The sequence below is a fragment of the Lytechinus variegatus genome, chromosome 4 (assembly GCF_018143015.1).
Source record: "Lytechinus variegatus isolate NC3 chromosome 4, Lvar_3.0, whole genome shotgun sequence".
Classification (NCBI taxonomy): domain Eukaryota; kingdom Metazoa; phylum Echinodermata; class Echinoidea; order Temnopleuroida; family Toxopneustidae; genus Lytechinus; species Lytechinus variegatus.
Genome location: NC_054743.1, coordinates 38,723,365 through 38,795,453, shown reverse-complemented (window position 1 = coordinate 38,795,453; position 72,089 = coordinate 38,723,365). Strand labels below are relative to the sequence as shown.

The following is a 72,089-nucleotide window of genomic DNA, read 5'->3' as shown; positions in this document are numbered from 1 at the left end:
TTAATTCAAAAACAAACTACTTAAAATCACCATTTGATGACAAAATTTTTGGCTCGCGATTTCCGCACGCATTGATGTATATTAACTCGCGCATCTTATGCATAATTACAAAAGTGCTTTAAATGTTCAGTTCTCAGGCCATAATATTAACAGATTTCGCGCTCTCATGCTTACGAAGAGAAATAGGAAGATAGTTAATATTTTCATATGATGACATAATGTATTTATAGACTGTCCCTGTCCTATGTCAAATGTAATAATAATGAAAATATCAGCTCTTTTTTAAACTGTAATCCATATCCACCTCACAATTTTCCCACAAAGTGCTTGCAATACATAGCTTAAATTGACCCCTTTTCAGATCGGAATATCATACATTTTTAGCTCGCGCTTTGCGCTCGCTTTATTGATTATTATGATAAGAAAGGTATTAAGAATACCTACATTCTATGTCGAAATCTGAAACAAACGTTTATTGAGATACGAAGCATGTTCTCTATTTATAAAGTCATTATCCAGTTTCAGATCACAATATCAAAAATTGCCTGTTTGCGCTTTGTGCTCGCATTTTTAATGAATGAAAATTTCCAGTAAATTATTCTTTTCATGACATATAAAACATGACTAGAGTGTTCTGAATTTTCCGGTCACGCTTTGTGCTCGCTTCAATAATGTTTAATCTATATACTTATCCTATCCACAATTACAAAAAAGTACTTAGAATTTCCATTATTCATGTAGAAATGTCAAAAAATTTCAGCTCGCTCTTCGTTCGCAATATTTGAATGTTGAAATATGTCTTCAACGTGTTCATGGCTAAGTGCAAGCAGTCCAAATAGGTACGTTTCGATCAGTTCAAAACGTACAAAAAAGTTTTCTGCTCGCGCTCTCCGCTCGCATTATTAATGTAATGGAGATTCCCACTTACTCATCCTTTTTATGATTTACAAAACTTGAATTGAGTGTCTAGTTCAGTAGGTCTAGATCTCGATTTATTTTTGCTCATGCTTCGCGCTCGCTTCAATTGTTTAGTTCTATACCTATTCTGTTAAGTTACAAAGAGTGCTTGGAATTTCCATTCCTTGGGTAAAAATGTCAAAAATTTCAGCTCGCGCTTTGCGCTCGCATTATTTGATTTTTAAAAATATGTAACGACTTCATGGCTAACTACAAGCAAGTGTTTAACAATACCTTTTCCATCACTTCATTTCTGCTCGTGCTTCACATTCGTAGTAATTATTCACTTGCATACACATCTTTTTTTTCAGGACAAAAAGCATTGCCCAGAATTTTCAAAATTTTAGGAAAAAGTACATAAGATTTACAACCCAAAAATTAGCTCGTGCTTCGCGCTCGCATTACATAAATAAGGATTATGGTATTATATATTTGTTTATTCATAAGAATAAAGCTAAGAAGTGACTATTAGGACAATTAACCCCTTCAAAGAAACCAAAAATCCCGGCAATAATCATATGCGAGCGGCCGACTCGGGGAGAAAATATGGCTGGAAAAAAATTCCACCCCCCCCCCCCCTATTGGCGAAGGCTGGATCTGCCCCTGGATACAACTGTACAAGATGGTATCCGAGCGTCGCAAATTTGGCCTCAAAAGATGCGCAAGACTTGAAAGTAACAAGTCAGCGAGCGGCTCGGTCAAAAAAAATCGCACGGCGAAAATATTGCGCGAATCGTATATGTAGTGATTATAATAAAGATTTGTTCATTCGAGTTGGTTTATAGTTGGCCTAAAGAATGTATTTCTTCAGATTTGTTCATTCGAGTTAGTTTATAGTTGGTCTATAGAATGTATTTCTTCATATATTATTCGAATGTCATAAATTCTACCACTTACTATCTCTGTAGTATTCAAAATTCTGTGTACTCTGATTTTTTGTTTCACATATTACCTGCTTAATTGTAAAACATTTACTCATCTTAGTCTTTATGGCCTGTATATACTGCGACGAAATTTCATTTTCTTTTGCTAAACGGAATAGACGATAGTGATAACTAGCTGATTTATTAATTGATTGATAAATTGTTATGATTGATTGACTGGATCATTTTTTGACTGAATGACTGATTGATTGCTTGATTGATTGGTTGAAAGATGATTGACTGATTGACTGATTGATTTATTGATTGATTGATTAATTGATTGATTTATGATTGAATGATTTATTGTTTGTTTGTTTGATTGATTGATTGATTGGTTGGTTGATTGATTGATTGATTGATTGAATATTGAGTGATTTATTGTTTGTTTGATTGATTGATTGATTGATTGATTTATGATTGAGTGATTTATTGTTTGTTTGTTTTTTTTGATTGATTGATTGATTGATTGGTTGATTATTGAGTGATTTATTGTTTGTTTGACTGATTGATTGATTGAGTGATTTATTATTTGTTTGATTGATTGATTGATTGATTGATTGATTTATGATTGAGTGATTTATTGTTTGTTTGTTTGTTTGTTTGATTGATTGATGATCTGTTGGTTAGTTGCCTGCATGGTTGATTGATTGAATAACTTATTGATATGCTTTAATAATGGATTGATTACGTCATCATGATTAATTAAATTCACTTACATAGCTTACTAGTTTTATGACTATACGCAGATCAGCTTTATAATCACAAGACAAGTGTCAATGAAAGTGGATTAATGAAATTAATTTGAAAAGTCTGTGTCAGTATTATACAACGTGTCCCAGTAAAAAAATAGATCAAGAATTACTCGTGAATTATCAATACAAACCTTATACCACAACTTTAATTATAGATAAAACTCTTGTTTACCCAGGGTCAGGTAACGACTTCAACAATTAGCTAAATTTCACGCGGTTTCTGCGTATAATTGCCCTTCTCCTTTCTCAAAAGTCAAACACAAAAAAACGTAAAGGTCCTTTTTATTTAGCCTTGAGTCTGCTGACTCGACCAAGTTCGAATAACGAAATTTTGCCTAATTGAAACAACGGGCGCATGTCAATAATTTCATGAATCAAATTTGTTTGAACTGGTAGCCTATCATTGCGTAGTTGCTCTTCAACAAAATGTAAGAAAATAGAGTGGAGAGTAAAAAAACAAAATACACAACCAGTGAAGATCTTTTCAGGAGTTTAATGTAAGTGTTATTTAAAAAGATATACAAATGTACCCCGAATAATGTATGACACTAACGAGCAGATACTCTCAAGAAAAGTGATTTGTACTTACATTTTTTTTCTTAAAATTGTCTTCACTTGCCAATGCCACATACTGTAAAAAAAAAAGAAGTAGATTTTACGATTACGAATGTTCGAGCAACTATATATACATGTACCTGTATATATTTGGGGTTTAGTTGTGGTGAAAATCCGATAATTCTCGATATCGGGTTGTTTTATGGGACGCACTGTGCAAGCCTATCTGGTAGGTCATAATCAGAAGATAAACAGATTGTAAAGTTATTTTTTCCACAAACTTTGATCAGTAAATAAAACGGTCAAATCAGAAGAGATTGCTCTGACGTCACTTGTAATAATCACGAGGAGCAGTAAAACACGTGTGAAGTTATTTATGGGCATGATGGACCTGTACAAATTTTAGTATATAGATTAGATGCAAAACTTCATATAAATGATATCCCACCGGGCAAAGATATATTCAATTTTCTTCTTTGATCTCCGAATAGCAGTCCTCTTCTAATCGATATACGACATCCAATTTATCATTCCTTGGCGGCTGTGATTTTCACCGCGTCAGCTAATTATTGTAAGTATCTTTTAATATCATCTATTAATTTGCAAGTTTATATTTTTTAAAACTGAAGTTTAACATCTGATCTCATTTGGAAATTACCATCCTTGGTCTTGTCCAATATCGTCTAATCAATTCGAGGGCGTAGGTTGTGATGAGGGGGGGGGGGGTTCATGGGGTGCACGTGCACCCTCTCTCCGAGGCAGAAGAGTTCCGACACTGGCAAGCAAATCGAAATTTGTACCCCCCCCCCTTTTTTGCTTTCAACAGATGATTTTTTTTTGTCTAGCTGCATAGCAGAACGAGACTATAGTCGCCGATTTCTCGACGGCGGTGGCGTCGTCGTCAACACAAAATCTTAACCGAATGTTAAGTTTTTGAAATGTCATCATAACTTAGAAAGTGTATGACCCTAGTTCATTAAACTTGGATGTTATGGTTATCAAGTATTACTAAATATCCTGCCAGAGGTTGATGTCACACGACTAACTTAGACCATGTTGGGCAATCAACATCAAAATCTTAACTGAAGGTTAAGTTTTTGAAATGTCATCATACCTTATAAAGTATACGGGCCTAGTTCATGACACTTAAACATAAGAGTAATCAAGTATCACTAAACATCCTGTGCAAGTTTCAAGTCACATGACCAAGGTCAAAGGTCATATAGGGTCAACAAACTTTGGCCAGGCACGTTGGAGTTATTTGCTGAATTGCCATCATACATGTAACTTTAAAAGTTTGTAGATCTAGTTCATGAAACTCAGACATTAGAGTAATCTAGAATCATTGAACACCCTGCACAGGTCACATGACCTAGGTCAAAGGTCATCTAGGGTCAATGAGCATAGTATTTTATGATCATATGAATTGTGTTCTTTTAAATAACTATTAAATAAACTAATAAATATCTAATCTTCACCCGATAAAGCAATGTAGGCTGAATGACCAGAGCGAAAACCAAGATATAGTTATAAATTATTTTTTTATCCCATATTTATCATTTTTATATTTTATTTACAGAATACGAAACTCACACAAATATACATCAGAATGGAAACCACCTCCAGTATACACAAACTTCATCAAGATCTCGAATGTCCCCTTTGTCTTGAATTGTATAAGAACGCGAGATCACTCATATGCCTTCATACATTCTGTCATGGATGTATTGTGAAATACCAGGGGAAACAGCGAGTCAAGAATGTCCTGGTGTGCCCAACCTGTAGGGAACCGACAGCTCTTACTTCAGGAAATATCTGCAGTCTTCGACTGAACACGATTGTGAACAGTATCGCAGAAACTTGGAGAGCAGCTGTCGGATCCTCAGGAAAAGGTGAAGAGAACTGTCAATTAGGTTCTATTATTGGTTCGTCCGTAGAGGGGCGCTGTATGTCCCATCCACAAGAACGAACGGCTCGATCAGTTCTGCTGCGTGTGCATGGTGGCTGTCTGCCGTAATTGCATTATTGGAGACCATAGGAACCACAACTTTGATGACCTAGGGATAGCTGTAGGGAAGATGGTAGCAGACGTCAAGACCGCAACGAGTGCTACAAGTTCGTTCCTCTCTAAATTGGAAAATGCCAGAAAAGTATTGGAAGAGAAAGAGGAGACCGTCCATTTGTCGGAAGCAGCTACTGCATTAAAGAAAGAGATCAACATGGCCGCAGATTCCGCTCTGGACTTTGTTAATGATGAAATTAATCTACAGCGAGATGCTCTTCTGGCTACTATTGATGGTTTGAGTTCAGCATCGACTGGAATAATTTCAAACAAGATTGAACAGGATGCAAAGACCACGTACCACCTTGCACAATCTGTAATCGATTCGCCTCAAAACAAAACGCTTTCTGGCGTCGCAGTCGCGAGCATCTATCCGGAGCTCCGTCGAAAGCTTGAGAACATGATAAATTCTTGTCTTGACGGTGGTTTGCTTGATGCGATGTGCGGACTGCAGGTGCCATCATTCTCTCCCAATCCACAACTTGTGAAGCAAATAAACATTGGGCGGCTCGACCACCCTACAAGCTGGCGGCTTGCCAGAACTGTGAGCATTCCTACTAACAGAATTGGCGAAGCCATCTCTATGAAAGCAGTACCCAACGGGAAACTGGCGATTGGATACAAGAACGGAGGTGTGGAAATTATTGATCCATTGGGAACCAGGGAACATGAGTCAATCTTACATGACGTCAAGCTTCTTGACTTTGCTTTCCTGCAGGATAGCACAATGGCAGTTGTGACGCTACACCGGAAACTATTCCTCTTTAGCCAAAAGAATGCCAAGCTCGATGTGACTTTCAATACCCCAACTACAAGTGGATTGATGTCTGTGGATGTCGACGACCACGGATCAATCATCGTTGGCTTTGCAGAACACCGGGTTATCCACGTCTACAGCCCGGATGGAGGAGACCCAACCAAAGTGATTGACCTTAAGGACTTTGCTCCCTGGAATGTTAAAACCGCCACCATGGGTCGCATCATCACCAAGGATCTCAACTCAATCAGAGTCTACGACCGATCTGGTGCTGTCAAAGCAACTATCTCAGAGACACCTCCTCTCTGTTCTTTTGCCACAGTGGACAAGACGGGCAGTATCTTTGTCGCGGTCCTCCGTAAAAGCAAGCAGATCTTTGTTGCAAAGCATCGTCTTGATGGGAGTCTCGATGAGATCATCATGAAGGAACAGAGTGTCTACAAGATCGACGACAAGAAATTCTGGTTTTGCCTAGCCGCGCTATCCAGAGACTGTCTGGCTGTGACTGACACGATGAATATCTTCATTTATCGTAATATTCCCGTCCTTCCAGATTTAATCGAATTGGCAAAGTAAACCCCTTTTGGTATCTGCCTGTACTTTTTTCAGTTTCAGTTCATTGTCAGCTTATTTCCACTTTTCGCTTTGTTACATACAACTCGCACAGTAGACTGGCATTTATCCGAAATAATTTGAGATAATGAAATGAATGACTCTGGTATACAGTTAAAGAGTATTGAAATTTGTAAAAGCAAAAAAGTAACTTCAAACAAAATGCCTTGAATAAAAAAAGTATAGATGAGCCTAAGTTAAAGGCAAGCTTGTGAATTATCGGTCCCGGCCGCAGATAGAAAGATAGACGAGGCTATGATGTCGTACACACAAAAATACTTAAACAGGCATGTCTTTCGTAGACCTTAATCGATATCTTTGAAATTATCAATGTCATATTTTTCTTATATCACACAATTCATTGTATTATCATGGCTGGATTCCCCTCTAACATTTTTTTTTAATTTAAGCCTTTATCCCCCCGCCATAAAATGTGAATATTTTGTTAATCCGATTTCTGAACTTTGGAGTTGAGTGCTTTATTCAATATCATTTTGATTATTGCTGTTAAGTAGTCCGTTTTAGATTTGTCATTTCATGCTCCAGAATTCTAAGAATGTTCCAATTTATAATTACTTAAGTAGTTTGGAATGGCTAATAATTATGAAAGGATTGCTTGATGGCCATGCACAATCATATGCAGTAACTAATAATCCCTTTTAGGTTTATACGCAGGGAAGGATATAATTTCGTTAGATAACGTGCATGGCGGGGGTGAGCATAATATATATCAGACCGTTACCCAACACTCTTAATCCTTAATCAACTTTGATATTTATTTCTTATATTCTTCTCCGGACTTTTAGAAATAAATAATCATGTTATTTATTTCAACCCTAGTGTTATTTGTGTGTTTGTTGTTGCTGTAATTCGATAAGTAATAAACTCTTGAACCGGAATCTGGAACCAAATATTGATTGAAATATGGATCCCCGTCGAAAATCTTCCATGCACATCGAAAAAAAGGGAATGGAACTTCATATTATTTATTTTGTTGTATTGTGCGAAAATGTCATTAACCCTTTCAGAGAATTTGAAAAATACTCTAAAAATGAGGTCATTGTATGTATGGGGGGATTTCTTTTATGTTATCAAGTATATCACATTAAATGGTATATTGGAGTGGGTTACCCGTTTTCAGGGTGTATTTATAGTCACGAATGACGTCAGCCAATGATATAAAGGAAATAGGAAACTTTTTGAATTTTAAGAGGAAATGAAAAGAATATTTCACTTGAGAGTCTTTTTTTTTTTTGCAGGTGTTTCTGCATTTATTGAAAATTCAATATATCAAAGACAGTAATCATAATGAATATAAAGAAATACAAAAATAAATGAAATAATTACAAATTGTGACGATTACATAATAGAATAATTTACATAGATATACATGTACATGTAAGTAATAATAATTATATAAAATAAAATGCAGTGGCCAGCTATCATAAGCAAAATGCTTGAGAGAATAGCAGCCGAAGGAAGGCAGCTACATGAAAACCATTGCAGAAAAAAAAAATCACGGGTCTGTAATTATAATGATGTCACATAATTATTTGAAATGTTAAGAAAAAAAAAGGGGGAGAGGGTAAAGGGGTCATGTGAGGTGGTGCAGATGTGGGTGCACGTGCAGGTGAGATTTTTACACGTACTTTGATACAAGAAACTTCTTTAATAAAGCTTTAAAGGAAAAAAGAGAGGTAGCTTGTTTAATGTTATTCGGCAAAGTGTTCCAAACTTCAGGACCGTGATGACGTATTGTTTTGTGAGCAATTATTATTTTTGGATTTGTTAGGTGGAAGTCAGATGAATGTCGTGTAGGGTATGAATGTATGTCTCTGTTGTAAACAAAAATATTACGGAAGGATGCTGGAATAGTGTTGTTGGAAAATTTATACATAAAAATAGCAGTTTGAAAAGTGTGAATATCGTAAATTTTCAATGTCTTAAAATAATGAAATATTGGATCAGTATGGGCGAGATAATGAGAGTGATAACAAATACGAAGAGCTTTCTTTTGAAGACGTAATATTGAGTCTATTTTTATTTTGTTGCTATTTCCCCATGCTATGTTACAGTAAGAAATGTGTGACAAAATAAAGGAGTTGTAAAGCATTAGTAATGATCTTTGAGATATATAATATTTCAATTTGTACAAGATGCCTATGGCCCTTGCAATCATCATGCTTATATTACGAATATGACTACTCCATGTTACGTTAGAATCGATCAATACACCTAAAAATTTTGTTTCCTGTTTTTCGTTAATGGGCATATCATTGATATAAATGATATCGCGAAATACTTGTTTCGAATTAGTATGTTTAAAGTACATGTAGTTTGTTTTATTTATGTTAAGGGAGAGTCTATTTGATTTAAACCATAATGATAATTTTTTTAATTCTTGATTTAGAGTTGCGACTAGAATGTTTAAGTTCTGATGAGAATAAAATATGTTAGTGTCGTCTGCAAATAAAACGTATGTAAGTAAAGGTGATGCATTAACAATATCATTCATATAGATTAAAAATAATAGGGGGCCTAGAATTGAACCCTGAGGTACTCCACATTTAACGGGGCATGTATGGGATGATTTGAATTTAAAATTAACAAACTGACGTCTATTATTTAAATAATCTTTAAACCAAGAATGTACACTACCTCTAATTCCATATTTCTTTAATTTACACAACAAAATATGATGATTCATGGTATCGAATGCTTTCGATAGATCCATGAAAACCCCAATGGTGTGCTCTTTTTTGGAAAGTGAATCTGTTATTTTATCATATAATTGTAAGATTGCATAGTCAGTTGAGTGATTTTTCCTAAAGCCGTATTGGTTGGGAATTAATAAATGATTTGTGTCCAGAAAAGAATATAGTCGTTTATAAACAATTTTTTCAAGTATTTTGGATATGCTTGGTAGTAATGAAATAGGGCGGTAGTTAGCAATTTGGCAAGGGTCTTCTTTTTTGTATATGGGGATTATTTTTGCAAGTTTAAGTTGATCCGGGAAAATTCCCTTTAAGAGAGATAAATTGAAAATGTGTACAAGGGAGAAGCCACAAAATGAATTATTTGTTTTAGTAAATATACACTGATACCATCATGGCCACACGATTTAGTAGATTTCAAGGATCGGACGATTTCTAAAATTTCATGAAGATTAGTAGGATTAAAAAATAAAGAATGTTCGGCATTGTTATTTAAATATGTAGAAAAGTTGTTGGTATTAGTCACAATGCTAGATGCAAGGTTAGGACCAACACTGGCGAAAAAAGAATTAAATGCTTCAGCAATTTCGGAAGAGTCAGAGAAGATGCAAATGAAACGGTTGATATAGCCCGGATTCTGACCACATTCATTTCTCTTCTCTACCAGGTATTATTATTTATTTTACATAGTGTGATTGAAGTTTCGATATGTCCTTTCTTCTATTCTTTCTAATCCTTTTTCTCTCTTCCTTCTATTCTCATCTTCGTGTTGTTGTTGTCGCTGTTTTTGCTGCTGTTCTTCTCTTTATTCTTTTTTCTTCCTCATCCTTTTCTTCCGTAATTCTCCTTCTCCTCATCCTCCCCTTTCTTATTCTATTCCCCCTCCTTTATCTCCTTCTTTTCTTCTTATTCTTCGTTATATTATTGTAGTCATCTTTATATCTTATTTATTGGTAATAGTAAATTCTGATTTTTTTTCTTCATTTTAAAAATATGTATAAAGTATAATTTTACCATTTTATTATCTTAATTCTAAATGTCGAGGACCCCACTGGAAATAAGCTTTCGAGCTTTCGCGGGTCATCCTGTGCAAGCTTGTTGTTTTTATGGCTACTGTATGTTATGGTGACTTGCCAAATAAAATAAATCAACCAGTCAATAAAACCCAATAAGAAACTCCTTTCATGTTCGTTGCTGTGCAGGGGCTGAGGAATGAAGGGGGCTGGAGACTTTGCATTTTTCGCCGATACATTTTTAAGATGAAATACTGCATGAAAAAGGGTGTGCATTAAATTCTCTATTATTTTTCATATATTTCTTTTAAAATAGTTGTCAATATTCAAATTGCTAAATCTAACAGAAATATTTTGGCGTAAGATGATGTTAGTGACATTTCTCCCCTCCCTTTGCTCATTTGTTGGTATTTATATTCAGATTGCTAGTTTACTATTATTAACCCAGAGATTCTTTTGGCTCGTTCGCTACGCTCCCTCATGTTATGTTTGTTTCTTGCATGGTTACCTCGGGGGATGCATGAAGAAAAATCGTGGTCCCTGTCGTGGGTGGTGTTGTTGTCCTAAACACTACTTTTAACTTAGAACTTGAATTCTTCTCCAATAGGAAGTAGAACACTTTTAATGTAAGAGGGTGATAAAGTAGTGGATTCATGACTTCATCTTACCTATAAGGCACATTATTTTCTATAGTTGATTAAACGACATCTGATTACAATAACGTTGGTAAATACAACATGATTAAAAAAATAATAATACATTTTGCTAGAATTATATGGGTTTCTAGCATCCCCTCCCCAGTAACTGAATGCGTAATCAATGGAGAAAATATATAAAGACAGCTAGAGAGGATGTAAGGGAGAGAGAAAAAAGAGAAAGAAGCACAGATAAACATGCACATGGGAGCGTTTACGTTTGGGTGTGTGTGCGTGTATTGGTGTGTGGGTGGTTTCTGGTTCGTTTAGTTTCAACAATTCGTCATAATTTTGTTTTCAATCTTTTGGAATGAATATTCGCATCATTCAATAGAAATCATTGAACTATATTATGACTTCCTTTCTGAGGGGAGAGTTCCAACTGGTCGGGTGCTTTATTATGATACGTAGAGGTTTATTACATCAGTCACTCGACAGAACATAAGGTTCACCGGTGCTATAAAGTTTGTGTCAGTTCCTGTTAATGAAATTGGAAATTGTTTGAATTATTAAAAAGGGTGACGAGCTGTGCCTTCTGGCAATTTCAAAACTCCCGGTGTCCTCGCCTACAATTCTGGTAAGAAAAATTGTGGTTAAGATTGGAATAATAATTTGTAAAATGAAAGAGTAGTTTGGTAGTATTCTTAACACTCTGCTCTGATGACTGGTTCATGAAATGTAATACTTTAAAGAAATATAGTTTGCGGCTCAGTTTTGTGAAAACCTGCGATGAGCCCAATATACAGATTGGAGAACAAATTAATAGTCATTAATTGTGAAAGAATAGGTTGTGAAGTGATACCCCCCCCCCTTTTACTCTTCTTTCTCTTCTTTATTGTTCCTCTTACTCATCTCCTTTCAATTTCTCAACCTAACGCGATTTCGTAGGTGTTATCGGAAACCGTATACCTTTTTCATATATTTTTAGGTCAGAGTAACGACTTTCATCAACTGAGATGGCCATGGCGTTTTCTGAAGAAACAACCGATTTCCGGTGCCAAATGTGCACGAGCGACGATTTCAGCGAAACTGTAGCAAGCTATACCCTCCACAGCATTAGGAAAAACCTCTGCAATGGATGCGCTATGAAAAACCAACAAAACATCGTCACCGATGAGGTCCTCAACAATTGGACTTGTCACAAGCACCACACAAGGAAAGCCGAAATCTTTTGCGTAGACCATCAGAGTATCATTTGCCACAACTGTGCAACAACGTCACACAAGCCTTGTGACATAAGAGAAGTGGAAGAAATTCTGGATGAACGGAGATGTAAGTTGCAGCGGATGATTGAAGAGACGAAGCAACTTCGGGAATCCGAAGCGTCAGTTGAAAAGCTTGTCGCAGAAGCATCAACACATCTTGCAAAGGTCGAGGTAAAGATAAAAGAGGCAATTCACGAGGCGATTGAATACGTTGAAGAGGAAGGAAAGCAGACTTCGGAGTCGATCAATAAAGAAGCCGATAGGGAGATTGAACAAATCAACACCAGGAGAGCAGTAAGATTGAAGAATAACCTTGCCGTCATCGACCAAGGAAAGCAAGATATCTTGAAGAGACAGTGCATTCTACAGGACGAACTGCAGTTGCTTAAGGGAAAACTGAATGACTGTGCGAAGACGTGTTTGGAGAATCAAAGCTCTGCAATCGAAAATTCGCGAATGAAGGCCGAAACACTTATTAAAAATGAGATCTTGTTGCTTAAAAACTTTTCGGAAGTGGAAGGTGAGATGATGCAAAGTCTTCAAGAAGACCAAGTCAAGTGTTTGGCCCTACCGATAGTAGAGAAAGCACGACAAGTCAATTTCGAAAGAGAGTCGGGAACAAATCTCGGTATATTGCAGGGACTGGATGGAAGTTGGGTTCTTAATTCATCGCTTACCATTGACATCAGTGAGCCTGCCTTGGTCGGATTTATTAACAAAAACAGCGTCATTGTAATCGACAAGAGAAGCGATTCCCTCGTTCTGGTTGACTTCCAGGAACAGCAAGCATGTAAAGTCGTGAGCGGTGAATTTCCTCGGAACATCTACAGACTGGCTCTTCTCGGTGATGAGAAGATTGCTTGTGGAACAACTGACGGATCGTTGTTCATCTTCCAGAAACAAACATGGGAATTCATCGAGAGAATCCCTTTATATCTAGGCAGGCCTGTGACTCTTGCTGTTGATCACGTATCTCGCAACCGACGAATTTTGGCAGTTGCTCAAGGGGAATGTATCATTAACGTCGTCAGCCAAGAGGGTAACGGAGTAACATCTGTTTCTGTCAAAGACACACCAATAATTGACATCGCTGTACTTTGGCAAGGGGACATTGTTGTTCGTACTCGCTGTGCTTCAGGAGACGACCTTGCAGTTCTTAATCGCGACGATTTCACAGTGACATCTGTCACACATTTCCATGACAAGTATCTCCGAAGCATCACGGCTGATCAAGGAAGAGACGCCCTCTACGTTCGACATTTTGATCCCAATCGTCAGAAGTGTTCTGTTGAAGAGATGCGTCTAATGGATGGCAAACTGACGTCTGTTGGGAGTATCTTAGAGTTCTCTCCTTTGAAGAAAAAGTGGCCAATGATCAGTGCCGACTGTTGTGTCCCTGAGCAGGGGAAGCTCGTCCTTCTCCGCGGGAAGCAGATCATGGTGTATACAAAAAGATTCCTAACCTGAGAAATGTGAATGCTAAATCACTGTTAAGTAAAATTCTAATTACTATTTGAAAAAAATGAATGTGTCAAACAATACTATTCTCTGATATTTTATATTGTCAAGCGCTTTAGGCATAATGGGGAAAGCGTCATATCAATGTCAATATGTATGTTTACGTATGTACATGTACATCATTCTGATAGCCCAACTTGCTGAATAATCAAGATTAAGGGGGTATGATGACGATGATGATGATGATGGTGATGATGATGACGATGATGATGATGATGATGATGATGGTGATGATGATGATGATGATAGGGATGCCAGTTGGAATTGATGAGAGGGCATGAAAATCACCTAGAATACAATATTTTGTACACAGAAATGCTGAAACTGAAAATAAATTGCCAGAGCCTGAATTCAGGCTTTTGCCTGAAAACTGGCATCCCTGTGATGATAACAGTGATGATGATGATGATGACGATGATGATGGTGATGATGACGATGATGATGGTGATGACGATGATGATGGTGATGATGATGACGATGATGATGATGATGATTACGATGATGATGATGACAATGATGATGCTGATTGAATGTACAGTCGTGTTGATATTAGTGATGGTACTGGTAACGATCGATGATGATGATGATGATGATGATGATTATGATGATGACGTTGATGATGATTATGATGATAACGATGATTATGCTGCTGATGAGATGATAATGATAAAGGGGATGATAATGATGACTGCATGTTGAGTCTTGTTGATATTGGTGATGGTGTTGGTGATGATGATCTACAGGGGCGGAAATCTCTCCAAAAGGTAGGGGGGACAAGAGGCTGGAAAATTTGGCAAGCCAAAAAAAAAGTCATCACCCCCATTTTTAAGGTCATTTCCACGAAAATAAATTTAGCAAGCAAAAAAAGGGTTATCATCCCAAAATTTAAGGTCATTTCGACGAAAATGAATTTGGCAAGCAAAAAGAAAAAGAAAAAAGGTTATCATCCCGAAAGTAAGGTTATCTCGTCCTACAATGCATGTATTTCTTACCATCATAAAAGACCACAAAAAGTAGGGGGACATTGGATATTGTTCCCCCTTACTATTTTTAGTAGGGGGCACGTCCCCCTGCCCCCCCCCCCCCCCCCGGGATTTCCGCCCACGATGGTCAATACAATAAGTGATGTTGGGCCAAGTGAATATTAGAAAAAATGGAATAACATAAGTGAAGAGAAGATGAAATTGTAAACCGGCAAATGGCTGGTAGACGAACGAGGGTTAGGTAGTTATAATTTTTGGGATGAGACCAAGAGGCAAATTTACATGGTAATGATTAATGACAATAATGCTGATAATCTCACAAAGTAGAAAAAGTATTTTAGAATGTCAAAATGAAAAATCTTTACCTATTATGATTTATTTTTTCTTCAAATTTTAATCACATCGGAAATTACTACAGTACTTCCATATTTATAATTATTATTAAGTTCGTCATGTTTGTCGTCAGTTTGCATCACTTATATTGCCTAAAGAAAGAAGATGGAAGATGAAAATTTACATAAGTTATAAAAAAAATGTTCAATTACGTTCAGGCAAATATTGTTTGGTTGTTTGATTATAATTATAACTGCGTGATCATTCTTTTTATAATGTCTTTCATTTTCCACTATCACCAGTAATTGTACATGAATATCTACAGTATGTACAGAATATGATTTTTTTTTTCAATGTTTACATTTTTCCGGAACCGGGACAAATATTATGTAAAGTTGTAGGAAGCTTTTATGTGTAAATATATTTTGCTTTATATTTAGCTAGAAAAGTCAACTCAATTGTCACACATGTGACAATGAACGAAGAGAAAAATATGATGAAAGAGGAAAGCACCCAAACTCCATGATCTGACATCATAATAGTCACTGATCTGTATAATAACAAACGCTTTGACCGAAAAATGCACCCGTTTTAATTATGCTCATGTCATGTGACAATGAATATAGGATGAATATGAAATGATCGGGGAATACCCAGAAAGTCCATCATAATACAATGACGCCATTAATAAATACTTGGACTGAAAAAGTACCCGTTGAACTGCTGGTAGCAATTTTCATTTTCGGCTATTTTGACATTCTGACGAGAGTAAATAAAGTTTGAAGTTCGACATGAAAAATAGATGTTCCATCGGTAACACGTGATATGTAGACGACATTCATCTCATTTTGGGATTGCTTGTGTTTTATTTCCTTTTTTTTATCTGAGACACTACTATTGAGCAAAATACTACTACTACTATTCTTCTACTACTACTACATCTACTACTGCTACTACTACTACTATAATTTGCTTCTGCTACCACCGCCACTAATACTACTATACTACTAATACTACTACTACTACTACTACTACTACTACTAGTACTACTACTACTACTACAACTACAACTACTACTACTACTAGTAGTAGACCTTAGTGCTGCGTTCGACACTATTGACCATAGTATACTTGCTGAAATATTGGAAACTGATTTTGGGATAACAGACTCTGCTTTGTCTTGGTTGCAGTCTTACCTTTCCGATAGGCAGCAACAAATATCAATTGGTGACATTACCTCAAAGAAATTTGATGTTAGATGGGGCATTCCCCAAGGGTCCAGGCTCGGACCTCTCCTTTTTTCCCTTTATTCTAGTAGGCTTTTTTCGGTTATCAAAGCATACTCTGAAAAAATATCTTGTCACTGTTATGCAGATGACACTCAATTATACATTTCCTTCAGCCCAGTCAGGGAACAAGAACAGTCCTGTGTTTTGTCTCTTGAACACTGTCTACAGGAACTTCGTAGATGGATGTTGAGCAGTAAGTTGAAACTCAATGATAGCAAAACTGAGTTTCTTATTATTGGAACACCTAGACAAGTGTCTAAACTAAATATAGATTGCATAACAGTTGGAAATACTGTAGTAAAGCAGACCATGGTTGCAAAAAACCTTGGTGTCTGGTTTGACTCGCAGCTAAACATGGAAACCCACATATCCAAAACATGCAAAACTGCCTTTTATCATCTCTACAACTTACGTCATATCCGAAAATATTTAAGCAGCACATGTATTGATACACTGGTCCATGCATTTGTAACAAGCAAGTTGGATTATTGTAATGGACTACTTTTTGGCTTACCAGATTCTCAGATAAACAAATTACAGCGTGTTCAAAATGCATGTGCCAGACTCATTTGTAATTCGCCCAAATTTTCCCATGTAAGGCCCCTACTCATCCATCTACATTGGCTTCCAGTACGTCAGCGAATCAAATTCAAAATAATGCTCCTAACATATAAGATACTACATGACATGGCCCCCACCTATCTCAGTGAACTCCTTAAATTAAAATCACCCACCCAGTCTTACAGGCTTCGTAGTTCCCATGACACAATGCTCCTCAGTCTCCCAACATGTAAAACAAAGATCACACTAGGTGACCGTGCCTTTATCAGTGCTGCACCCAAACTCTGGAATAGTCTCCCTTCCTCAATAAGAAATGCATCCTCTGTCAACTTATTTAAAACCAAACTGAAATCCCACCTCTTTCAAGATAGTTTTCAATAAGAAGTCACTTTTTCATGTTTTTGATTATGTATTTTGTAGAAATAATTAATCTTTACTTATTTTTCTTCGATTAATTTAGTGAACTAAATTTTTGCGTATCCTGTTAATAATTGATTTTCTGCTTATCTGTTATGTATTGTAATGCGCAGTTGAGTATATCCAAATAGAAATTGCGCAATATAAATTTACAATTATTATTATTATTATTATTATTACTACTACTACTACTACTACTACTACTACTACTACTACTACTACTACTAGTACTACTACTAGTACTATTACTACTACTACTACTACTACTACTACTATAATTTGCTTCTGCTACCACCACCACCACCACCACTACTACTATTACTACTACTACTACTACTACTACTACTACTACTACTACTTCCACCACCACTACCACTACTACTATTACTACTACTACTACTGCTACTACAGCTGCTGCTGGTGCTGCTGCTACTCCTACTTCTGCCATCTCTCCCTCCCCCGTAAATTCTCTCCAATCCCTTCATCCCCACCCTCTATTTATACATACATATTTATCACTCATGATCCCCTCTTCCCTCTCCTTTCCCCCACTCTTTACCTAGTCTGCTATGCAGACTCTGAATGGCTCGTCGCAAACCAGCCTGAAAGGGCGAGCGAAGCGAGTAGACCTAGTCTGCTATGCAGACTCCTTGAATCAGCTGTGATACACACACTGCAGATGGTGGGTCTACAGTTGAAGACTACTCTTTACCCTTCCCTTTCTCTCCCCCTCTCTCTCCACCCCTCTCAAACACACCCCACACACACTCTCCCTTCACTCTCACTCCCCCGCTCTCACACCTCCCTTTTGTCCCCCCCCCCCCTCTCTCTCTCTCTCTCTCCATATAGTCTAGATGATCGGTGCAAAAAATAGCAAGAATTGTTCAGATTATGGTAAAAGCATGAAATTTGGCTGACAGGTAGAGAAAATAGTGCTGAACATTTTTAGCAGGGGGTGCCAACCCGACCTCTTCTCGTATAGCAACAGTTGCTAGGTAACATATTTACCTTGACAACCACCATTATTGGGGTGTTATTTACATTTCAAAAACTATATTTTGACTTAGAAGCTCCCATTTTACAATCACATATCAAGAAACATTCCAACCACGTATAGCAACAGTTGCTAAGCAACACAATTTCCATAGCAACTATAGATAATAATAATAATGCAACATCTGGACATAATGTTTGAATGAAAGTGGTTAGAAAATTGGTCAATCTGTGACTCTGGAGTGAAAAAATATACCAGATCCCTAAAAAGTTCAGAGACAGTCCAAATAATTATCATGCCTGCAGGCCTAATCTTATCTAGGTAACAAAACTAATTTCGATGTACATAATTTTACTATTTTGTATACTTTTTACTCACATAACAAAGCTAAAACACAGACAAGAATCATCATTGGGCCATCGAATGTGCAGATAGGATCTCTCTTGTTATGAAACTGAATCAGGGTATTGCAGTAGATGTAGCATGGAACACTCGGAAAAACACCGAACCTTGAGGGAAAAGGGAAGCTAAATTTTTTTTAAACATCAACTAATCGATCCCAATGAAATGACAAACCTTCTTGGGAAGTAATGGCGAGTAATGCATACGCACTTGTCAGTAAAATTATGTTATCATATTGACTGACTTGAATATATATGTACAGTAGACCTGAAACAGCCTCAAGAATCATTTCCTGCACTGCAGAGCATGTGCACCTGAAACAGCTAGCTCAAGCATCATTGTCTGTATGTATGTTGCGCCCTTTTTTTATTTGATTATAATGCTGGACAGTTGAGTCATTTATTTTGCAATAGTTTCTATCTAGATAATGAAGAAAAAAAGTATTTACATAATGTACAACTGTGCAGTTTCCAGTAGTTTGGGACATTGTGCACCATTCTATCGAATGAATAGAACGTACATTCTATGTGTCGCACATGCCTTCACAGAGTTGGGCATATATCTAGTCCAAAATTTAGGTTAAGACTGTCTGGATTGATTTTAAGTCGGTAAAAGCAAAACCACTATAAAGCATGCATTAAGCTCGACAGAGAATATTAGAGGCAACAGAGGAATACATCAAGAAAGTTAGAGCCATCATCATCTTCGATGTAACAATGAATTGCTCGTCAATCAGAGTGTGAGAGACATTTCTACTCATAATGACAATATATAAGGTGATAGTGCAATCAGCAAATTTATTTCCATCTGAGTTCTGAGTTGGACATGTAAAAATGTATTGAAGGTATTTTTAAGGAAGAAGCATTTAGAACTTAATGCTACTGTTCTGTGCTGGGGTTTTGTGGTCGAGTATGGATCACGTCCAGCCAACCTGGGGCCTGTTGCAGAAAGAGTTGCGTTTAAACGCAAGTCCCGAACACGGGTGCTTTATTGGCTGAAATCAAGTTGCGCAAGATTTTTTGAGTTGCGTTTGATCGCAACTCTTTCTGCAACGTGCCAAAACTATCACAAGTGCGTCATATGGTACATCCTGCAAGATCTTTCAAGCAATGATCAATGAAGCTGCAGGATCCCAACCAAAACGCCTGCAATTGGAACTGACTGGTCAAAATCAACTTCTGCGAGAGCTTTCAAGTAATGATACATGTAGATCCCGGAGCAGCAGGATCCAGGCCAACAAGCCTGGAAACAGAACTGATGGTCGGTCCAAATCAACTCTTGGGAGATCTTTCACGTGATGATAAATCCTGAAGCTGAAGGATTGATCCAGGTCAAAACACCTACAACAGAACGGACAGGTCCAAATGAACTTCTGCAGGGTTGAGTCGAGATAGATCAATCATATAGCAACAGGATCCGGTCAACATGACTAGAAACGGAACTGATCGGTCAAAATCAACTTTAGCATGCAGGATCTTTCACGTCATGATAGATCACAGAGCTGCAGGATTGATCCAAGTCAGAACACCTGGAGACGGAATTGACAAGTCAAAATCAACTCCTGCACATGGCATATGGTCCGGAAACGGTATGGAAAGCTAATATGATCTTCATTGCAGGCTTCGAAAGGGAGGGGATAAACCAAGGCAGAGTTTGTTGGCTTTCAAGAGAACGACTACTGTTAGCTAGAGATAAAGTGGTATCCAAGCACTCATTTGAAAATTACTTTCTGGCGGGATTTTGGTGTTTGAAATAATTTCTAACTTAGTTGACTCATTCAATTTTTGGTGGTCATTTTTCATCGCTCCAAGATCAGAGATATTCAATTTATAAGCAGCCATGACCTCCTGGTGAGCTCTCGTAACTGTTCTAACTATTCTTCTCTTGTCAAATGTTGGTTTTGTGGAATTCTTTCCAAGGGCATTGTAGGTGTTATACAGGGTCTTAAAGGATATTCATGGGGCAAATACATAGCCACAAATTTTCAGAATGTCAACGGTTTCCAGTCATTTAATTCTCGATGATACAAATTCAGTCAATTTTACCTCTATTGCCAATCACTCAGATAAGTAAACAAGAGGTCTATTATCATTCAATGATAAATGGGTAACTAAATTATATAGTAATAACAGACATTAACAAAGTAACCTTTGCTATGAAAGACACCAAATAATTTAAATCGATGGTCGATCTTTTACATGACCATGATAATTATGGTTTCCAAATGAAGAAAAATTGGTGTTAAGGTGCAGCAAGAATTACTATACCAATAATATGGAACCCATAGACATCGTCTTTGGAAATATGAACCATATCATGAGGTAGTTCAATTTGTGCAAGATTTTATGCCAATCAATAATCGTCTATCAATAATCTTGCCGTAAGACGTTTAATCATTGGTTGCTACAGAAAACATGTTACATCATCTGGTATTTCGCATGGCCTTATATACATGGTATAATAGTTCCTGGGTTGTTGTGATTAATGTATAAACTCTTTAATAGAAAAGATATGGTTCATATGAATTATGATCATGAAAAAATACCCTATAAGAATTGGTTACTGTGGAAAAAATGTTACCTAGCAACCGTTGCTATGGTGCTTATTATGTATTCCTAAGGAAAAAATCATCACATTAGGAATCTATGGGCCAGATTTAATTTCTGAGCTATTCTGAGTAAATCATATTGATCATATTCATCTCAACAATGATAAACAGTTTGTTGCTATGGAAAATGGTCCCTTAGCAGCCGCTGCTGTGAATAAATGGATCAAAACTGTTGTGATACAAAGGAACATGCTTTAGATTAAAATTCATGCAACACATCACTCATGAAAATGTTAATTAAGCCCAATAAAGCTCAGTTACTAAGGTAAATATGTTACCTAGCAACCGTTGCCATGTTTGGCATATTCACGTTGGCACCCCCTGCTAAAAGTGATTAGAATAACTTCCTCTACCTCTGTGCCAATTTTCATGCTTTTACCATTTTCTGAACATTTTTTTCACCAATCCCCTAGACTAATCCCTCCCTCCCTCTTCCATACTCTCTCCTCTACCTTGACACAATTTTATAATCACTCTTTTAATACACCACTCACATTCTTTTAATTCCATAAATGCAACACACAAATTGCCCATAACACAGGTTGTCATGTTTTTTTTTTGTATTACACATGGCTGTGTATGTTCATGTTTCAAACAAGAGTTAGGGGAGCATGAATTTACAAGCATAATGACTTGATCTTGATATAATGCTCTTACCATACATTTAATTTAGCTTAAAATACTGCAAAAATAGTTCATCATTGAAAAAAGTCGGTTGATACGGGATCAACACACCAACATGCACTACATGCAAACATGATAATATATATATATTTTTAGTTTTTGTTCCTATGGATGCTTTGAAACAAGATAACTTGAAGTTGGTACATACAGAGAGAAAATAGTAAGAAAAATGAAGGGTGGGGTTCAAAATTACATCGGGCCAGGATATATAAGAAATATCAAGCTGTATATACACTTTTTTCTTCCATGCACACTTTGGGGGAAACATACTTATATACAGGTTATAAAAGTTTAAACAATCAAATATTAATAAAATTCCATGATGATGATTTATAAATTTCATACAAGAGCATGGAAATATGATAGGATTTAATTTAATCCGGTCAAAGGACACGCAAAGAAAGAAAGGAACAAAAAAGTGAAGAGTTAATTGAACTATTAACGCAAATAAAGCAATAACTCCAACTGCAGTCCGTGTTTCTTTGTCAAAATACACATGCAGGCAATACTGAGTGGTATACACAAACACACAAAATAATAGAATAGCAGGACACAAAATAATGAAAACCATATAAATGGATATAGTAATTGAAAAAATAATACCCTTGGACAAGGAAGTTTGGATAGCTACTCTTATCACTCAAAATATTTTGAAAATTTTGGTAGAATGCAGGCAGTTTGTGAGGCGCCTGGGCGAGAGTCGGAGCAGCGTCTTTTTGCAAGGTATCCTCTCTGCGGCTCCCAGGGTAGCTTTTCCCACAACCTTCATTGATTTGTATATCATGAGGTGTGAGGTTAGCAAAGGATAAATACAGATTTCTTGCTGAAAGAAAGAGCTAACTTCTATTGAGGTGCCTTATTGGATTTCGCATCTTGATAATCAGTAACTGATCTAGCTTTGTGCTAAAAAAGGGGGGGGGGGGTAGATTGACCCAATTACAATGAGCTGCCATGTACTTTGGGTTTAAATCCCTATACCCATTCTTGATCCGCCACTGATTTACACCTTGTTCTTATTCATGCTTTGCAATATGCCCATTTAAAAAAAATTACTGCTGATAAGAATGTATGCAGTTTAAAGATACATGCATATATGCAGTTGTTTTAAAAAGGATTGACCTCACTAGACTTTTGCAGTAACACCAAGAGTGTGTCACAAAGAGTTGTGTGACTTCATTTCTGGTTAATGTGTCAATGATTATTATCATTATCAAGTAATCAAAAAGTGATGTTTTTATCAAAGTAACATGATGTACGTTATACTGCGGCCAATCAGAAATTTAAGAGCAATTTCAAATCACATTTATGAAAAGGGGAACCCCCTGTTGTGGCAACATGAAAAGAATCTTTGCGAGTTTTCAACTTATTTTTATGTCATCTCCTAATAAAATTAATGTAAAAGGGTCCATCGCAAAGACAACCTAATATTCGAGCTATGACCAGAAACAGTTAAAGTTAAGACAAATTTTAATGTGGGTCTTGTTTATTCATTTCTTATCACTTAGAGTTCCTTCCACTATTCAATCTCATGACAAAAACTGAAATTGATCTTAAGCTCTTGGTAAAACAACCTCTGAATATATTGCATTCAACTCCAGGATGAAGCTGAACACGCACTCTGAGCCCTGTCTTACAAAGAGTTACGATTGATCCAATCAATCATAACTCTATGGAAATCCATAAATGTCATAATTTTTTCTACAGGAAATTTGCATGATGTCCTTTGTAACCAAAGAGAAGCACAGTGAATTTTCAAGACAACGATGAATGCATGAATATATATCATAGCTCGAAAATATTTTGAACAAATGTGCATAATAGATGTTGATGTTGCTGGCCGTCCATTGCAATTGATCTGTTCAATTGCAACTCTTTGTAAGTTGGGGCCCTGGTCCATCAAGCATGCTATCAATAACAAATGCTATAATTCTAGAGCAAGTTTGATTTCAACAAATTAATTTGCCAGATTCAGTAGCTTATAATGGTAAATTGCAACAAGTTTCATGTAAGATTTTAGGGGAAAATGAATTAGTGCCGGTGAATGTGAAAGTGCATAACAGTGAGTTGCGTTATTCAGCTGGTTAAGCCTTGTACAACAAGTGCAGTCACGTTGCTTTACAACACACAAATATTTCTCTAACAATGGACTGAATCATATATGCAAGCCAGCTCATATGGGACATTTGGAACAACAAAGGTTCATGTGATGGCAAGGAGTTCTTCAAACATCAATTCATACTTTCATATTTTCCTTGTGTGTAAAACACAGCACGGCTATAAGTAAATATTACTTCTTTTGATTAATTTGACCACATTGAAAATATACAATTAGGCGTGACCTATTCTGATATATTTCATAGTCAAGATTAAGAATAAATTTCAAAAGTAATCTTTTCCACATATTCATTTCTATTATCACATTTATCATGATTTTTAGTAATTTTATACAAAATTATCTCTATTTTCAGTTTAAAGCTTAAAAAATTAATTTATTTCAGGTGATTTCAGATATTTCATTTCAACAGATATAATTTTAAGTTTTTGTTTTGTTACAAACTAGATTATATACATAAAAACAAATCTCAATAAGTCTAAATTCATATATTCAAAACACTATCAAAGGAATGAACAATGAATATTAAAAGCAGCAAGGTTTATAATTCTGAACACTATTTCAATTAATCAGTACTTAAGTTGTCATAATTTCAGGATACTGAATTTCTCTTAATTTAATGGAAGTTAGTTGTAAATCCCCTTAATATTTTCATCCTCATTCAATTTTTACTATCGGTATTTTTTTCACACATCTTTAGACACTCATGTGTTTGCCGATATATTTTAGAAGCTGGAATGAGAGGGATTGTTTCTTCACTATTCCTCCCAGATAAATACCTAAATAAAATTAAAAAGCTATTTCTGATTTTTTTTTAAGTAACTTCCAAAGAAAATATTAGTGAATTGAAGGTGACCGATGTGAAAGTTCCTATGAGTTGTAAAAATTCCTTGTACAATTGTAAATGTGTTTATTCCATGTAGATAAAGGCATGTGCGTATCTATTGTTAGAATTGGTACGTTTATGGGATAAGCATTTGTTATTATTTTACGTACTTCTTATGAGATGTGTTATCCACGTGGATTTAAGATATATTGCAAGTTTTCATAAAAAAGAACATAAGTGATTTAAAATGATTTACTGTAAAAATAAAATTTGGTTCGAAGCATTCATGACACAAAGTACAATCTCTGTGATGTCACTATTGAGTTGCAATTATTTCATGCGAAACTACGAGTGATCATAATAGACATCAAAATCTTGTATAACTTCTTAAAGGTCAAGTCCACCTCAGAATAATGCTGATTTTAATCAATATAGAAAAATAAGGCAAGCACATTGCTGAAAATTTCATCAAAATCGGATGTAAAATAAGAAAGTCATGACATTTTTCACAAAATAGTTATATGCACAATTTGGTCCCCTGCAAATGAGAGAATCGATGATGTCCCTCACTCACTCACTATTTTTTTTTTATTGTTTGAATTATACAATATTTCAATTTTTACAGATTTGACAATATGGGCCAACTTGACTGATCCATAAAATGTTAGACAATGGTAATTCCACATGTTCAGGGAGAAATAAAACTTTGTTTCACAGGACAATGGGGAGAAAATTAGAATATTCAATATTTCATATAATAAAATACAAAGGAAATAGTGAGTGATGTCATCAGTTCCCTCATTTGCATACTGACTGGGGTGTATATATATAACTATTTTGTGAAATTAAGGAAAACTTAAAAATGTCATAACTTTCTTATTTTACATCCGATTTTGATGAAATTTTCAGCGTTATGTTTGTTTGATTTTTCTCTATTTATCCAAATCAACCTTTTTCTGGGGTGGACTTGTCCTTTAAATTGCATGCTACGTAAACTACAGGTGAAATTGCTTGTGAGTTGCAATTAATTGTTGTAGAAACAGAGATGATGATTGTAACAATTCATTACAAATGCATAATTTTTCATTGTGAATAATTGAGTTCAAGCATAAATATAAACAAATATAAGTGAACAACAATATGAATAAAATTACTAGTGAGTTGCAAAACTGTCTTATAACAGAGTGATTTTTTTTAGATATCTCGTGTGAAATCCAATTGATTACAATTCCTAATGAAATTATTGGTAAGTTGACAAGGTGGATTCATGAAAAATGCCCCCTATGATAAATACAGGTGATTTGATACTCTTCCAAGTATTAAAGGAGTAACTATAAATATGCACATAATTTCAAAGCACTCCTTCAAAACTGTAAACCAACTAGGGTGTGAAGTTTCACAAAGCATTGTTTGTGAATTTCACTGACAAATTTAGTCTGAGCTAACCAAATACAAAGATTTCTGTAGCTTCATGAAACCACCAACAGTGTGCAGATTTGCCGGGTTTTTATTCAAAGATCAATTGAAGCATGGTATACGGTAGTATCTAGTCTGAATATCACTTTTACAGTATTATTTCATCTTGATATTACACTTCAAAGAAAAAAGAAACTTAAAATTTAACTTCCTTTTGCTCCATGAAACACGGGTTTTCTTGGCTTTGCTATATTCACTGATCAAATATATAGTCACTCATCGAAGCAATCATAAGCAATCTTTGGCCACATGCAGGCGCCTAACTGATTTTCAAGATAGGTTTATATAAAATAGGAAAAGATTACAGGAATACAACCACTTTGCATAGCTCTTGCTCCTCGGAAAAAGCAAGTTCACACAAGTATACTACAGATTTCAGCCTTGTATCATATGTTATCTACAGTGATATAATCTGCTAAGCAATATAAAATGTCTTTTGACTGTCTAATACTAAAGAAGAGCCTCATGTAAAACTATGAAAAGTCTGGAAGAGAGTCTACAGGAACGTTTCATCTTCTTTCACACAACATACCATCATTGTCCATTGCAAGTGCTCATGAAAATGAATGGAAGCAGTATCAATGTTTAACTGTACCCTTTCTCTCATTTTTCTTATCATACAGAGTACAGTTTCTTATTTGAAATACAATTTTGCAATTCTTGTTTACCTCGAGTTTATGCCTCAAAGATCCGTGCGCAATGGACCAATTTTCATAATTAAATTGTTTTCCATATATAATGTGTAATTTATTTTATCCCATTTTTCATGACAAGCCGTTTGATTTTGCCTGATTTTATTTTGATAACATTTTTTTTTTAAATGCAAGGTGATACTATGCAAAACATAATATCACTTCTTCAAGAGCAAATTGGCAAATATTTCATCAATAATCCCTTTCTGTGATCTCATATCACAAGAAAACCAAATTTACAGATCAAAAATTACCAAACACTATCTGTCTGGTTTCAGTTTGGAATAACAATGAACTTAGAATTAGAATTTTACGAAGGGACATTCCTTTCTTAATTAAATGCAGTCTGATACCGTTTTCAGTAACTTGTGGTTTTTTGGTCTGCACCAGGCTCACACTAAAATAGTTCACACCACAAGCATTCAGTGACTTCTTAGCAGAGCAACGCTACTTTTAGGAACACCCATTCAAATACTCCGGCAGATAAGGGATGGTGCTGGTCTAGTGCTGCGTCAAAATAGCACAGGTAAAATCCCTCTGAATTCGATTTATATTCAGAATGTAATAGCATGGTAATCACTAGTATCGCATGCCATCAAACTTGTGAAACAATTCTTTTAACTTGGATCATTGATGACTGCATATATGGTAAACAAAGTAAACAGAGAATCACACTGAATCTTCAAGAGAACAATGAATGTATGAATATACACCATATCTAGTAGATATTTTGCACAAATTTGTATGTTAGATGTTGACGTTGCTGGCCGTCCATAGTTGTGGTTGATCAGGTCAACTGCGACTCTTTGTACCATGGGTATCCGGGCCCTTTTCATAAAGACTTGTTATAGTAACAAATTCCCAATTTCTACAACAACTTTACTATCAGCCAATCAAATCAAAGGATTTCAGTAGCTTTCAACTGTTATTGCAAATTTGTTATTATAACATGTTTTCTGAAACAGGACCCAGGTCTTGTTCCTCATAGATTCATTTCATCTTTGGGTGTGATGCTGAAGCCACATGACCAAGGGTGCCAGTTGGACATTCCTTGGCCTCATAACATAAAGCCTAGTGATTGATAGCGGGGCTTATTTCTACAATTGATCACATTGATTATTGTGTATGATCAATTATAGATATTAGCCCAACAATCACTTGCTAAGCTTTATGTTACAGGGCCCTGGGTTGAAGATACTCAACCTTGTCTTAATGGAGAAACTTACATCAGGGGCCAGTAACATAAAGCCTAGTGATTGATAGCGTGGCTTATTTCTACAATTGATCACATTGATTATTGATATATGATCAATCATACATATTAGCCCAACAATCACTTGATACGCTTTATGTTACAGGGCAATGTTTGTTTGATTTGATTAAAAACAAACAGGTTTGGTCAAAGTTTAGTTTGATTTAAAAAAAGATAGAAAGGAAAATATCTATGATAACTATCAAATTTCATTGAATACGCAGATGATGTTCTTTTTTTTTTTTAATCTGATTAAGTTTATAAAAGAAACCTATCAATGAATTGCAATTCTTGAAGCTGTAAATGTATAAAAGAGAGAGGCAAATATCTGATTTCTAAGCACAACACCATGGCATTCCTTACAATGGACTTAATAAACTAAGCACACCACCTTGATGAGCACTACTGCCTGGATTGTGGCTGTGAAAATCTCCGGACATGTCAGATCAGGCCGGGTCAAGGGTCAAGGTTCATGCGTAGCCAAACCATCAAAGTACACTTCATAGATTAACCCTGGACTAGTCCTGGATTTGAAAGGGGGCCTGAAATGGAAGCAGGCAGCAAGCTGGCACCCCTGGATTCAAACCCGGAACTTGGAGGATCGTCAAGGGATCGGCACAGGATCGACTCATCTCAGACATTGGAGGTGTGGGTCAGTGCAACCTGGAAGCCATTCTGGATGATAGCACCGCTCCCCATGACCATGCCCTTCATTGGAAGCTCAAAGAGTCCCTGGTTCTCCCCTCCTTGTTGGCCACCCATTTTGGGCATCATGGCGGACAGGAGCTCCGATGTCATGTCCGAGGTCATCGGGTCGAGTTGGCTGGTGGGATGAAGGTTGTTGCCAGGAATCGACATGTCCTAGAGTAGCAAAATGATTGATTGAAACGAAATCTGCTTTGAAAAAAAACATGTTTAAAATCCCATTCAATTTGGAACACTGTAGCTGTTTTCTTTGGTAATTTCTAAGGAGGTTCAAATATGCCTAACAAAACATTTATTCAAGCGCTGACACAGCAATTAAATAACACATTGACAGTGAATTTGTTCTTTGAAAGATCAAAATTTTATTTTTTTTCCTAGATATAGAAACAGGATTGAGCAGGTGATAATTCCAAAGACTACCTAGTTATCAGGATGCAAGAAATAACATTCCCTGCCAATGACACAGGGTCTTTTCACCCCAATATTTGCATGTTCAATTAGATAAAAATACTTGAAAATTTAAAGGACAAGTCCACCCCAACAAAAACTTGATTTGAATAAAAAGAGAAAAATTCAACAAGCATAACACTGAAAATTTCATCAAAATCGGATGTAAAATAAGAAAGTTATGACATTTTAAATTTTCGTTTATTTTCAACAAAATAGTTAAATGAACGATCCAGTTACATCCAAATGAGAGAGTTGATGACATCACTCACTCACTATTTCTTTTGTATTTTATTATATGAAATATGATATATTTCTATTTTCTCGTCATTGTCATGTGAAATGAAATTTCATTCCTCCCTGAACACGTGGAATTCCATTATTTTAACATTTTGTGCTTCAGGCAAGGAGGTCCTAATTGTCAAATTCGTAAAAATTGAAATATTGTATAATTCAAACAATAAAAAACAAAAGAAACAGTGAGTGAGTGACATCATCGACTCTCTCATTAGGATGTAACTGGCTCGTTCATACAACTATTTTGTTGAAAATAAGCCAAACTTTGAAATGTCATAACTTTCTTATTTTACATCCGATTTTGATGAAATTTTCAGCATTGTGCTTGTCTGATTTTACTCTATTGATTCAAATCAACATTTTTCTGAGGTGGACTTGACCTTTAATTCAAGAGGGGGGGGGGGGCGTTTCATAAAGCTGTTCGTAAGTTAAGAGCGACTTTTAAAAACGACTGTTGAACCTTTCTTGTTCACCATTGATGTTCGTTGGTGATTATTTATCACTTAAGAAAGGTTCACCAGTCATTCTTAAAGTCGCTCTTAAATTACGAACAGCTTTGTGAAACGGCCCCCAGATCTTTGGAATAATTTCAATTATCTGTATTATGATCTATGAAGCATGGACACCTGCAGCATTTCAGTTGTCGCTTTTTATGAACCAGGTGCCAGAACACAAATTTAAACATAAATTTGAATTTCAAGGTGTTTTTCTGTGTACCACTGGAATTCATAGAGGGCTACTAGCTCTTACCTGATTAAACTCAAGTCCAAGACTTCCACCACCATTGTGAATCATCCCTTGGTTTCCTGAGAAACCAATCCTGTCCGACTGCATGTTGTTCTGTGATGCCATGCCATGTGAGTACCTTGTCTCCATTTCACATTTCATCACTGGCAAGTTTGTTGTCTTGTAGCTGGAGTTATGTTGCTGCCGATGCTGCTGTTGATTGAACTGCTGGCCCTGCTGCTGTTGCTGATTGTGCTGTTGCCATTGCTGCTGCTGTTGCTGCTGATGCACTTGTGGTTGTTGCTGAAAGGTGTGTTGCTGTTGGTTAAACTGCTGTTGCTGCAGCTGTTGATTCTGCTGATGCATTTGTTGTGGTTGCTGATACATCTGACGCTGTTGTTGCTGAACCAACTGTTGCTGTTGTTGTGGATGATGAGAAGAAAAAGCAGTAGCCCTTGAAGGTTGTTGTATCTGGGTTTGAGTTGCATGTTGTTGCGTCTGTTGCCGACATGACTGCTGTTGACTGTTGGAAGAAATGTCAGCAGCTCTATTTGGCTGTTGGATTCGCTTCTGTTGCCTTTGCAATTCCAAGAATTGCTGCTGTTGTTGGTGTTGATGTGACTGTTGCCTCAGTGCTTGCGTTGAGTTCTGCCCATGTTGCTGAGACTGATTCTGAATATTAGAAGTGTGCTGGCTGGTCACTGGAAGATTGTTTAGAGGACTGTAAATGTTTGGAGAATCAAAGACAGGTTGAGCTGGTGGCTGCTGTCTCTGACCATCCAACTTACAGCTCGCCTGAGACTGCATCAGGTTGGTTTGATGGCTAGACTGGTGGCTGTGCTTGGTTTGCTGCTGTGAATGAGGTACCCTGGAAGAATGCACAGGATGCGGCATTTGCTGCGAGGAACCAGAACCTTGCATGAACACATTTTTGGACTGAGGAGTGGCCATGCTGGGTTGCTGTCTGGATTGGGGATGGACTGAATTCAGGGAAGTTACAGGGGTTTTGGCCGATGGTGACCCCCATTCTACCGTGTTTGGGTGGGTGATGGACGTGACTGGAGATGAAGAACTCTGCACCTCCTGCTTACAAGAGACCTGGGTCTGAGGATTACTCAGTAATGACCTCAAGACATTACAAGAGTCATGATTTAGTCCATTATTATGAGTTGGCATACGGTTAAACTGCATAGTGTTCATTTCTACTTTTGGTCCAATTTGGTTTGGCATATTGTGGAATTCCTGATTTGGGGCATTATATGATTGTTCATTGTTAGAAGTCCATGTGTTTGATGCAAGCAGGTCATGACCACTGCTTGCCATAAGAGTTCTTGCAATGGCCCCTTGCTGTCCTGATTCAAACGCTGATAAGGAAAGGGCTTCGTCAAATGTTGGGATATCATCTCCATTCTCAAATGGCAAGTTGTCCACCCCACTGTCGATGCTCCCTGTGCTAAGTGCAGGAGCCCTGGTGTCTTTGACTCTCTGAGGGAGTTGCATTTCGGGACTCACTTGGCAAGGACTCACTACAGCCACTTTCCTTGATGCTTGGTTACGGCCAATACCATTGTTCTGCATCTGTCCATGCATGGGCACACTGTTAAACCCACTGTCATTGCTACCTGTTGATCGCGGAGAGCACATGTTGGAAGTTTCTAAGGCAGCGCCTTGTGAATGGTTCTGCAATGGTAAATATGTAGAGATCTGCTGCTGCTGCTGATGCTGCTGCTGATACCGATTTTGTTGTTGCTGCTGTTGCTGATATTGCTGCTGCTGCTGTTGCTGCTGCTGTTGTTGCTGATGCTGTTGGAGCTGCTGTGGATGCATCTGAGGTGATGACAAAGCACTTTGATCAGCAGGTAAACTGTTCAAAGCATTGTGCCTGCATGACAAGGTCTGTGATTCACTCAACATATTAACAGATGCATCCCCAATATTTCTAGAAAACTCTGTCCTCAGGGATTCCCCTGCCATTGTTGGAAGGGACTCCTGGGGGCTGATGTGCCCCTTGATTCCATTTTCCAAAAGACTTCTGTTTCCATTTACCCTCTGATCAAAGACACCACCGACCCTATCATTAACACCATTCTCCATGCCCTCGCAGGAGTAGTTGGGAGGGGAGTACCCAGGCGATCGTTTAAACTGGTACCTCGGTGTGGGTCCTTCGAACGATGGAGTCCCACCCCTTTCCGACCTCGGACTAAACATGGATTCCTTGTTCATACCAAACGGTGGTGGCCCATCATCTCCGAACTTCATAGAGTCTCCAAAGGGGGGCATTCCACCTGGAGGGAAGTCTGTCATTCCCGGAGGCATCTCCCCCATGCCAGGAGGCATGCCAGGAGGCATACCAGGAGGCATGCCCGGTGGCATACCCCCCATTCCTGGTGGCATTCCGCTCATTCCTGGAGGCATATCTCCCATGGGGACTCCTGGGGGTGGCCCTCCTCCAAAGCTGGGAATCTCCCCTCTCTGAAGAGCATGCAGTATGACTGGTAGGAAAAACAAAAGTGAAAAAGAAAGGTAAGTCCATAATGCAATTTTTTACTACATGGTACAAACTTCCAGATTTAAACAGATGATGGAATAGACAATATTGATTGTGGAAGGCAATGCACTGAAAAGCTAGCAGCTCATTCAATTTTCTCATTTAGTGGGGAGTCTGTTTAGACGTCATCTTTGATTTACATGTAATGTATTTCATTCGAACAGGGAGAAGTTTGGCTTTCTCTCTAAACAAAACTTTCAAATATTGAGTCATTGTTAAAGTGCTTGTTATTTTTATCTGCAAAGTCAGATTTCAACTGCACTTGGTATTCAAAATAATTGAGAAAATCATTTTTCATCGGAGAAAGGGTCACTAGTCGTGGATGAAGTCAAGAATAATTTACAAAGGATTTCATGATGCAACGGCAATATTTCCTTCCTTCTGCATGTACAGTTGGCAGCAAAATTATTCACCCCCCCTCCACATTTTCGACATTTTGGTGAATTTAATGATGTTGCAACTGCAGACTGTTACCAAATCATTAAAATAGTCAAAAGATAGTTAATTACAATTGAATACCAGAAAAAAATCCAGATTTAATTCCTAGTCTATTCTAAGTTGCTGTTTTCACATAAAAAGAAGGTGGCTTTTAAATTGTCATTATTTGTGCATTCCTTTCTTGTGTGTCAATAGGGGGTTGAATAATTTTGCAACATGCTTTTTGTGCAAAAATTGCAATTAAAAAAAATGTGAAGTAAAATTTGATTTTTTTTCCTGGTATTCTTTAGTAATTAACTATCTACTATCTTAATGTTTCAGTACCAATCTGCAGTTGTAATGTTATTCATTATGACATAATGTCAAATATTAGAGGGGGATTGAATAATTTTGCTGCCAACTGTACATGTAGGTATATATTTTAGGGGGAGATGTTGCAAGGCAATATTTGCAGATCAACAGCAAATTTCTATTGGGATACTACAATTAATGGATAAATTTTAACTAGTGCAAGCCAAACCTATTTACAAGGGGCAGATTAGCAATGAATCAGAAATTTGTAATGAACTGCAAGGCATAATTGACTTGATGTTCTTAAGTAGATAAGTTTCTTGGAATGCCTCATTAAGCCCAGCACATACAAGTACTATGCAAATGTGATTGCACACACCAACCTGCAACATGCTGCAACTGTGATCCTATTTGCTGCAGAAAAAAGCTGATCAAAGCTCAGACATTTGAAATGCCGAATCTCCCTGCCATTCTTCTGCGATTTTGATGATTTGAGCCAATCCGATTTATCCTAGAAGATGACGTCATGACCACTTTGCGGCACTGCTGCAGTGCAGACAGCATACACGCAAAGGAAATGCCAAGGATTGCAGTGCGTTGCAGAGCTATTGCAACGTATGCGCTGGCTTCCAATGCAATCGGCAATTTGTTGGATTTGGATCTTAGAGCAATCGCATTGCAAGGTGTGTGCGATGGGCTTTTTTAGACCAATCATAATTCAGAAGAAGTAAACGTGAGTTACCTGGTGGAATGGGAGGGTACGGTGGGTTGCAATCGTACAGGTCAGCTTTCCCTGTGAATGGCCATCGGAACGGCTTCCTACGGTTCATCAGATGCTGATCTCCTTCCTCGTCACTATACAACACAAATATCAATACGTGGGGCAACAATGAGAACTTCACACAAAATGGGGCATACTTCATTCAAATAAAATATAGCACAGGTGATTTCTTGTAATGGTTATGTCACTGGAAGGATGCAAATGTCAAAGGTTACGTCACAACGGAGCATTTGCTTGTATTGATTGTCTGGTCGAATTCAAGAACGAGCGATTATCGTACATTGTTCTAAGAAATACATAATTATTTTGTAAAGTTTAGTTACGTGAATACAAATCTTTCCACATTGAAACGTACCAAAAATATTTTTAAAACCTCTTAAGACACTTTTTAGCTCAATATTTCATTCTTTTATACTTTCATTTTGTGCCGGAACGGACCTAAACAAACACGCAAGCGATGATCTTACATTGCTAGAAGTTACTATGTCCTATTTCATGTCGGGGTCGGATTAAGAATAAGTGATGATCGTACTTTGTTGGAAGAAATAGATCATTATTACGCAACGGAAATAATATAAAACTAATATCAATATGAATCTTTCCACCTCGAAATGTATAAGAATTATTTTGCTAAAAATCTAAGACACTTTTTATCTCAATATTTCTTACTTTAATACCTTCATTTTTTTTTTTTTTCAATTCAATTCTTTTATTTCATTTCCATTCAAAACATAATACAAAGTAATATAAAACAATATAAATCAAATACAATTTTACAGAAGGGCATTCTTACTTCGTAAAAAAAAACACAGTATAATATACAGTGCGTATCAAAAAAAAGTTTACACTTTGAAAAAATCCTGTAAAATTATACATTTGTAATATCCTGAAGATTGTTCCACATTTTAACATTGGTACAGGTCCATTAAAGCAAATGACGATATAAATGTCGAAAAATATTTCCGCTTGAGTGAGCACCATTTACTTTTGAAAAGTTAGTGAAAAATGATTTGCGCAGAACTTTGAAATAGTTATGTGAATAAAGGTAGACCTAAATCATGAAGAACACGTGGAATTTAGCTAGTAAAACCGATTTTATGATATCTTTTATCTTTTTTAACTTGTTTCCTTGCCCAAAACACTTCGAAGAGTGCATTTCGCCCCACCCCACTCCCCCACACATCGAGGCCATTGTGACGATATTTGCTTTACATTGAGCTGTGATTTGCATGGAAAGGCTTAAGCTTGATTTTCATTTTGTTAATCATTGCTAAGCTTGGCAAAAGTGTGGAGAAACAAGTATTAAATGAAGAATGAAATGTAAACCAACTTTCAATGATAAAAACTGAGTAAAGAAATGCTGGAGTGTGTGATATAAACTTTGGTTCAGATTCAGTTATGTCCTCAAATCCAGCTGGCACAAATAGGGAAAAGGTTGTGCTTATTAAGTGTTGAAATTTCAATAAGGGTGGCAAAATTGTCACAAAATGCTTGAATTTATCCGTTTTATTCCAATTGACTAAAAGTGCAAGGAAAATGTATGATAAATCTTTCGTAGTGTAAGTTTGATTTCGTCCTTTCCCCTTGACACAGCATGAAAACGAGCATTTCTGCGCAAACAGATTTCTGCGAGCTTTACAGAAATGGACAGTGCTCACTCAAGTGTAACATTCTGACAAAACTTTTACTTTCATTGGATAGATGAGACCCAAACCCAAGATTATATGTGAAAAAATTACCCGCATGTTGTATATTTTTTAATTCCCAGGGCTTTTTCAAAGTGTAAACTTTTTTTTGATACGCACTGTAGAGCATAAATGGATATGGAAATGAGGGGGATCCACTAAAAAGCAAAGCTTGTAAAATTGTGGATCCCCCTTGGGCAGACAAGAAAATCGCCGCATCGGTCGCGCACATTTCACCAACGGATTTAGAAAGCACATCATTTTGATACGAGTATTCGCCTGCAAGTTGGCCGCGTGCAAGCTGCGAGAAGCTGCAATGATAAAATCTAGGATTAATGATTCCTGTTAATCTGCTTTAATCTGAGCAGCGCGCCGCCGCTAGCTGCGTCTAGTGGGGAGATACATCCTGTTCACTAATTACCGCAGCGGGGGTGTGCTCGCGGGGTGCACGCTGCCAATACAATATGGATGCGGTCCCTAAGTTAATGGGTACCTGGTAAAAAGGAATTCTTTGGGTGAGTAAGCACCTGATCACAATATCCATTAAGCGCTATATAAATATTGCAGAGCTACCAAGTCTCATGCATTATGCGTGAGACTCAAGCATTTTGGACTCTTGTTCATCCCCTCAAACCTCTGTCTCACGCAACTATCACAGTCTATTCCCATATACATTGTACACAATGTCTGTGATCTCACTCAGATTCACAGAAAATCTCACGCATAGCTGGTCTTTGAACTTGGCATCTCTGATATTGCATTTTGGACAACGCCTACATAGCTTGTTGAATGCAAGCAAATGAGAGGCTGAACATACATTCCATAACGTCCAAAATGTACCGTTGCACGGCTTCATGAGGTGATGTCACAATATGATTCAATTCATTGCGCTCAGTGCAATACACATATTGCGCAATGCTGCCCTAGATATCATGCACGGTTGTGAGATTTTGCTTTTCGCTTTCAATATTTTTTAATCCTTTCTCATAGACGAACGCGGTGAAAACTTGATTTTTGTTCATATTTTCGATAACTTTCAAGGCATTATACAACACAAATAGCGGATATTACTATTCATGCAATGGTACGACATTTCGCATTTGATAAAAGATACACTCTATCTATACCATCACACTTGTGTCTTTATGCTATTTATGTATTATCATTCTCAGTTTTTAGTGCTATAGTGGGATTAGAATACCTGGTGAGTGTTTCATAAAGCTGTTCGTAAGTTACTAGCGACTTAACGAACGATTGGTGATCCTTTCCAAGGAGCTAAATTAACACCAATGAAAACTAGTGTGAAGTTTGAAGGTTTGCATGGTGGTATGGGCAATGGCGGAAGAGGTGTACAGTACACCATTTGTAAAGTCCTGGAGGGACTGAGATAAGAAAAGTGGATAGAATTTGAGGTGAATGGAAAGGCGAGAAAGTGGAGGTTTGAAAGCGAAGTATTCTTTTCGAAATGAGTGTAGTCCTAAAAGGACTGTAAACCAGAAGGAGTGGAAAGCTGAGTAGTAGGCAGGCTCGAGTAGGTGAAAGAAGGCTGGCTTGAGTCGGCGAGAAGAGTGGTAGCAGGAGAGTTAGTGTTTTAGTGTACATTATTTTCCACAAGAGTTAGTGAATAGAATTTTCCAGATGGGTCACCAGTCATTCATATATTTGCTTGTAACTTCCAAACAGCATTATGAAACACCTACCACAAACTCTTATAAACAGACCCATAAACATGTATTTCATGTTCTGTAACATAATCCAGGGGCAATCAAGCATTTGCTGATGCCGGACAAGCCCTGTGGAATTCACTACCAGGGGAGCTGAAGAATTCAAACTCTGCGACATCCTTTAAGAGGAACCTGACATTGTATTTGTTCACCAGCAGGTACTAGGTTTGAAGACAGACATTTTGCCTTATTATAATGCATCTTTTCTAGTACTTCTCGTCACTTTTTTTTGTTTTTGCTCTTTTCTAAGCGCGTTGAGCATTTAATCTAAACGGAAAAGATGCTATCATCCTATCATTATAAGGGATGAACTTACCTCATTGGCCTGTGGGTGGAGACCAGGTAGTCTGGCTTGCCATTCTTGTACATGACCCTCCCTTTCGCCTGGACCCAGATCCACTTCATGACCTTTGACATCAACCGGAAGTAGATGAAACCAGTCTCTCCTTTACGGATCACTGTATGGGAAAGGGGGAGGAAGAAGAGGTAAAGGGAAAAAGAAGAGGAGAGGGAAGAATGGAGGGGGCGGGTAGGAAAGAAAAGAAAGGGGAATAGGAGCGTGGAGAAGTGGAAGGGCAGGAAGAGGTAGGAATTCAGGGAAAGAAGGGAGAGTGGTAGACGGATGGAGAAAAGGGAGGAATGAAGGGGAAAGAAGACAGTACGAGAGATGAAAGGGGAAGGGAAAAGGAAGGAAGAAGAATAGAAAGGGAGAAAGGAAAGAAGGAGTATGTGAGGGAATAGACGAGAGGGAGAAAGAAATGGTTAGATAAAGAAAGGAATAAAGAGAGGAGGGATTCAGAAATGGAATAAAGCGATGAGTAAAGTAAGAGGGAGGGGGAGGATGGAGGGGACGGAATAGCAGGAGAGAGATATTGAATACAAAGTGACAGTAAGTAACGATTTGAAGAGATTGGAAGAGAAGAATTAAAAAATGAAGAGAGGGTGAACGATGGTTTAGGAGGGGAGAGGAGGAAGATGGGGTGGGTGGGGTAGGGGGAATAGGGCAGATCCATGCATTGTGGGATTTTTAAAAAGAGGAGATTGGAAAAATAAAGGAAGTTTTTAGATAAAAAGGCTTTAAAAAATCTCAACTAAAATCTGAAATTCATCCAAATTCTGTCCACTGTATACAAAAATTGTTATTTTTAATACATATTGATGTTTTTATGAAAATCTGCATGCATTAAGTATTCATTCTATATCGAAGAACAAACAAAATACCTTCTGAGACCCGTTGCATAAAACTTTTGCCACAAAAGACTCTAGCAACAATTTTGCAGCAGTTTTTTTATGGCAAAAGTTTTATTCAACAGGTCCCTGGCCTCTCATGTAACAAAACATAGGCAGTGTGAACTGGCTTTGTGGTGCCAATTTGGCGGGAAGTTCACAAGGGATGCACGTGACTAAAAACTCTGCCATGCTCGGGTCAGGAGCGGTCCTTGATATACAGAGGATATACACTGCAATGCAGACCACACAGCTCGTCATGACACTGAAGAGGTTCTGACTTTGACAGGAGCTTCCACAAGTGTATCTGCCATTTTATTTTATTTATAAAATATTCATTCATTGTATGGATTATTCCTTTGTTTCTATTTTAATTCTGGTCAAATCAACCGATCAGTTTTTGAGATTGACAGAGGCTTCCACCAGTAGGCAGATGGACATCAACCATTTCATATCAAGATTTAATTGTCTTTAGCACTATTGTTTTGCTTCTATTTGGGATCTCTTGGTTTTTTTTTTAATTCTGGTTGAATCATTCATCAGTTTTTGAAGTTGACAGAAGCTTCCACAAGTAGGCAAGCCTACATCCACCATTTAAAAACAAGCTTTAATTGTCTTCAGCACTATTATTTTGCTTCTATTTAGGATCCCTTGGTTCTATTTTAATTCGGGTTGAATCATCAATCAGTTCTTAAGGTTGACAGAGGCTTCCACAAATAGGCAAGCCTACATCCACCATTTAAAAACAAGATTAAATTGTCTTGTAGCACTATTATTTTGCTTCTATTTAGGATCCCTTGGTTCTATTTTAATTCGGGTTGGATCACCCATCAGTTTTTGAGGTTGACAGAAGCTTCCACAAGTAGGCAAGCCTACATCCACCATTTTAAATCAAGATTTTTCACTTTGTTTCAGCACTATCATTTTGCTCCTTTCTGGAATCTTTTGTTTCTATTTCAATTCTGATAAATCTTTTGATATTGACATACCGAAGCTTCTACATTAACCAGTAGGCAAGCCTACATGTATATCCGCCATTTTGAATAAGAATTTTCACTTATCTTTCGCATCAATATTTTGCTTCTATTTGGAATTTGTTTCTGTTTTAATTCTGGTAATTACACACTCCACAGGAAGGCAAGCCTACAACATCCAATTCAAATCAAGATTTTTTGTTGTCATTTGTCTATAGCACTGTCATCTTTCTTCTATTTTTAATCTTTTGTTTCTATTTTTAATTCTAGTTGTACACTAACATGAAACAGGCTTGTGTGGGGCAGGATTTTTACACATATGCACATCCTTTGAGTTACTTAAAAGATTAATTTCTAAAGGACCATTTCTTCAGATTTCAAGTTTTAAATAAGCAGCATCACTAGTTTTACCTTCCTATTTGATGCAAATGGGGGGATTTTCAGCAAGCAAAAAAAAGATAAACTTCTCAATCAAGATGACGAATACACATTACCAATGTCTGTGCTATTAAAGTCTAAAAGCATTATTTTCTAAAGAAATGTGAGACTTATATCCATGATTTTTTTTCTTTTGTTTTATTGTCATCATTATATAAAGCTGTCACAGCAAATGCATTTAATAAATATGGCTTGCACATCTCTCAATGAATGTATGAGCCACATTCCATGTGCATTGCTAAAACTATCAGAAAAAAATAAGAAAAAAATTCAGCCTGGCACATTTAAGATTGATCAACCAACTGTATACTGATGCGTTTTGCCCCCTATATTTAGCAACAGTATAAAAAGGAGAAAGTAAAGCAATAGTGGTGCGAGCAGCTTGTCATTTCAAATTGGGTCAAATGTCAAAATGTGGCTACAGGTGTGCTGTATGCGCTCAGGCGTTTATCTTAGAATTACCTATCAAAGTTGACGTATCAAGGTATCCAATTATTAAGTTTCATGTACCTGGAGTATTTCAAGGGGGCCCCGATATGAATATTGGTCATGTAAGGGTGTACTTTTTATAACATCATTCTGTCAAAATTATAGGGTCACATGTATATTCAACATAATAGTGTTTACATGGATATAGAGCATAGGTTTCACTAGTCATAAGTCATTCCGTGATTTTTTTTAAATGATGCCTTAATTATTTATAACGAGAATAAAAGCTTAACCAAACTTAGTACTTGATATTTCACCCAACTCATGGTTAATCATGAAATGGATGTTCACAAATTTAATGAAATAAATTTAGTATTAGAGCCGCAAGTGCGTTAACTCCTTTATCAAAGCCTCAAAATGAACTCTTGTGTATTCAAGCATGATAAACATATAAATATTTACTAAGTGTACATGTAAATGTATAAGATATAATAAATTGAAGATGTCATAAAAATTATAAGATATTATAAAAAAAATTCTCATATCTTTAACAATGCACATGCAAATTAGAGACCAGATATCATATCAATTAAATGAAAATATCATTATATAATTGACAATAGCAGTATGAGAGAAATCTCTTTCTTGATTTAGTACAAAATTAGTGAATATTTTACGAATGATAAGACCACAAATAATTCATAAATAATTTCAAATTTTTAGGTATGTTTTCTGTGCAACTTTAAATTGACATCGAAATTTCAAATTCTTTGTGCTCATCTATATATGTTTAATTTTTCATGTCATATCAAAAAAAAAATCGGTAAACTTTGGACAGGAGTTTCCTTTTTTTTTGCCTGGATGCACACAAATGGTGGGGAGGAGGGGGTTAAAATATTAAACGATGAAAGCAAGGCAAAGTTTGTGTCCGTGAGAACAGACCTATCAAAGTGAGAGGAAGTGTAGGGTGAGGGGTCTAATGAAATCAACCCGCTAGGAATGAGTCATTACAAGGATACTCAGGCTACTTGTCACATTCAATTGGGAGGAATCATCTTGAGTCTTTGATAAAGAGACGCTGATCCTCAAATCAAGAAGAGCCTGTCCAATCTTAAAGGGACAATCACCTATATTCTTCATGACTAATAAAGATATCTTAAGCTCTGATCTATCTGATCAACGAAAAGTCGATCTGATCTTAAAGACACAATCACTCATCTTTCATAAGTATAACTATTCTTAAATCATTTTAAGTCTTTTGGTAAAGAAGTTTCTATCTCTCCAATTAAGAAAGAGCCTTTGCAATCCTCCAGGAAAAGACAATCATAATTGATTATTATAACTATATCTTGGATCATTTTGACTCTTGGCAAAGATGTTCTCACCTCTCCAACAAGAAAGAGACTTCCAGCCTTAGGAAAAGACAATCATATTTGATTATTATAACTATATCTTGGATCATTTTTACTCTTGGCAAAGATGTTCTCACCTCTCCAACAAGAAAGAGCCTTCCAGTCTTAGGGAAAGACAATCATATTTGATTATTATAACTATATCTTGGATCATTTGACTCTTGGCAAATATGTTCTCACCTCTCTATAAAGCAAGAGCCTTCCAGTCTTAAAGGGAAAGACAAATCACATTTGATTATTATATCTTGGATCATTTTGACTCTTGGCAAAGATGTTCTCACCTCTCTTAACAAGAAAGAGCCTTCCAGTCTTAAAGGGAAAGACAATCATATTTGATAATTATGACTATATCTTGGATCATTTTGACTCTTGGCAAAGATGTTCTCACCTCTCTAACAAGAAAGAGCCTTTCAGTCTTAAAGGGAAAGATATCAACAAAGCGAAAGATATCTTGGATCATTTTTAATCTTTGGCAAAGATGTTCCACCCCCCCCCCCCCCCCCCCCCCGCCATATGAACTCACGAAATACTCCGGCCTAGATAGGGTTAAAGAGACAACCACATATCTTTATTACAACTATATCTTGAATAATCTTGAGTGTTCAATTAAGAAGTTCACACCTCTTCGATCAAGACAATGTCCCTCCAATCTGAAAGGGATAATCACCCATGTTTGATAATTATAATCATAATTTGAACTTGAATCCCACAATGAAGCTTTCATTCCTCCAACAAAAAACACAACTGAAAGTCAATTATACCCAAGTCTCCCTATTCCTAAATGTATATAAAACTAAGCCAACTACAATGTATACAAATAATGAAATAAGATGTTTCTGCTACATGCACACATGAATCTCCTTAACTTACATGAGCTATGCATCTCAGAACAGTAGATAATGTCTTCATAATGCACATACTGGTAGCCAGGCAAGGCCCGGAACTCTGTGTCGGTGTAACCAAGAACTTCAGAGCCCCTAGAAAAGATAATTTAGGGAGAGAAAAAGATTATCATTAATTATTCCATTCCAAGGCTTCTTTGGAAAATCCCTATTGTTGTAGTTGTTTTTTAATGAGTAAATAATATTGTAGGGTCTGTAGTTTACTCTCTTTTTTTAAATATCAACCCTTATTCTTGTGTTGAGGCTAGTTTCAACATGTTGATCCAAGTTCTTAACATAAACACCAATACTTAAATACCACCACCAACAATGTATTTGCAATCGTGCATAAGACACATCCTACTTAGCATCTATTTCAAATGTCTTGTTAAGTGTAGATCACTGATGTGAATATTATAAGCAGTGGCTGTAACATCAAACTTAAAATGAGGTTGTAGTGGGTTTGTCCTCAGTCTGTGCTCAGCTAATGATTTAACTTAATTTTGAGTGCTGCATTTTTATACAAAGTTGAGGCCAGAAGTTTCCATACACCCAGGAAATTAAAAGAAAAGTTGACACTTGCCAAACATCATAAAATTTACTGTATCTTATAAAATATTTGTGCTATCACGACGAATTTTATATCAAACAAATGACTATGTCATGCCCCTTCATCACATTGCTTTGTTAGCAGGAGCTGAAACATATTTAGGTGTCATTTTTCCCCCAAATCTTCATATTTTAGACAAACTAAAAATAAAAACTTGACAAAAACTTGTGCTGGTTACTTCGTAACACAAACATTTCAGATTACACTTTTTTGTTCAGTGGTGACATCTTATGATAGAAAATGTAATATAAATCGTAGATTTGGCATTTATAAATTTCTAGAAACAATGTTCGAAAATATAACAACAAACAATAGAATACACATGGCATGAATATTACTTTTTTCTTCAAAGAAAATTCTACCTGAAACATATTTAAATCCCAGCGGCATCCCAATCAGGTGAAAGATGTGAAACAGCTTTATACACTTTTTCATTTGAAACCAAATCCGTCATGCATTAACCTAAATTTTGTGTTGGAGCTACTCTCAATGCCTTTATCAAATTTTCAACACAGACACCAATATTTTAACACCAAGACCACCACTATACTTCAATTCACATATGACGCGTCATACTTTGCATCGAGATTGACCGTCTTGAAATCCAGCTTGTGCTTCGTCCTGAAGATCATATTCCGCACGTAGATCTCCATGATGGTCGGCTGCTGGAGGGGACAGGCCAATGCGAAGAGCGCCATCTCTGGTGGGTCCACGTCAACGGGTATGCCATCCTTGCCTCTCGTCCGCTGGCCATGGAGCATACGCATACGCCCGCTGAACTGCAGGCTCTGCACATATGAAATGAGAGAGAAGTATCGTTTTACGTCATGATTGTGTAATGTATACGATTATGTACTTCAAATAAAGTATGTGCCTACATGTATAAGCTAATTATTTAGTTGATCCTTCATATGGGCATGGTGGCTCAGTGGTAGAACGTCTGCCTCATGAACGGGAGATCGTGGGTTTGATCCCCGGCCGAGTCATACCAAAGACTTATAAAAATGGGACCTTCTGCCTTCTTGCTTGGCGCTCAGCATTCAGACTGGAGAAGGGTAATAATAATATATTATGCAGGGCCTGCTGGAAGAGCAGTCTTATGATTGAAGTGGCTACCCTGGGTAAATAACACATTATTATTATTATTATTTATATGGTTATTTGGTTATGACAATAACATAACATTTTCAATGATAGTACCCTTGCAAGCTGCAACCTTAATACTCATATATGCATTCGAGATCAAAGTTGGAAGTTGATTTATCAACAACAGATACATGAACACTCCGACCCATCAGTTGGCAAAATTGGCGATAAGAGAGCTGATCCATGGGAAGGAATCAACCTGACAATGTATGCAGGATATGACAAAATAAAAAACTTGAACAGAAGTCACTTGCCAAATTGTCTAAGAAAAACCTAGATGGTCTCTTTCTGATGTGCATGGGAAAACATTTTGAAAGGTATAAAGTGATATATGAGAACAGTTCTATTGTTATTAGTACATTGTTATCTTTATAATCATATTATATAAAAAAATATCTAAAATATTTACCAGAAACCCTGAGGATTCATCTAGGAGGCATCTGAGGCGACTGGTGAAGTTTCGGTCCAATGATGGCTCTGACTCTACAGAAATGATCAGACAAGGAATTCAGATGTTAAAATCACATTTTGGATTATCAGTAATAATAATAATAATAATATTGGATTTGTATAGTGTACGATTCCACCTTGCTAGGTGCTAAAGGCACTCATAACTCAAGCTAAACTAGTCTACAGATTCCAATGCGCACAGCTCTTTTGAAAAATAACTTCCTGCCGGTATCCATTTACCACACCTAGGTTCAGTGCAGCACAATCTGAGTAAATTTCTTGTTGAACGAATGATGAATGACATGGAAAATAGAATCACACAATTAGTTAAAATTCTCAACAAGGTCCCGTTTCACAAAGACTTGTAACAATAATAAATGCACAATTCTTATTGTAACAAGGTATGTATCAGCCAATCAAATTGATTGATTTCAATAGCTTGAAACCATTATTGCACATTTGTCATTATAACAAGTTTTGTGAAAGATGCCCAGTTCTAATCTATAATAAATTCACAGCCTGGATAGGCGATAAATTTCTCATCTTTTGGAGTTTGTCTCATTTCAGAAATGTATTAACCCCCTGCATACTGGAGACGGGTAATCCCTGTACAAAGTCTATGAGAATAATAAAATTCTGTGGCGAGTGGGTTAATACCTGCGTTGTTTGCCCGGGGGGGGGGCCACTTCCATTCACAAGTGGATACCATGCGTGACCATGGGGTCTCGAAAAGCACGCTAAACACGTAATTTCCATATTCTGAAAATGCACCCCTTAACAAGTATTGCCATGAAAACAAAATGATAGTACTCTTGGCAAATATTCCCTGAAATGAACCCCTAAACAAGTACAGGAATGTTTAATTGTTACAGGTTCTTCGGTCGTCTGCTTACCTTATTTGTTTTAGTACGACCCACCTTCTACACCTCGGGCAAATCGGACTCTAAACACGAAGTGTTAGGGCAAAAAGGACATCCTTTATAAAACATTTTAATTTTGTTTTATCATCCCCACAAATTCGACCCTAAACACATAATTTTCCTAGCAAAATAGATACCCTTTTTTCATTATTTTTGTGTTTTTGACACCCTTATCACGTTACGTACGTAACATGCCCTATTGTGAAAAAGACATCCTTTTTACGTGTTTTTTGGGTCGCGCATGGTATCCACTCGTCTATGTAAGTGGCCCCCCGGGGTTGTTTGTTATGTAAGTTGTAGAGACTTCATACTACATAAGACCTGTTACACCATTTCGGAATCAAGCAGAATCAGCAGCAGAAATGAAATGACAGTAGTACGGGTGACATGACATTGAGAGAAGATTGCCTACGATTTTTAGTGATTTTCAAATTTTGTGTGCCTTCCATTGAATTTTTTGCTGTCTACGATACCCCTGCCAACACAAGTAGTGCATTTAATTTTTTTCTGAAGGAGAGCAGCAATAGACATTATACTCGATCGATGAACAGGCTTAGGCTGTGATTATGCTCCACTTTTCAGGCCAGAATCAGCGTTTCCAAACGTGATTAGTCCAAAACACGGTTGCGTCCATGCTTACTTTCATTTAAACCCTGTTTCAAAACGCTGATCGTAAACTCACAAAAAGGTGCGTTTGTAAACGTCGTTTAACCAGAATCAGGCTTTCTGGGGAAGTATAAACAGAACCACGATTGAAACGTGTTTAAATTACGTCATTTGGTACATGCTTCCAGTGAGATGAAAATCCGCGGGCAAATACAGTCGCATTGCTCCATGTTATCAACACTCGAAATAAAACTTTAGAAAAAAGACAAGCCCAATTTGACCTCGTTTTCTTGCGAAGCCAGCTGGAGATCGTGATTTCGCCTCTGAAAAGTAAGCATAAACAGCACTCCCAGAACCACGTTTATGATCGGTGTTTTGAATCGACGTTTGAAAACGCTGATTCTGTCCTCGCAATGGAAGCATAAACACACCCTTAGTTCTACAACATCGTTGGAGTAAACTAAACTAAACGACATGTGCTCCTGCAACAATCGCTAAGTGCTTAGTTTCGTCTAAGATGTAGGGTTAGGGTTGCAATAGGGTTTTATGTTAGGTTTAGGGTAGGGTATAGTGTTGAATCAAGGGTTGAAGTTGGTCATTTGATTAACGTGTGGAATTAAAGGTAAATGCTAGTTTTGGTAACGATATCAAAATGAGTTCGTACAGAATCCAATGAAATGACCACCAAAGTGTCTGTTTGTATAAAAAAACGCATGTGCCAAAGGATTCTGGAAGAAATTGTGTAATTGCTGAGAAATCAGCAAATAAGCACAGGATTCGGGTAGGGCGTCGGGCTCGACGCTCTAAGCAATAATTATACATTGTCCCACGTGCGCTTATCTGTGTTGGGGATCTTCGGTGTGAACATTTTTCAGCGTAGATTTCAAGATTTCACAAAGTTCAGTTAATGTAACTGTACCAGATCTAGATCCTCGATGATATACTGACAATTAAGCCTTGTTTTACAGACTTTCTCATGAAATCAGTGTTTACTGCAACTACTGGAATTTCTCTTTAAGAGCGGTGTAATTGCCGCTGGAGCAAATATCATGAAACGGTTGTACAATCATCACCTGGTCAAGCCCTCCCACCCCCCCCCCCCATCGTACGAATACTTAAGATTTTATTCAGAATGCCGTAAGAATGTACTTTGAACACATTCAATATTCTTTCCACTTCGAATGCACCTAAAGCAGTGGTAACATGGCCAAACAATACAGTACGACCACAAGAATTGGTCCAAACATTTTGAATGCAGAATTTTTTAAATGCCCCTCGAACATTCAAGAATGTAGCACAAATTTCATTCTGACTCAATTGCAGCTCAAAACGACTATCAAATTAAATCAATGCAACAATCAACACATTTTGAATGCATTTTTGTATTAATTTTTTTTTACTATATAAATAAATACCACTGAATTGCAGATATTTCCTAAGTCAAAGAATATGACACTTGTATGTCATCATGACATATAATAAGAAATTGTTTATTTGACAAAAAACGATTGAGGCTACTTCTAAGAGATACTCATCAACCAATTCTTACAGATAAATGATCAATCTGAATGATATATTACTCACTATAGATAACATACAAAAGAATACAGGATATGATGTAACATCATAATTAATATTATAAGTACAGAATTAAAAAGAAAGGCAAGGTATTATTTAGATTCCTATTTTCTTCCTTGTTTTTTTTTTTTTATACATGTAGCTCATTTATTTTATTGGGATTGACATTTGAAATGTTTTGAGGCCCATTTTTAATCCCACCACTTTCTGTTCTTTCCCGTATTTACAACATACCCTTTTGTATTTGTGTTTTGTATTTTTGAATGCTTTTTCATGCTAATTGTACCAATATTTTTATCAGATTGTGGAAATTCATATATCTTAATCTAAATCTAGAAATGTTCAGCAATAAGACGAGAAACTGTATGAAAATGTTTATAAGAGATTTTTTTTACTATATAATGATTTTTTTTTTGGCTATCTAAAGATTGTTGCACGCACATTAAAAATCAGATTTGATAAAAAAAAACATGTCAATAACTGAGGGGGAGATATATCATAAAGTTATCTGTTTTTCAAGATAAAGTTTGCAGGCTTACTTGTCAGCTAATCCTTGATTTGCTGTGCATAATTTCATGAAAATTGTAATTTTTCTACAGATTAACAAGAAGGAAAAGATTATTCAACAGAAGTGCATTAGATGTCTGGTTTTGCATACAGATGAAATCATTAAAACTATTATATATACAGTAGGCCTACATCATTTTTCAAAAGAGAGTACAAAAGTGAATCTGCAATAACACTGACTTTGTTAGACTTTCATCATGCCATCAAACAGAATTAATGTAATAAGTAAATATATATATATTTATGTATATTTTTTATGTATTTACGACATTTGTTCTTAATCAACTTGAGGTTGTAACTATGTCATGCGGATACCTATCTACAAGTTCTGCTTCTTCAGGCTTCGTAACCATTTTTTAACTCTGTATTATATTGTTCTTTGAATATTACTGTATATTTATCTTGTTTTTAAAATGGTTGAATTTAATAAATGAAATGAAATAAAAACAATTGTAAGGGTGGACTATCCTGTTCACAAACTGTCAAGAACATACAAATAAAAAAGTTTCCATATCTTTTTTAACCATGAAATGAACAATATCACACATGTGCATAGTATATAATGGCCAATAGATGTACTATTGGCAGGCACGTCGTGGTCTAGTGGTTCTGACTCTCGCCTTTCAAACAGAGGGTCTTGGGTTCGAATCCTAACCATGGCTTGTTTTCCTTCAGCAAGAAATTTATCCGCAATGTGCTGCACTCGACCCAGGTGAGGTGAATGGGTACCCGACAGGATTTATTCCTTGCATGCACTGAGCGCCGGTGATGGCAGCTCAAGCTAAAGCCAGGGTAATAATAGCAGCGCTTTGTATCCTCAGACAAAAGGCGCTTTATAAGTACCGCTATTATTTTCATAATTACTACTATATCATAGATCCATTTGGATTAATCATGACATAGTTTTCAAAGCTAATGATATATTGATATCACAATACCTTGTTGTGCCAATTATGAAAATACTTACCTGATTTTCTTATTTACGAGATAACTCATACATCTACTTGATTTGCTAGTTCAGCCCTCTGGACTGCCATACCCGAATAGAACTCCCAAGGATTTAAAAAGCGCGAGCGCGCCCTCTCCCGTTCAGGCTTACTACCCATGATCACCGCGCAACTAGCGTCCATCTTCCTCACCTTTCGCAAGCCCATACGTTGAAACATGTTGCTACGCAAGGCGGAGGGTCGGTGGGAGGGTATCAAGTAGATGTATGAGTTATCTCGTAAATAAGAAAATCAGGTAAGTATTTTCATAATTTACTTCAATAACTCCATACATCTACTTGATTTGCTAGACCAGCACGGACTCAAACCGTAGGGAGGCATGTTTTCAATTGTAAGCCTAAGAAAATTTAAAAGAAAAAACAAAAACAACGAAATTTAGGGAGAGGGGGAAAAAGCCGCAGCTGCTTTAAGCGCCGAAGCAGCAAATCTCGCCTCGCTGGACGGAATGTCCTTCAAGTAGAAAGAAGTGAAGGAGTTAGTTGAGCGCCAAAAGGCGGCCCTCAAAAATGTCCTCGAGAGGAATGCCCTGTATACTCAGGAATACTAAGTATCATGGGCCCTCGGCCTAGTGTCAGGAGAACAACATCACCTGCTGACTAGAGCGTAAGAATCGAAATTTGTTGAAAATTTCAACAAGAATCGTGATCGGAAAACTGAAGCTTTTAAGGCTCAGTAAGTGATCAATCGACCAACCTGAGAAGGCGAGATATCTCAGAACCCCTACCGAAATTTAAGCGTGCCGCTTGCTAGTAACTAGCATGCGACTAGCAGGGCACTCGCTTAATAAGCGAGTGCATGCTAGCGAACAGTCCCTGCTCGCTAAAAGATCGCTTAACTATTACTCTGCACGCATATCACACGCTTATTAAGCTAACCGCATGCTAGTTACTAGCATGCCGCAAGCTTGCGCAAGCTAGTCGCACGCTTCCCGCAAGCTTGGAAATTTCTGTAGGGGAAGCCTCCGCGTGGGAGAAAGCGCCCCGCGTGGGAGAAAGCGCCCAGAATTCGATATCTGTCTCAAATGCGTGAGGGCAGAAATCTGCAGAATTCTGATAGAGAGCTGTGGTAAAAAGTTACTAGCGGTCCGAAGGGGACCAGGAACGACGGAGAGTAGGGATTTAGGAAGAAAACCACTCGTAAGGCAGACAAGGGTCGAGAAAGCGACTGAGTGCCATCCTGTTAATAAGGAATGCCGCGGACATGTTGCCTATGTAGAATAGAGCAGTCTGGTCAAAACAGCTCAACCGGGCGTGTCAGGGATACAGCGCGGTACACATCACGACAAAAGTGTGTTAGACCGAGTGATCGAGAGAGAACTCAGGATCCCCTTTCTCCCATACTGATTGAAGCACCCATCTGAGGGTGCAGTGCCCGCGGTGGAAGAGGTGGCTTGGCTCAAGCCACCATCGCCGAGAGAGCCCGTGAGGCTAGGCTGCGATGGCTGTCCGCTGGGCGGGGGAATCCCTAGCAGCAGCAAGTGTACGCCAGAGGGAGCTGGCGAAAAAAAATCTGTCACGATATTACGTGTAAACGACCATCAAGAGATGCTCTAAACGAACAGACATCGCCAGATATGATACCTCAACCGTTACATTCCCAACGGAATCGAATGAGGTAGCAACGGCCCTGTCCTATCAAGTTAGGGACGGAAACTGGCTAAGAGTGTCGAAGTCCTCGCTTGAAGAAACAAGCGAAGGAGACTTGAGGAAGTAATCACAAAATTTCCATCAGTCTGCGGTGAGAACCAGTTGTTTATGAAAACAGTCACAAGGCCTGTTTCTCAGGTGATCGTAAGAGCGAGCACCGCCGGCGCCGGTTGCGGCAGCGTGGAACAGTCCGATATCGGTAAGATAAGGAGCTCCAAAAAGCTGCGGGGGGGGCGGCAAAAATGACGCCCTAAGCAGCGGGGGATGAGAATCTAAATTTCTAAAAGAAGAACTCCAGTGAAGTAAATCACTTACATGGAGAGGCTCATCCACAGTCGGCCCGAGAGAAGGCGGGTCGTAGTGATCGTGGTTAGGAAGGCATAAGCATACATCCATCCACTGTTACATCATCCTCGGTCGTGCGGTGACCCTGGCCACATGCCTTGCATGGAAGGAGGATGAAAGCAGCATGCGGGGCGACTCGAGTGTGCCGTGAAAAAATTTCTAAGAAAGAAGCCGATTCGACGAACGGGCACGGTAAAGACATCCACCGTAGACCACTCCGCACAAGGAGGGAGCGGCGGAGACGCCCGCAAGATTGACCCACATAGAGGGCAGTCTATAAGATAGACAGTTAGAGCTCGACCGATGGTCTGGCGGTGTACAGTTTGGTGTGAACTCGCCGACCCGGTACGGTGGGTGTGCCCAGAAAGTAGGCATAGAATGCCGACAGAGAATCCTGGGGCTTTAAACAAGTTTGAACGCACGTACATAGCCAACAATCTCATGAGATGTACGGCGGTTACTTTCCTCCGAGATGATGTTTACCCAACCGGGAAAGACTCGGGGAACAGCTGTGAATGTCAACAGGAGGGATATCTAGCATATGAAAAGCTGATTCCTTCCACGTATTCGGTGCGGGTGCTGCCGGCGGTGTCCGGGGGGACGACCGGTGATGGCAGCTCGGGCAGGGTTCGTACGAGCCGCCCGAATACGAGACAAATAGGTTAACATAACCATAATGCATCGGGTGGTGAAGGCATAGCGATTATTAAGCACAGGAGAACTTTTAATCGCCGTGACATTCAGATCCGATATACATACTCATAAGCTCGGAGAGCTATGAGATAGTGAGACATACCGCTGAGCGGTGATGGTGCTCATATCAGAGTCGCCCTCTCTTCAGCGGCGATCGCTGGAGAACGGGTGTCTGTACTATAGCCCTGACTCTGGCGTTGCAAGGGTAGGAGCTAAGTAAGACAGGGCACCCTTACTTTCGAATAGAAAGTGAGGTTCAGGCCAGAAAAGCGACGGTCCCGTCGCCTGGGCGGACGGTCCGCGGACGTGATAGGTTGTCCTCTCAAAGCAGCCAAACATTCTCACGAGAGAAGTGCGGCATGCGGTATGTAAGAGATTCATACCTCCAATCTACGGGCCCGCTTAGGGGGAAGAATGGAGAGGGTTACCGCTGAAGGAGTCGTCGCCGTATGTGAGCTTGACGTAGAGGGCGAATTCGGGAGTACCTGCATAATAATCGCCCCCCCCCTGCCTCTGCCTTCTCGCTAGCCTCGAGAGGCTTGAAAATTTCGAGACGGCGGCGCCGGAGCCTGGCGCTTCCGGGCAGCAGCAGAGCGGGGGTGGGTTTACACCCACGGAGCTGGCGGCTTCCTCGTCGTAGGAGCCGCCTCGTCTAGAGCGACCCCGTCACTCTCCGAGACCCCCAATTCGGCCGATTGAGCTCGGAGCGCCTGAAGAGGCGGGGCGAGAAAATATGGACTCCCTTGCTTCATCAATACCCCAGCTCGGAGGGTAGATGTGAGGTAGATACTTGTCAAGCAGCGCCTGAGCGCTTACTGAAAAGTCGCCCGCGGGATAGGGGTTGTCCTCGTAAAGGGAGTCTCGCTCTATGGACTGAACCGGGAGGTTGTCCAGTAAGCGCCGGGGTGGCCCCGCGTGTCGGCTGGGACACGTGCTCTGAGATCGACGAAAATGCTGGAAAGCACACGCGATCTTGGGGCACCCGGTTAGTCGGTGCACTGGCTGGCGATTTAACAGAATCGCTCGAGGATTTCCCGGGTGTCTGGTGGTTATTGCCCACTTGTCTCGCTTGATGCTCAGGGGCATCAGCGGGGTGAGTAGACGTCGAGGGTGGGGTGAACCCGCACTACTCGAAAGCAGAATGTAGCAGCATGAATAGCTGTGACATCTGACCACCGACACAAGGGTCTGAAGGAGGGACGCCCATGGCAACAGGGCTGGCCGACCTCACCTTCGACCTCTTCTTCTTCGCGGCCTCCGCCGGTGTGGCCGGGGCAGAAGAAGGCACAAGAGGCACGGGTGATTTCTTACGATTTGCCGCCCCTGGCAGGGCGGCCGTCAACAACGAAACTTCACCCGAATCTGACGGGGTCAGATTGTGGTCACAGTCTGATGTGTGACGCCTCTCGCGGTAGCAGAATGTAGCAGCATGAATAGCTGTAACATCTGACCACCGACACAAGGGTCTGAAGGAGGAACGCCCATGGCAGCAGGGCTGGCCAACCTCTCCTTCGACCTCTTCTTCTTCTTCTCTTTCTGCGGGCTCCGCCGGCGTGGCCGGGGCAGAAGAAGGCATGAGAGGCACGGGTGATTTCTTACGATTTGCCGCCCCTGGCAGGGCGGCCGCCAACAACGAAACTTCACCCGAATCTGACGGGGTCAGATTGTGGTCACAGCCCGATGTGTGACGCCTCTCGCGGTAGCAGAATATAGCAGCATAACATGTATGACTGTAACATCTGGCCACCGATAAGAGGGTCTGAAGGAGGAATGCCCATGGCAACAGGGCTGGCCGACCTCTCCTTCGACCTCTTCTTCTTCTTCTTATTTTGCGAGCTCCGCCGGCGTGGCCGGAGCAGAAGAAGGCACAAGAGGCACGGGTGATCTCTTACGATTTGCCGCCCCTGGCAGGGCGGCCGCCAACAACGAAACTTCACCCGAATCTGACGGGGTCAGATTGTGGTCACGATCAGATTGTGGTTACAGTCTGTGTGACGCCTCTCGCGGTCAGGGGCTGGGCGATCTCTCCCGATGCTGTCAACGGAGGACGACTTATACGGCAGAGATCCTGACCTGTGCCGGGGGGAGAGAACCGCACTCTCCCTCCGGACTTCTGGTGACCCGGTAGCCGGTGGGTCGCATAGCCCTATGGGTGGTGCGGCGGCAGGACCTAGTTTAGGCTTGGAAGCCTTGGCTACCACTTTTTCCTTTGTCCGAGACCGTGGCACCACAGTCTTGGCCTTCCTTCTCTTAGCATCCGACCGCAAATTCGGAATGCTGATCGACGCACCCTCATACTCACCGCCGCTGGGCGCTCACCGCGGCGTCCCTCCTGCTCGCCTGGAGGCGGCCGACTTCTGTAACTTGCAATCGGGACGGTCCCCGTCGAGGGCACCAGGTCCTCTGGGGCTGTGTTAGTCCCATTCAAAGATACCTCTCTCTACCCTGAAAAAGGAAAAACAAGAATTTTTCTTTTTCTTTTTTTTTTTTTTTACAAAGATCTCGCTTAGATTAAAAGTGGAGACCGGAGTGGTCTTTCCCTCCTCCTAAAAGGAGTTTGTTTGAGCAAACAGAACAAAACAAGAGGGGAGGGGTAGGGAGGAAGAAGAACCTAAGAATAGTTTAGGTATCTGCCTGTAAGAAAATAAAAAGGAGGTCGGAGACTTTGAAAAAAGAACTCCTACAAGGTTCCCCTACTATATTCTCTTTTTTTTTTGTGCCCGAAGGAAAAATTCGAAACAAAAATTCAAAAATGAATGCAAGTTCAGAAGAGAAAGAAGTTTCCACCTGCGAAGAAACACAAAAACAAGCATTTCAGAGCAGGAAGAAAAGGGATTGAGAGACAAATAATTCCTAGATAAGAGAAATTTTACGATAATTTCCAAGAGGAAAAAAAAAAAAAAAGTAACCTCCTGTGGAAAGGTAAAGAAATTCAGAACAGGAGGAAGGAGGAACGTCTCTAGTAACGATTCCAAGAGGAAGAACGACACAGTAAATCCTCAAAGGGAATCGTAGAGCCCGCCTGTCGAAATAAAAAAATATATAAGACTAGGAGGGAAGAGGGAATTGAACGAAGAAAACAATTCCGGGACAGGTCAAAAAAATTTCTAACAGGAAGGAGACCCCACCTGTAAAGAACAAAAAATTTTTTTTTTTTTTTTTTTTTTTTTAGGGGGGATTGAATAACCAAACAATCATCAGGTATAATTGCGTAAGCCGAATTAAACAATCCCCGAAGCGTCTGTGAATAAAATATTAATCAAGAATTTTATTCAGAACAGAAAGGAAAAGGAATTGAGCTTTAGGATCCGCCTGTGAATAAAATATCAATCAAGAAATTTATTCAGAACAGAAGGAAAAGGAATTGAGCTTTAAGATCCGCCTGTGAATAAAATATCAATCAAGAAATTTATTCAGAACAGAAGGAAAAAGGAATTGAGCTTTAAGATCCGCCTGTGAATAAAATATCAATTAAGAAATTTATTCAGAACAGAAAGGAAAGAGAATTGAAGAATTAATCAATCAATCGAAAATCTTAATAAATCAATTCCAGAAAGCAAGGAAGGAACAGAGTTGAAGATCCCAACCTGCAAAAAGAAATAACAATAACACCCTCGACAACAAAGTGTAGAGGCTGTCTAGAATTTAATTCAAAAACGGCACCAAAAGCCACCACGCTTTGAACGTGAAGAACAATAACCATGACAGGTGGTGAAGGCTTGCTGCCACGTAGGCAGGCCAAGCCCGGTGCCTCGCGAACGCGCTAGCGATGCGGCGCGACGAGAACTCAAACGTTAGAAAACAATTTAAGTGTCACCAAAAACACGTCTAAAAAGTCACGCCAAGTGTAAATTCTGAACACAATCTTACACACAAATGGAAAGATTGAAATTAAAAGGGAGAATGCACCACAGATAAGCGAAAATAATATACCAAAGCTCAAAAAGATTTGAGCTCTTAGGAGACTTATCTGAGCACGTCTTGACAGGTGGCTTGCCGAAAGCAAAAGAGGAAGATGGACGCTAGTTGCGCGGTGATCATGGGTAGTAAGCCTGAACGGGAGAGGGCGCGCTCGCGCTTTTTAAATCCTTGGGAGTTCTATTCGGGTATGGCAGTCCAGAGGGCTGAACTAGCAAATCAAGTAGATGTATGGAGTTATTGAAGTAAATTCAAACATTTGTATTTCCCGTGTAATAAGGATCTCTCTTTGGGAGTACATTGTTGCTTTGTAAATATGACTGCATTTATGTCATTTTGAACATATAAATCTAACCTCACCCATACTACATTTAAAAAAAGTCCTTCCTAGATTACACAATACTGACTCATCCAGACCCTTAGTCTTCTTTTCATAGGATGCACTTTGCCTTTTGCCACTCGACTCCAATATCACACACATACACCATAAGATACTAATGAAGCGAGCACCCAATGAGTTGATGAGATCTGCAGATGTTGTTCATTAGGATGATGTACAAAACATGCCGCTAATTAAAAGAACAAGAAAGGCCATGAAAATACAATTTCTTGCGTTAAAAATTACTCTCCATATTCCCATAGCTAAGAAGGCTGTGCCCTTGTAATGTGAGTTGATAAGGCTCCTAATGAAATAATTTGCAACAAAATCTGGGGTACGTCCTGATTACAAGACAGGTGTCATTCTTATTTGTGCAATGATATCGTTGTGTTTAAAGAAGGTTCGGGGTAATAAAGTCGATAACATAACCAATATCTTGACCATACTTGTAAAAATTTTGGCAGAATATCAGTACAAATATGATTGAACAATCATGTAAAGATATAGCTTTCTCATCGAAGAAATACGAAACAAAAACAAACCATCTAGCTTGCTATCAAAAAGATTAGTAGTGCATACCTTCAGAAGAAAATATAAAAAGGAAAAATAAAGATTATTCAACTATTAAAAAGTCGGCAAGTTGTCATGATTATCAATCCTTCTTAAATTGCAATGCAAAGTTTTTGCCTAATTCTTAAGTTGTTCCCCTATTCCTCTAACATTTTGTCGTGATTGTCACTCAATTCCTAAGCTAAAATGGAAGTGTTTATTTGCTTCAGTTAGTATGTAATTTTTGTTCTATTTCATGCCATTTTACGACTTTTCATGAAAGGGTTTGAACTTTGGACTTGATTACAGTTGATTGATATCTTTAACTCTGAAGACATTTCCCCATCAAGAATGGAAACTTTGTTACAAAAAAAGCATCTTTGACTATTAAAGTTCATTAATTTGTTCTTCCTGATTTGCTCAATTAGTTTTCCTCTTCAAAGACTTAGTGCAAATAGAAATAGAATGCAAGCGGACCACAGAATAAAGTGCATAAAACCGAACCTAGCTGCATAATACAACATCATGTACCACAAAATGTCAGTGTATTCAGGAACATACGGTAGGGTAATCGGCTTAACAAGGAAAACCCTTCATCCGTGCTAGCCCAGAGATGCAACTCATTTGACACGATGTCTCATGTAACATGTGATTTAATGACGCGACTCTCTAAAGCCGTGGGTGCTCATAGGCTCAGCCCTTAAATGAGTTTTCAGCTCATTTGCAGAAAGCCTCTTTGCTTCATGAAGTGCACAGAGGCGATTGTTGGGTTTAAGGTCATGCTTATAGACTGACGTTCCTTCCCTGATGATGTCTCAATCACCTCTTGTTTACCCTATATGCTACTTTTACACATCTTACTGTGGCTGCGTTCAATCGACACCTTTTTTTTTTACTATAGTATAATAATTAAAAAAAAAATTTGGTTCCAACCACTGTTGCGTTCACTCAATTATTTTTGTAGACGTCCTAAAAAAAAATTGTCTTTCAAAATGTGGAGCGTTGTGGCCCAGTGGATTAGTCTTCAGACTTTGAAACAGAGGGTTGTGGGTTCGAATCCCAGCCATGGTGTAATTTCCTTCAGCAAGAAACTGATCCACAATGTGCTGCACTCAACCCAGGTGAGGTAAATGGGTAACAGTAGGAAGTAATTCCTTAAAAAGCTGTGTGCGCTATGAACGCCTAGCTTAGCCGGGTAATATAGGAGCGCCTTGAGCACCTAACAAGGTGGATATGTGCGCAATATAAATACCCTATATTATTATTATCAAAATGCAAACAATACATACTGACAAAAGATGCAATTTGAAAAGAGATTATGCATGATTTGTGATGTTCACTTAAGAAGTTTGATTTAACTTTGAATCTTTCTCCCCCTGCTTTACCCATAACAATGTTAATTCCTATTTTCTTATTGTTTTTGCTACCATACTTTTTATTTGAAAGTTGAGTATAATTTGTTTTGATATCATTTCAATTTAATAACAGGGTATGTAACTTGGTCATCACTGGTACCTGTGTTCCTATTGTGATGCAGATGGAAGTCATCTCAATATTTTCATAGTCATCATCAGCACCACCATCATCATCATCATCATCACCATAAATATCATCATCATCATCATCACCATTATCATCATCATCGTCATCATCACCATAATTATCATCATCATCATCAACACCATCATTTATCATCTTCACATCGTCATCATCACCATAATTTCATTATCATCATCATCATCATCATCATCACCACCACCACCATCACCATCATCAACACCATCATTTATCATCTTCACATCCAATCCATTGCGTTCATTACCATTCATTTCAGGGGGTACATCTTGGTCATCGCTGCAGCCATTGGAACTCGTGAGACTCCTCTGGGTCACATCCTGTGAGCAGGTTGTGGGTGGGCACACCAGGAGCTGCTTCTGGAAGTCCTCCCGATCTTCCTTGTGGATCAGCTCAAAGACATTCTGGTGCATGATGTCCGCCTGTACAGTGAAGAAACATATGAAGGTACAAATTAAGGATTTATTCTTCAATTAGGCAATGCCCATTGAAAGCTGCTTCAAGAAGTCCTCTCAATCTTCCTTGTGGATCGGCTCAAAGGCATTCTGATGCATGATATTTGCCTGTGTAGTAAAGAAGACAAGTCTGAAGAAAATCATTAATTCATATTCATTCTTCAAATTGGCAATGAGTCTACCTTTACATTAAAGCAAAGACATGTGAAGGTTTATAATAATCATTATTTCAGATTCATTCTTGAAATATACGCAATTCAAAACTATCCTTCCTGTAGAGTTAAGGAAACAGTACAAGTCTAAGACAAAAAGGCCAATTAATCTACACAGAGATATTCTTCAGTTCTTTGTTTTGTTTAAAAGATACGGGTCACGGTGTCACTCGAGGAAAAACATAAAAATTCTGAACAAAAGTAATCACAATGTAACAAAATCTATCTAAGCTTGCAACAACAGGAAGAAAATTATAAAAAGGAAGGATTTGAACTTTAGAAAAAAAAGAGACAAAAAAGTCAACGCAAACCAGAGACCAAAGTACTTCCCGTGCCTTGATCAACATATCATTTTTTTTTGAGGGGGGGGTTAAATTAGTGCTAAACTTTAGTTTTAGGGTCTTAAAACATTTAATATATATGAATGAGAAGCACTAAACCCCTTGAAGTCATACAGAGCATTGGAATGATTTTAACAATTCCATATGCTGGTATTTAACTATTACATTTATCAATTTTATTCATTTTTTTTCAGGTTTGATGAAATTGGGTTGATTGGTTAAAAAACATAATTAAAAAATTATTTTTCCTTTGCCAGCATTGATGTGGCTACCTTATCCTATCGCTTGTAATTGTTCTTTCTTTGTGTATTGACTACCGGGGTATGCCAAATAACGTAATAAGAAGAAGAGGAAGAAGAAGAAAGTGATGAAATCAATTAATTTTACCTCAGTTTCTTCCCAAGCTTGCCCAATAAATGGTTTGTACCACACAAAAAAAAATAAATAAAAAATTTATTTTCAGGAGCTACTTTTAACAACATTAATATGCATAGGGATGTCAGTTGGAATTGATCAGAGGGCCTGAAAATCACCTAGAATACAATATTTTGTATATAAAAATGCTAAAACTATGGCCTGAAAGTAAATTGCCAGAGTCTGAATTCAGGCTTTTGCCTGAAAACTGGCATCCCTGATCTGCAACATTGGATAAGCTTTAACATTGAAGGGAATGGGAATTTTTCAGGGCTCTTTTTTTTTCAAAGGCTCTTTGAAAATTTCCCAAGCAAAATCGCCTAAAATACCCGTTTATCATTTTCCCTGCGTTGTACATATAATCATAAATATCCAATCACCGTCACCATTGATCTCCTTGTCATAAGGTTCCAAGTATTCATTTTTTCGCCAGACTTGCCTTGGACTGTGCCCAATGTACGAACTCCCATTCACGAGGTGAGGGTTCTGCTTATTTAGCGACAATCTTCACATCTGTCTGTACACATGAAAGTATTTTTTTAGTCATTTTCTGTAGTAACTGGTGCTTTGCCCATTTATACCGTTATCCATGGATGGCAAATTAGAGCTCAAACATTTGATGCCTTTGATCAATCAAACTTCTATTTCACTCTGTTTGATTTTATCTTCTGTTCATTCTTGGGTTTGTTCTTTAGAGATGCAAGTCAAGAGAAATTTGATCCCTGAGCTTAATGAGCCTCGGAATCTTATAAGCAACCGATTAAAAGTGAAATGATCACGGTGGTTGGATCTACGATTGACGTGATCCATATCCGGAATAGGTTTACTAACAATCAAAATCATTCTCTTGGAAAACTGGTTATCAGCTGAGCATTTGATAGCTCCCCCAAATGTGAAATACAAACCATTGAAATTCAGAATGTGAGGTTTTCTTGCACCTTTTACCCATAAATGAATTATTCAGCATGAAATCCTCCAGAAGCCCACATAATTTTGAATGGCTTGTGAAGAAGCATCAAGGCAATTAGTTATCAAGTGAAAAGATTGACAGCCTGATGTTCCAAGCTAGTGACAGTACATAAAAATGCCAGTGAATTTCATATGTAAATTTCCTTATTTGAATGAAATTCCTGTCTTATGACCACATAGCATCAATGGTTGTCAGTTCGATGGGTGTATTCACAAGACCTGAAAACCACCTACACTTACTTCTAAATTGATCTTCACATGTTCACAATAATTCTTGGAAGCTACAGTAATGAATATCAATTACAAACATTCACCTGAAAGATCAATTTCAAGTGTAGTAATCAAGTTGCACTTTCTGTTGCAAGAGCCTGACAATTAATTGGAAGACTGACCACTTTGAAGACCTAATATTAACTTTAAATTGATTTAATGTTTTGAAATGCTCCATATCTTGTAAAACTACTTACCAATCAAACAATCAATACATCAATCAAACTGTGCCAAGTCTTACAGTAAAAATCCCAATAAAGAGGTATTGTGCGGCTTTTCACAGTGACTTTACTGCATTCTACATATATATTGAAGGTACCGTAATAAACCATTTTTTCTCCAAAGGGAGGGGGCGCTCTTTAATACACATGTTTAAATTGGATTCCAAAACAGCAATACAGTTTGCTGCCTCCCCTCCCCACCCCATTCCTGGGGTCAATCAGTCCATCCCCCAGCCTCCCCATCCTCGGGTCAGTCAGTCCATCATTCAATCAAACCAACGTAACTTACATCTTGGAATACAAGATACTCTTGTACAGAGTGTGATGTGTTTCTTGATGCATGTGTGTACAACAATACATTTGTTGCCTTCCCCCATCCCCCTAACTCCAGGATAAGTCAATCCAGCAAACGACCCCCCCCCCCCTCGTTTAAAGGGGAAGTTCACCCTGACAAGAAGTTTATTGTAAAAATAGCAGAAAAAATAATAAAAAATATTGCCGAAGGTTTGAGAAAAATTCATCAAATAATTAGAAAGTTATTAGAATTTCAATTATTTGATTTGTGACGTCATATGCGAGCAGCATTCCTACATAGCGAATGGTAAAAAATCAACGAAATGTCATTTTCTCAGAAAATTGAAAATGGTTTTCACTGTAACTTTTGTATATCAATAGACAAATTATTTCACACCCGATCATGAAAAGAAAACAAAATTAAGTCATCAGGAACCATACAAAATTTGAAATTCATACATTTTATATTACATAACACATGGGGCAGCTGCTCGTTTATGATGTCACAAATCCAAAACTTTGAACTCTAATAACTTTCTTACTCTTTAACGGATTTTCCTCAAACCTTCACCAATATTTTTTACTATTTTTTCTGCTATTTTTACAACAAAGTTTTCTTCAGGGTGAACTTCCCCTTTAATCAAGCCACCATAACTTACATCCCGGAATCAAACATACTCATGTACAAAGGTTGATGTGTTTCTTGATGCATGTGTGCACAACAATATACTTTATTGCCCCCCCCCACACCTTTTGGGAAAGTCGGTCCATCCCCCCTACCCCCGAGGTTGGTCAGTCTATCATTTAATCAAGCCATCATAACTTACATCTTGGAATCCAAGATACTCCTGTACAGATGGTGAGGCATAGAAGATCTGTCCATCACTCTGGATCACAATGATGAACCCATTTAGAGCCTGAAACAAGAACAACAGTTAGAGTCAACTGTAAAAGCCATTTTATAAGGAAAATGCTGTCCTACCGTCAAAGGAAGTGCCTCCCTATCCCCCACCCACTCCCTACCCTCACTCACAAGGCAAAATAATAACCATTTCACATATTTTCTATAATTCTATAATCCATATTTGCTTAGACCAAAGGCCGTATATACGGGATTGGTGTCCAACGGGTTGAGCCCGGCACAATCCCATTTTTAAAGAAATTATATCAATAGCATTTGACATGAACAATTTTGACTCATCAGCTTAACAATCAAAGTTCAGAACACTGTCGTTAAAATAGTGTTATAAAATCCTAATTCCATTCTAAATCATAATGGCGTCACGACCAACTGCAACTTAATGCTGATTTAGACTTTAACATTAATATGACCACAAGACTTGCAGCAAAGCTGAACTATAATGTTAGTATACTAAGCATTGTGCCAAACTTCAAATAAAATAATTTTGATTCTCGGATTTTTTTAAATTCAATGCAAAATGAGAATCGTTCAAAAATCATGTCAAGGTCAGATCATGTAGTGTTCGGTTGGTTTTAAACAACTGTACCGGCCGCACGGAAACGTTTTAGGAGGCATGTTACAAACAGCAATGTTGCGGCATTGCCTAATGTCACAACAATGTGTTATTTACATCTTGGACCAACGTTAGACATCACAATCTGAAAGATGTGACTTGGCCTACTGTGGGGCCAGTACTGGTCATTGCAGTTGGATTTCACCAGCTGCTATTAAAACACCACTGAAATTGAAAAGAAGCAAGATTCTATCATGGTTAATAGCTCACCTGCATGTACATCTGAGCCTCTTCTTCCAGGAGGATGGCATCCTCGGTCTTCTGCCCGTTGCCATCGGTAACGGTCAGGGATGGAGACCCGGAAGAGGAGGCGGGGCAGGTGAGGAAGCGAGCAAGGCCACTGTTAGAGGAACTAGTCTGGAAGAGATCCTTGTCATGTGCGCCTGAAGAGGTGATAAAAGAGGAAGAGAAGAAGGAGACAGATAAGAAAAAGGCCGAAGTTCACATTCCTTACAGTATAACAGGGGTATCAGATTTATGAATGCCATTGTCTGCAGAAGAGGAACTTAAAACCATAATCTAAGTTTTAAAACATCGAAAAAACAGAGCAGTGTGATCCGTCGTGCTCTCGGGAAAATGTTGAAAGGTAAGCCAGAGATTTAAATTGAAACTGTTAAAAGCTACTGAAATCCTTGCCTCTGATAGGCTAAAAACACTCTAGCCTATCAAAATCACTGGCAAGATGGTAGGCCTATATAAAAATCCTCCCCCCCCCCCCCCCCGTGTAGGTCGGTGTAGGTAATGTAATGAAACAAGAAAGACCTGAAAAAGCACATAGATATCAAAACGACCATCTTGTGCTTTATAACGTCTTAAAAAATACATTGAGTGATCAAAACATGAGTATCTCATCCCATGCAACTAACTTCAACTTTACATATATATACTGATTCACACCCAAGGACATTTATAAATAACATACAATATTCACAAGTGAATCCCTTTAAAAGAATTATGAAACTTCAGTGTTTGTTCAGATAAAAATACATTGATAATGACACAAGATACATAGTATAATGTCAACAGTCTTTGGAAATTACTGTTAGAGAATGAAAATAATAAAAGCACCCCCTCCCTATTTTAACTGAAGGATAAGGATGAGATAAAGAATTGGGTGTTTTATGCTTTGTAATTTCGTTACTTCTTAAAACCCTTTCAAAATGTTTTCAGAGATTTCTTTTACAAGGCCAAGCTATTCTAAACCTTATGAAGTTTATTTTTTTATTATTTTTAGCTTATTATTTGCAGCTGGTCGTATTCTTATATCAGCTTTGAATTTCAATGCAACTTTTTAACCTTTTCAGGACCTTGATGTAAAACAGATTTTTTAATACTGATCTTATGTTTTTCCTGAATAAATATATTTCAATAAATATACAATTAATTTCAAATTTCATGCTTGATATACTTTGTTCAGTACTAATACTATCTACTATAAAAGTCAGGCATGATGACATTGCACAGCACGAACAACTGTCAGGTGTGTTATTCTTATTTTTTCTTGCAGGGCTAGTAAAGTAAGGACAAGTTGGAGGGGCTAGGCCCTTTGATAAGCCAGTGTATGAATTTTGAAGTCGGGTCTAACCCTGCCAAAAATTCAAAATATCTGTTTGTATTGTATATTTCTATGTTTCATATTTTGCTTTCATAATAAAGAAAAATACTTCAAAATACTTTATCATTCCCAGACAATTATGAACAATTTGGGTGTCATATGAGCTAATAAATTGGATGTATACTGTTAGGGATTTGTGCCCGACTTGGCTCTCCATAGTTACACCATAACTTTTAACCAGGTTTAATTTACATGTAAACCCGAGTTCAGAATATAGGCCAATGTGAGTCAGTCTAGTACTGCTGGTGGGGCAAAGACATCCTTTAGCCCCACCAATAGATAATTAGGACAAAACCTGATTTTACAATCACAGCACATTCGCACCAATATCATAGCATTATAAGTATAACCGTAATTCTGTATTATGCAAAAGTCTGTCTCATAAAATATGGGATGCACTTTGAAACCAACAAAAATGCATCATACATAATGAATGGTAGTCACCCAACTAAACTTTATAGACCGGAATACATGCCACCCATTTCCATTGTATTTTGACAGAAAGTTGTATTGTGAAAAGAATGATTAAAGTGGGAGAAGAAAGGGAACCATTTTTTCTTCTGGAAGGGAATAAGTATCATGCATAGGTCATCCTTTGTGGAATACACAACCAGTGATATTTTTATTTGAAAGGGAATATTCAGTGCAGGGTAAGATAGAACAGGTCCAAAGAGGGGAGAAGAGGGGGGGTAGAGAAGATGGGGGGTAGAGAAGATGGAGGGGGAGAGGAGGGATGAGGGGCGAAAGGAAAGAGTAGGGAGGAGGAGGGAACAAAGCAAAAAGATGGAGAGGGAAAAGAAAGAGGAGGGCTGAAGGAAGGAAGGAAGGAAGGAAGGGGGAGAAGGAAAAGGGGAGGGGAGAAGACGGGAAAAGGAAATGAGGGGAAGAGGGATTGAAAGGGAGAAGAAGGATTAAGGATTGAAAATGAGCAGATCGGGAGGAAGATGGAGAAGGGGGATAGGGAGGGAGAGAGAAGTGGGATGAAGAGGCAGAGGAGAAGAGGGATGAGGTATGGCGGAGAAGACGGAAGAGATGAGGGAGGGGAGAAGAGAAATGTAGAGGGAGACGAGAGATAAGGTGGTGCTGCACCTTCCCAAGTTTCTAAATCTCAAGATTTTACCCCGATCGGCCCTCTTCATGATTAATCTTGAGATTTAAGAACCCCATCTCCACCATCGCAACAAGAGCGATTCCTGCTCGAGCGAGGCATCGATGCATTATGGTCTCAAGACGTGAATAAATAATCCCGAGTGCGTCTCCACCTGCGAATTAGCGCGATAATTCATAAAAAAGCGCACTATTTTCCAAATAATCCCCAGTTGACCGGCGATTGCAATCTTGAGATTAATCCTACGAACTGGCGCGATAATTGCGTCTCCATTGCAAATAATCTCGAGATTGTTCAGAACGGGATAACTTGCCGGATCAGGAATAGTGCGCTAATTTGAAAACTCGGGATGGTGCAGACGGTCCTAGAAAGTAAGAAGGCAAGGAAGAAGAGAGGGGTAGAAGAAGGATACTGGTGAGAAGGGCAAGGAGGGAGAGGGCAAAGAGGGAGGAGAAGTTACAATGAACATTTTTTATTTAAATAAACATGACAAAAATCTTGAGACATGATGTTAAGGGCTATTCCCAATCTTATTTCTTCAGAAAAGATGAGATCACATCGAAAGTTACTAAACTACTATCCCGGCTGTAAAGAAGTTAACTCATAGCATGCTATGAAGAACTGTGCTCTGCTGCATATGTATCATGACGTTGAACATGAAATCAACGACTTTGGCATGTCTTAAGGATGAAAACAAATCAGGAAACAACACTCCCAAATCAGTCCTTGCCAGAAAAATTAAGACAAGACGCTTTCCGCAAAAAACAATCTCAAGATGTTTCATCAGAGCAACGATGACTCTTAAGACGTCCAAGCGAAGCCCGGACTAAATGAGTAAAACATGTCCGCATTGGCACGCAATCCCCTCCGCTCAGTAATCACCTCAGCACAAAAACAGAAACACATTCAGACACATTTACCCATTTTTCTCACTGTCAGGACCGTGATCACTGTCGACCCCACCCCTGTCTCATTCTGTCTTCTATGCACTAACTTTCTATCACTGTTACAGTCACACCAACGAAACTGACTCCAAACCAACAGATGGTATGTCATTCAAAATTACCAAAAAAAAGAATCTTTGGTTGACATTGGTTAATTTCTTTGTATTCTTCATTTTGGATTTTTAAGGATTGTTTTACGAGAAAAAGATTCAACTTCTCCCCCTCCCTAAAAATCTGAAAAGCAGAAATAAAAAGGGTTATCACAGTTCCAGGTGCAGGGGTCTAGAGCTATCTTGAGTACAAGTGCATTTGTGGGTCTTTCATCAAGTTTGTATAAAGTATAATTGGGAAAAGAACTTATATCAGTAGACCTACATTTGCAGTCATTTAAGATAATTTATTGGTTGTTAATATAAAAAAAAAACAGTTACCATCCCAGTACATCGTTCTAAATGCCTTGATGAGGCAAGGGACAAATTATTCAAAGCAATTGAGGCCAAAATCAAGAGAGAACATCCATGGAATCCATAAAATGTAGAGCAACATGTGAGAATGCAGTACAAGCAGTTGTCTGCCTGGAATTATAGAATGATTTTGTAATAAAATACTCCCGGACAAAAATAAATAGCACATGTTTGTAAATGAAAGTATCTGTAGTATGTGTAGCAACTGCATCGGAGATCCCTACAACGGGTCGGACGGATGCTGAATTGATGACTGGCGAAGTTTCGCTCGTCATCCCCTAGACGTGGCATTGATGAGGGCGATAATTGAAGAACTGGGAGCAACTGTCATGACGAGAAAATCAAACCGACAGCAGACAAACATTTCCAGATTGGCCGGGATGTGATGAATCTAGACCTGTATCCCTCTTGTGGGCTCTCTTCATCTACTATCTGTCTGGCTTTCAGTGCGTGCGTTTTCCTCGTCCCTGCTTCAGGACCCTAGAAATATGTCTCTTTCTCTCTCTCTCATTCTATTCCTCCCTCTGTCTACTCTCTGATCCCATCTGTCCCCTCAACCCTGCGATTACATTCCCATCCCATCTCTCCCCCTCCCCACTCTTCCCTCACCCCATTTCTCTCCTCTCCTCATCCCTTCCCACCCCCCCCCCCCCTCTGTCCCCTACACTCCTCGTCCCAATCTCTCACCTCACCCAAACCCCCACCCCAAATACATTATCTCATCCCATCTTTCTCCTCACCCCACCCCCACCCTTCCTCTCCCAATACATTCCCTCCTCCCAATCTCTCACCTCACCCAAACCCCCACCCCAAATACATTATCTCATCCCATCTTTCTCCTCACCCCACCCCCACCCTTCCTCTCCAATACATTCCCTCGTCCCAATCTCTCACCTCACCCAAACCCCCACCCCAAATACATTATCTCATCCCATCTTTCTCCTCACCCCACCCCCACCCTTCCTCTCCCAATACATTCCCTCCTCCCAATCTCTCACCTCACCCAAACCCCACCCCAAATACATTATCTCATCCCATCTTTCTCCTCACCCCACCCCCACCCTTCCTCTCCCAATACATTCCCTCGTCCCAATCTCTCTCCTCACCCAAACCCCCACCCCAAATACATTATCTCATCCCATCTTTCTCCTCACCCCACCCCCACCCTTCCTCTCCCAATACATTCCCTCGTCCCAATCTCTCTCCTCACCCAAACCCCCACCCCAAATACATTATCTCATCCCATCTTTCTCCTCACCCCACCCCCACCCTTCCTCTCCCAATACATTCCCTCCTCCCAATCTCTCACCTCACCCAAACCCCCACCCCAAATACATTATCTCATCCCATCTTTCTCCTCACCCCACCCCCACCCTTCCTCTCCCAATACATTCCCTCGTCCCAATCTCTCTCCTCACCCAAACCCCCACCCCAAATACATTATCTCATCCCATCTTTCTCCTCACCCCACCCCCACCCTTCCTCTCCCAATACATTCCCTCGTCCCAATCTCTCTCCTCACCCAAACCCCCACCCCAAATACATTATCTCATCCCATCTTTCTCCTCACCCCACCCCCACCCTTCCTCTCCCAATACATTCCCTCGTCCCAATCTCTCTCCTCACCCAAACCCCCACCCCAAATACATTATCTCATCCCATCTCTCTCCTTACCCCATCCTTACCAGCCCTCATCCATCTACCCCCCCCCCCTCTCTCTCTCTCACACACACCCTCTTTGCTTTTTCTCTCTCTCCTTCTCTCTCCCCCTCCTTCGGGCTCTCCCCGAAATGTCTCATCAGCCCTGATTTGGGTCCCAGTACTGTGTCATTAATCATACAAATGTCACTTTCAATCTCGGAGGTATATATGGTTTTCCTATATCTCTTTCTTATCAGATCCTTCCCATCCTTTCCCTGTTTTTTATTTCTTCTTCTGATCGTTATTCCTTCCCTGGGTCTCAAAGTTGTCTGCTTGCCAAAAAAAATTCTGCGCGTGATCTAATCAAACCCAGCATAACATTTTACGACTGAAATCCCCTTTTCGTAGATGTGTCCAAGAAAATTATAAACAAAATTGCATGGCATGTACCTGGAGTGTATTGCCAATTTTTGCATAAAGAAATGGTAGCATTCATATTAAGAATCCTACTCGATTATACTAAGATTTACAATACTACGCTCTTCAAAATCTTTACTCTAATAATGAGTGGATTTGTAAAATTCACTCAATGACAGAAATTCATTCTTAATTGAGTGAACTTATTCACACTCTCCAGAGAGTGAACCATTCACTCAATTTTCTTTATTAGAGAGTATCCTCATGTCGGTGCATGAATGCCTTTAGTTACAATCAATTGTAATTTTCAATCATAACACTGTAATTGCCCTGGGATCAAACTTAAATAAATGGTAACAGGGCTCAGCAGCCAATCAAAATCAAGCTTTCCATTGTTGTTACAACACATACAAGACTTGTGAACCGGGGCCCTGTAAAATTTGCAATTAATTGCCAGAATTGTGATGGAGCTTTGGAGCCAAGTTGACTTACGAATTACGATTGATTGAAAGTTCCTTGCAATGCCCCATAAGACTTGAAGAAAGTCCTGGAAGAAGTCCTGGATATGACTTGGGAGAGGCATGAGAAGAGGAAATATCATGGGTTAGATCCTGTAGGATGGGTAGGATACAACGGAAACATACTTTTCCTGATACCTGCTTCCTTCTTATACTCCTCGGGGTCAATCAAGGATTAGTACGTTCAACTAGAAGCAGGGGCAGTTCGAGCATTTACTAGGGGGAAGGGTTGAGTTCTGAGCAAAAAAGAGGTGTTAACTGCTAAAAGTGAGTCACCATAGGAGGTAATCTCCTATCCCAAACAATTCTGATATGTGCAAAAATAAAAGGATTCGCAAAAAGAGAGACAAGTGCCCTTTGACCCGCACCTGATCGGAAGCATTATTTAATGAATGCAGGACAAACTGTTGACAATAAGACACATGAAAATTATATGAAAATTCAGTGTTGTACTTTACCCTAGCACAACAACTGAAAAACAATCAAAGCCTGATTTACATGTTATCTCATGAATATCTACAGCATCAAAAATTCCTCCCTATTCAATCTGCATTGCAGCCTCGTGTAAAATGCATAAAATCACTCGTCAGATCATGCAATCAAAATCTTGAAGTTCGTCATTATTCACTATTGGTATTACTTTTATTGCCATTGCTTCTCTCTACCACTTGTTTCCCTCCTACACCTAGGTCCAAACCCCTCCTTTCTTGCCCTCAGCAGTTCCTTTCCCATCCCCTACACATCCTATTCCCTTACCCCATTCTCTTTCTCCATCACCTCTTCTATCTCATCTACCCAGGGAGCGTTGTAGCCCAGCGGATTGGTCTCCCGACTTTGAAACAGAAGGTCGTGGGTTCGAATCCTAACTATGGCGTAATTTTCTTCAGCAAGAAATTGATCCACAATGTGCTGCACTCAACCCAGGTAAGGTATGGGTACCTAGCAGGAATTTATTCCTTGTAACACGCAGCGCACGGAACAGCTGCACTGCTAAAGCCAGGGTAATTATGCTGCATATACTGTAGAGCGCTTAGAGACTTCTGACAAAGTAAGTATTAAGCGCTATATAAGCAAGTACATGTATAACTATTACCCACTTCCCCCTCCCCCAACTATTGCCACTCTCTCTACCACTTGTTTTCCTACAGCACCTTCCCAACCCCGTCCCTTCCTGCCCTCAACAGTTCCTTACCCGTCCCCTGCACATCATCCTAACACCCCCTTTTCTTCCTCCATGACCTCCTTTATCTCACCCAACCACTGCCCCCAACCCCTCTTGTCATTTC

The 72,089-nt window shown here is 38.6% G+C and overlaps 1 protein-coding gene across 1 annotated transcript; it reads right to left on the bottom strand.

Moving 5' to 3' along the window:
- Nucleotides 1–28,639: 28,639 nt before the first annotated feature.
- On the bottom strand, nt 28,640–64,479 carry LOC121414010 (probable serine/threonine-protein kinase tsuA). Its single transcript, XM_041607048.1, has 10 exons — nt 64,307–64,479; nt 63,389–63,478; nt 59,633–59,807; nt 45,562–45,635; nt 44,583–44,794; nt 43,386–43,492; nt 38,352–38,493; nt 34,588–34,700; nt 30,593–33,060; nt 28,640–29,254 (listed from the first exon to the last, which is right to left on the bottom strand). Exons 1-10 carry the CDS (start codon nt 64,316–64,318, stop codon nt 29,027–29,029), a joined length of 3,621 nt encoding a protein of 1,206 aa, XP_041462982.1. The 5' UTR covers nt 64,319–64,479; the 3' UTR covers nt 28,640–29,026.
- Between the last annotated feature and the right edge of the window lie 7,610 nt (nt 64,480–72,089).

Coding starts and splice junctions, on each gene's coding strand:
- LOC121414010 (XM_041607048.1), bottom strand. Junction 45,636..59,632: donor TGTACCCCCTGAAATGAATG/GTAATGAACGCA, acceptor TCATTTCTGTAG/AGTCAGAGCCATCATTGGAC. Junction 43,493..44,582: donor ACGGTCAATCTCGATGCAAA/GTATGACGCGTC, acceptor TATCTTTTCTAG/GGGCTCTGAAGTTCTTGGTT.